This window comes from Apteryx mantelli, chromosome 2, assembly GCF_036417845.1.
Source record: "Apteryx mantelli isolate bAptMan1 chromosome 2, bAptMan1.hap1, whole genome shotgun sequence".
In the NCBI taxonomy this organism is placed as follows: domain Eukaryota; kingdom Metazoa; phylum Chordata; class Aves; order Apterygiformes; family Apterygidae; genus Apteryx; species Apteryx mantelli.
In genome coordinates, this window is record NC_089979.1 from 19,774,267 (window position 1) to 19,846,355 (window position 72,089).

The 72,089-nt window shown below is 38.3% G+C and overlaps 1 protein-coding gene across 1 annotated transcript; it reads left to right on the top strand.

Annotated features, from left to right (window-relative positions):
• The first annotated feature begins 19,262 nt into the window (after positions 1-19,262).
• On the top strand, positions 19,263-48,291 carry EIF3E (eukaryotic translation initiation factor 3 subunit E). Its single transcript, XM_067290241.1, has 13 exons — positions 19,263-19,385; positions 21,183-21,297; positions 23,869-23,986; positions 28,625-28,667; positions 29,166-29,270; positions 31,249-31,374; positions 33,224-33,348; positions 35,370-35,496; positions 37,629-37,730; positions 38,763-38,872; positions 46,386-46,488; positions 46,741-46,875; positions 48,119-48,291. The coding sequence occupies exons 1-13, from the start codon at positions 19,296-19,298 to the stop codon at positions 48,155-48,157; spliced, it is 1,338 nt and encodes a 445-aa protein (XP_067146342.1). The 5' UTR covers positions 19,263-19,295; the 3' UTR covers positions 48,158-48,291.
• Positions 48,292-72,089: the final 23,798 nt, after the last annotated feature.

A 72,089-nucleotide genomic window follows, 5' to 3' on the forward strand; every position in this document is an offset into this window, starting at 1 on the left:
ATTTCTTTTGTAGACTCACTTGCATTTTATGCCCAAGTTAAATAATACCAGAATCCCTAACAGACACAAAATTTCCTAGAACCTACTTTCTTCCCTGACTTTATTCCCTGAAAGCAATCCTGAGCCACGCATGCAAATGTAATGAACAGGTTTTTTGTCAACTTTCGCCCATTAGTTGTTTATTATCCTTTTTAAGTATGAGAAGTATGTTTAAAGAAAATGAAACGTGGAAGAACAGCTGGGATACTAGCTATTAGGAGGTCTACTACAGAAATACCAAAAAAAAAAAATTCGTATCAACTGGGAGAGAGCAAATGTTCCGTTAGTTTCCATAATTAATATGGATAAGTCAAAACCAATATTGTAGCATAAAATTGCTGATTTACTGCAGATTGCAAACTTTCGGAGGAGCACAGAGGAGGAAATTTGCAAGCGAGTCACATATAAGCAGCGGTATCGGTACGATCCAGGGCTAACGTGCTAGGGCCTCAGCAGGCCATATTGCAGTCTCCCCTGGTCAGCACTACACAACGCGGCACCCGCGCTTCAGGAATGGTCATGCATTTGCACAACCTCCCTCACCCAGACTATTGCTGCATTTGGCACAGGACAAAACAGAGGGTGTTGGCAGGGGCAGGAGCAGCGCAAGAGGACCTGCAGCCTCTCTAAGGAGCAGAGCTAGTGGTCCCTAGAAACAAGTGCATAGGCACAGGGCATCCGCAGCAGCAAATGTACAGGGTTGAATTCTATGCACACAGGCATCCAGCGCAAGCAAACTTCTTCCCACATTTGAACGTGGCTTACAAAAAACCTTCTTAATGCCCTTCCATCTATACTGCTTTCAACTCAGGAAACTCGTATTTCTCTTAGCAGATGAAACCTTAATCTAAAGCTCTAATTACCCATGATTACACAGAATTTTACTGTTAAGAGTAATATTTGAAAGGGTAAAAAAAGCTATTTCAATTAAAGGAAGAAAACTGTGAGCATAATTTGTTCAATCTCTTAGTAATTGTGCACATATAAAATATCCTTGACCTACACTATGACCACTATGACAAGTGTATTTTATTTGAAGGGTATGGTATTGCTTTAGATTTAAATGTACTACTCATAGTATTTGAAATATTATGCAACTATATTATTGCTGTAGTCATGCCATGCTTCCTGACCAAATTTCCTAAAAATTTGAGGCATACACTGAGAAACCTTTTTTTTTCCCCAGGGATATGTTAAATAGCTTGGGAACAACACTGCCCCAAGCAATGGTTGGTTTTGACATTCATATACAAGAATATGTTCCAGAGTATTCACTATTCTCTGTATTTGTTGCCAGAATAACTTCACAAAACTTCTAGGCCCTTCTCTGTAAATAAGCTTCTCTAAAATATTCTTTGGGAACAGACTCTAGAAGCAGATGGATCCCAAACATTGGATGCAGCAGGAAACAGATTATTAGCAAAGTCAGCCATTAAACACATGCTTGTACTTCCTTAGGACTTTTCTTTCTGTTACAGAGTGATGAGTTATTTGTGAAAAACTAACAACATCCATCTGGGTCTTCTGAACAGCCTCTTCATTATTTCAGTGGCATCCAACTATTTTTTCTGATATCTTCATCCTACCTACATTCACAATGTTTTCTGAATTTGTGCTAGTGATACAAAGGTCTGCCTTATTTGACCAAATAAATAATTAACTTTCACAGCACTTTCTTGTTGGTGCACAAACAGCAACATGCTTCCTAAACAAAAATACGTCTCTTGTCCTTTTTTGAAGGAACAGATTTAGTAAGTGGGCTATTCCAGAGAGTAAGGTGGCAAAAAGGAGAGAAGCGGTGTTGAATCTCAAGGCCTATTAATTTCACTTCCCTTAGGAACTATATTTTCCTTGAAATTACAGAAGATACATAGAGATGAATTACACTCTACTGGAGCTTGAATATGGAAATATATTAAATATCAGGACCATTGCAATTAGACTTCCCAGCCTCCTGCCCTTTGAATCAAGTTTTCTTCTACCACACACATTTATCAAAACTTTTCAACACTGAAAAAGACAAAATATCAATCACAGGAAAATAGAATGGCCTGCAGTTTAGAGACAGGTCTTTAGTTCTTAAATATTTTTAAAAGGCTGAAAGAAGAAGCACTTTTTAAAAGTACTTCATACAACAAAGTACTTATTTACTGCATTGGACTTAATAAATTATATATAAATAAAAAGTTGCAGTACCTACAGAATTAACATAATCATGGATCAAAATTTCTATGGAAACATTTGCTTGAACATAATGGCTGCACTTGCAAACATTCTCCTCCAGTAACATTTAAACTTTCATCTCTAAGTATCGTGAGACAAATTGCTGATATACAGCTAACAGCTTGGCAGTCAGGAAAAGCACTATTTCAACAGTTCTTCAACTTACTGTTGTCTCAGCACAAAAAAGTCCATACTTGCTTTATGAAAACTATTATGAGATCTCTAGGGTGTGTAAAATAAATTGTTTTTAATGCAGCAGTTTTGGCTCACATTAAAAGCATATGGAGATTAATTATGTCTTTTTGAAGGTAAAATGAGTTAACTCTGCTGACACCAGAAGTTCCAATGCTCTTAAGTACTCCATAAAAATACAGACCCCAAAGTTACCTTTTTGTGACAATGTATATATCATGTGAAACACTACACACCTAATATTTTAAAAGTATGTAATAAATACAGATGATCTTTTTGCAAGCTTTCAGGTATAAATAAGAAATGTCATTCACTATTTCATTCTAAATAAGTCCTTTTAATAAACTGACATATGTTTAGGATACAAACAATCAATTTGGTTTTGATATTAGAAGCAAAGTGTCAATAACTATATGCATTTTTTATACTGTTTTGCAAATGAATATTGAATAGAATACTGCCACCTTTTGGCTATGGTCCGGACATAAAAACATGACTTCCTTGTAAAACTTCTAAAAAAATTTGGTTTGTAATGCTATTTCTAAAGCGCTCAATATGTCAACATGATAATATACTTGTTTTATCATAAACATATTGTTGATACAAGTATGAAAAGATTTATTTTTAACTGCACAGTATTACCCTATTATTTCTTGATAATGAGCAAGCACTTCCACAAAAGCATTTGCCTTTAGCAGAAAAGAAGCAGCCATAGTTTTGACATCTTAATCTAATGGAATTACTGCTTTACAGTCATGGCAATTTCTGTACTGCTTAGAGTAATATAATAACACTTTTGTGTGCGTAACTCTAAGAACTTCGTAAACATTGATTCGCTAATTGATTCTCAGGAAACTCTTACTGGAGAATTGTTGAAGTATCACATTAACTGTTTTTAAAACACAGGTGAGAGGCATGCAAGTCTCAGTGACCTCCAGAAGAAGGGCTCTAACGCCTCTTTCACCATGAACAAATGATGCGCCCAGAAGAGGCAGTGCAGAAGAACACAGGGCCTGGGATTTGGGGGGTTAATCCCCAGCAAGTGTTCCAAGTCATTGCAATGAGATTCTCCCAACTGTGCACTAAGCAGGTTTCAATTTAATTCATTTCTGCAAAATAAATTAAAAAAGAGGATTTGAGTCATCTTTTGGGAAGAATTTGCTGATTAAAAAGTTTAGGAAAATAAGCATTCCCTTTTTTGTTACAATGTTTGTACTATGAATTGGGGTTACTGGTTATACAGCAATGTGGAAGAACTATTACCCACCTAAGGGCTACTTTGATTAGATTTTATATATATATATATATATGCTTATGCACATATATACCCACACATATATACACACATACACATATATACACACACACGCATATACAAATATACATAAATAAACATAAAAGGTTCTTACACAATTCCCTGTAAAATGCTAATGTTCTAGTTAAATGAAAAATGCATTTCAATAACAAGTATTTTCATATAGTCATGCTTTAAAGAACACGTTAAAAAGCAATACCACAAATCATTTTGTTACTGCAAAAGCAGAGGACAGAATTAAAATATAGTGTTCAGGTATCAGCCTTTTTTCCTAGTATTGCAAATGCTTTATATGGAAACTTTATTAAACCAGATCAGAGTTTTAAGTAGAGGGAATTTGCTAGATTGGAAGCTTTATTTCAATCTGCAATTATAGCCATTAGAAATATACTGACAAGTACATTTTTTAAATTACATGCAGTCATTTGCATTTAGAGGAGAACAAATAGAAAGCAGGATACATAATTCACTCACTTTTAACCACCAATATAACAATTTCCCCTCTTAAACCAATCCTATTTAAAATGTCTGCATTGTTCTGAGTATTGGCAATTGGCATAGAGAGTTTTTACAAAGAGGTCATCCTAATTTTCTGACTAAAACCATGTAGTCTCAGCTTGCAACTGTTTTCTGTATTTATACAGAAAAATGAGTTCTTCATAATTAAGCAAATGTACAAAGAGTTTCAAATAGTTTAGTTTCCTCCATCTGTCCTATTCAAAACCAGTTTTTAACCAAAATAATTTGGAAAAGACAGCTAGTAATATCTTCAAACTATTCATATCTTGGAAACAAAATTTTAAGCAGCTGATGTATTTAACTTTGACAAATAGCCTTCCCTGACCTTTACGAATTTGCCTGCAGGGTTAAAATGACAAATTACTCTCACCATGGAACTTTTTAGACTCCTAGAATATTACTATGACATTGCCCTTCAGGAAACACTATTTCAGATTGTATCAGCACTTCCATTTTTCAGGGGTTTATAACTCAGCTGTAAAACAAAACAAAACAAAAAAACCCCTGTGGGCTAAAACTCGATGTGTAACATCATGAACCAAGGGTACTTCAACAACTTAAAACTTAGAAGTTTCATGGTTTCATAACATTCTGTGCCTCTATGTAGCTCATACTGCCTGTATTTCTCAAATGTAACATTGTAAATGTTTATCATAGGTGACTGAAATGTTTTTTAATATACTGGGAGAAGAAAATTGGACCTCTTATATTTCCTTAAATATCTTAAGATCTTTTAGCATAGGACAGAGCTTTTCAGCATGGAAACTGCTGTGCTGTTACAGACAACAATATTATCTGTTAGGCTAATGCTCTGGTCCAAACCCCATATCTGGATCTGATCCTCTAAAATCCACTGAAGTCAATAGAGCCTTTCCACTGCCTTCAACAGGCTTTGGAACAAACTCCCTGAGATCAAATCATGCCAAAGGAGACTTGTCTACAGGAATGTGATTACCAGACATTTAGATATGCCAAACAGGCTTGTTATGCAAGGAGGCAATAAATATTGAAATCAGACATCCTACATTCTGTTGACCAAAAATGCAAATACAAATTGTCTTATAAGATAGCATAAGCATATCTATAAGCACATGAAAAAACACAAATCAATGTTGTAGTATGCGTACAACAGCGAGAAAGGAGAGGCAGCTTTCCCTTTTCCTTCCTTTCTGAGGCTGCATTTACAATGTGACTTACGAGCAAGTTTATACTGTGAGGGGCAGTCACAGCACTTTAGTCAGTAGTAGCCAATCTCCCTTTGCTGTCAAAGGAGAGAGAAGTCCATGACCACAGGGTGAATTTGACAACTTCCTAACAGGAGTGCCCATGCCATTCCTTCTTTCATTACTTGTTCCTAACCTTAAGCAGCCAGCTGGGTCGTCTTCTAGCAGACACTGTAATGAAGCGGTGGGCTCTGCAGATGGTTGTTAGTAACTTCACTGCATATTCTTGGTCTCCTTTAGTATTGACAACAATTTCTCCTCACTGCAGGCTGAATCTTCCCTTCCCATCCCCCCCCCCTCCATTTCTAAGTTTCTAGTCATAAAAACTTTCAAGATGCTCTTGAGACTAAATTCTCTGAGAGTTCAAACTGTCCAGGCTTATAGTATGGCTGATGACACTGAGAATGGAAGAGCTTCAAATTTGAGAATACCTGGCTCTAAACACCTTAGAGCAGAGCTGGTAATAACTTGCAAAGGATGCTTCAGGAAAAAAATAAATAAATAAAACAAACAAACTTCGCCTTCTCACTGTTGTCTATATCCCACATCCTTCAGAAGTATGAATGACCTCCCATCCACCTGTGCTCTGCTTTGAATGCTTTGAGTTCATCTCACATTTTATAAAGCAGCACTCTCTTCACTGTTGCATCTTAATGGCCCTTTGGCTGTGTCTAGACTGCTCTCTCTGTGAGCTCTGCAGCGCATCTCTCGGTCCTACTCTCCCCAATATCCAGACCCTGTCTGTACACCTGCATTTCCTATCAAAGAAAGCAAGCACGCTTAGATCTTGTTCTGATGTGGAACAAAAATACGACAGGGTCCAGGGCTCTCCATGAGCCTAGACACAGAATTTGCTTTCATTTATGTTCATGAGCTACTTACTGTATTTTTTCTGCCCCACCTATCTATAATACTTCAACTCATGTCCTGTTACATGATTTGTTCCAGATACTTCTAAAATTTGTTTCTCTTACCCATTTTTATTCGTCTTTTGATATTTCTTTGGATCTGTTGTACCCTCTCCTTTATTGTACCCCACTAAAATTGTCCTCAGCTTATTTCTTTGAGCTGCCTTTATGTAATTTATTATCTCCATATGATCTCTTAGTAATATTCTGACATAACATTATCTAATATATCAATCATCCATCCCACATATTGTCCCACAGTTATCACAATGAATGTAGGCTACTGCAGCTGTGGAAGAACAAAGGCTTCAAAGACAGTTTGTGAACAAAAGAATGAACATCTTCACCACAACCCCCCCTTGAGAAATTCTGCCTTTCCACTGTCTTAGACTCATTACTGACTAGAGGCCCCTGCAACAAAGTATGGCAAGACACCAGACTGAGGTCAGAATATACATTCTTTCCTTGTTTCTGCCCCCAATCTATTGTGTTATTCTGAGTAAGTCATTATCATCTTCCTGCTTCAATTTGCCCCATCAAACATGCTTAAAGTGTTATGCCTCCTAGAGAAATTAATTTGAGATGAGTAAATGGAGAACTGTAAGAATGGAATGTTATTGTTCTAGTTCGCATGATGACTCAGTCTTCTTCTCATGGACAAAGCCTGAGAGCAGTGATATTTTCATTTTGTATTTTCAGGCATCTTTGGTGCATTACTGTCATAGGAAAAAAAAATCTTAAATTGTGAATGCTAACAGGCAGATGATAATTGGGTGTATGTGCGTGTGTGGGGAGAATGTCCAAAACTGAACTCTGTGAAAACTGCTACTTGCTACTGCTACCTGTATGGGCTGTTTGTAAAGGTTGATAACACCTGCACTAAGCAAAAGTGGCATGTCCTGAATCCTCCAAATATTAGATAGAATCATCAATTAAGAGGCTGATCAGCTGTTGTGCTTCTGCATATACACTACCTAAACCTGAGAAAAAAAAAGGGCTAAGGGGCCTAAAAGAAGGTTTCCCTCAAAAGAATATTTGGTCTCAGAAAGCAGCCCAGAAAGAAGGCAGTGAAGAGCCTGGCTGGAGGAAAGATCCTGGAGATCAGGGGGGATGCATGAAAACAATTGTCATGGGATGTCTAGACACCTTGGCTGGTAACACCTGAGAATGGTAACTGCAAGCAGCAGCACAGCACAAACCAACACAACTTTATGCCCAACCTTTCTGGATCAGCAGCAATCTCCCTGCTGGGAAGGGAAGTCAAGACTCAGTAAACGTAATATTTGGGGGGGAGGGGGACAAGTGAGAGAGCAAGCAAGTATGAGAGATAATCAAGTTTATTTCTTAAATAAACCCCAGTATCCAGAACCACTACAGACTGTCATTTAGTCTGCCTAGCCTGACAATCACAAGCTAGTATTCTGCAGCCTGTAGCAGTTCCCCATCCTTTCTAAATAAGATGCTGTCTGTTTAATACCAGTGTACAAGGCCATGGATGTACTAGATTAATTTGAATACAGCTATCTTGTAGGATTTGCCATGGTGACTATAATGATATCTCACACTGAGGACTGACAAAATAAAGGCATCTGAAGTTAGTGTCTTGCCTGTACTTATAACAGCATGTTCATAGGATGTCTCCAGAGTGCCCTTAAATCCACACTATACATCACATAAGCACCCAGAGCATCTAGCACTACCTACAAGTATTCACCATCATCCTTTCCCAAGTGGCTTACGCTACTAGTGAGCCTACTGCAGGCAGACAGGACTAGGCTTGCCTGCCCCAGTGCTGTCTCATAACAAAAGGGGGAAGGAAAATGGGCACAGGCAGGGCTGGGATCTGTGAACCCCCAATCTCCCACGTTGCTCTTCTAGGATCATCCTATACTAATTCCTAGCAAGTCATCTGCCACCCCAAGTTGTTCTTCCACGGCTTGAACTCTTTTGCATGGCTTCCCTTTCTCCCCAAAACTGCATCTCCAGAGTATACCAGCCTAGCCTGAATGCTCCCTTCATCTCTTCTGAGCTCAGAGCCAACAAGCCATCAGGAGGATACAAAGGACAGCTTATAGTGTTGGCCAGGAAACAGAAGAGTTCAAAGAGAAAAGAAAGCAAGCCTTCAATCTGCCTTCCAGAGATCAGCTGCTCCTTTTCCATAATTCCTATAGTCGTCTAGAAGCTTTGTGAAGAACTCAGCACAGCATTAGTTATTCCTTACTTTATTTCCTGGCCCACTGTGAAATACTGTGGTCAACATGGCTGCCCAAGAGCCAGGCTGAAACTTTTCAGACCCTGAGATGAAAATCCAGTGAAAGACAGACATTTAGAGAAACCTTTCCAGCTGCAGTCTTAGACAAAATTCCCCTCAAGTAAGTGTGTTCCTGGGACAACAGTATTTGGCTGTAATAGCAGTAAGTGAAGAACTGAAGTCCCTCTCTCCCTTTCTGGGATGGCAACCTGGAGGCCTCAGTAGGTTGGTAGGCCCCAGTACAGGACAGGCTGACAGTGCAGTGGTTATCAAGAGTGATCCTGGTAAAAGACCAACTATTTCTTTAGAAAAGACTGGATAAACATGCAGCTGCCAGGGAATCACCTCTTTAAAGCGTGCCCTTGTTTTTAAGTGTCTGCTGAAGTTCTTCCTGAGATACCTGGAACTAAGGTCCAGACCATTTGCTTGCAGTAACATTTAAGGTTTGGATAGAGGAACATCCTCAAGCTATTTGCCATACCTGCCTTGCCCAGCTGTGCAGCAGACAACCTGAAGTCCTTGTTCGCCTTGAATTTTGTCTTGCTGCAAGTAGTATTCTCATACTACCCCATCCTTCTGGGAGGGAAAATGAATTATTTGGCAACCCAAGCCAGGGTGCACAGTGAGCTGGTTTATGGAAAAGATAGTAGATGGGAAAATAATAAGTGCAGGATATATGGCTCCCTTCTACTCAGTTCTGATCCTGAACTGATTTCTAACGTGTGCCTAAGTTTTCGGTCAGGCCTACCACTACTGATTACAAAGCTATGGATTCTGACCCAAAAAAGCATTTATCAAGCCTGTATGTCTCTTTTCCCCTGCTTTCCCCCCCTAAACCATTGGGGCAGCTTACCTGAGCATTACTGTGGGATGGGCCTGTCTGTAGATCTGTGCTCCAGTTAGCAGGACATGAGCAAGCTCCCTCTTAAGGATTTTGTGCTGTGCTTACACTGAATTAAGAGCTTTAGACCTCTGAATCAGAGCTGACTTGCTCCTAACCAAACTGGAGAGCAGGCAGAGCAAGTACAACGTTCAAATCTTGGTACCACATTTGCTCAGGTATTCTGAAATCCTGCATTCAGGAGTCAAATTTAGGGCTATCACTTTTACTGATTTGGAGCCCTTGTTACAGCAATATGGTATTCATAGTGTGCCATAATCACTGAAAGGAAGAAAAACAGCTTCATCAAAGGTAGATTTAAATAATGGCATAGAAGTAACAAAGCATTTACACTAAACTGAAAGAAGAAAACACAACTAAAATGAATTTGTAACAAGCTGGTAAAATTACTCAGGCACTACCTAACACTCAGGAGTGTGAAAAAAAAGATTTTACTCTCCATTTTCTGGATAAAGCTGAAAGAAATCTGTTTTAAGAAAGGAAACCTACAAGCTATACTATGTATACAGCTTGCTTATGCTGAAGTCCTTATGAAACCTGTAAACATCCTCTCCATTCGCTATGCATTAAAAAGCTTTTAAAAAATGTTTTAAAACACTAAGTCTGAACTTGGAGATAAAACACCTTAAGCAAAAAGTTTCAAGCCCTGTTTGCTGAACAATGAAGAGAGGAGCAAAATTTTTAGACATAATGAGAAAATATATCTGAGACTAAAGAAGACTAAAGGAGACCATATAATGTGAACAATGGTCACTGAATTCAAGGCTATAATGGGGTTTATATCAAATTCAGATGGTTTTAAAATTAGTTTCAAAACTTGGTGCTATAAATATCTGCATCACTTCAACTCAGATTTCTGTGTACCATCATCCTACAAAAGTCTTTTTTTATAACTGAATCCAAAACTGATTCAATGAAGCAAGAAGATGCAATAACAGCAGATTTCTGTTCATCAGCATAAAGAATTAAGCCTTCTTTCCATATATAGATTTACTAAAGAACATTCACTTCAAGTTGTACACTGATTATATTGGAACTTTTTAGTAAGAACCTATTATGTTGTCCCAAATTCTTTCAGGGAAAATAATGTTTCAATACATTTTCCACTAGGAAGACCTTCCCCCCTCCCCTTCTTTTTAATCAAAGGAGCAACAGTCTTCTTAATGAATTTCAAATTACTCAACACATGATTTATTATACCACTTAATATATAAAGCTGTTCTGAAAAATAACTTTAAAATGCATACTTTTGAAAAACCTCATTTGTTTCTCTGATCTCTAGTTCAAGTACACTTGAACTTGAAACATTTTTCTCCAAATATGCCTCCTGCAAACAACTTGGGATTGGAAAGCAAAGCTGGTTTCTTTCATACACATCCATCATCACCAATAATAAAGATTTGAGATTAAATTATGCCCTTCCTCGGTGATCTCAATACTCTGGGATTAAGAGCTTTAGTTACAATTTCCTTTGCCTTGTTTTGTATATTTAAAGTATACTGTGTCATACTTACAGAGCCAAATTCATTTATTCCTGAGCAATCCAACTGAGCTCACTCAAGTCTTCTGTAATTCCCATTTCTAGTTCTGTCTTTTAACGGGCCTTTCCAATCTCCCTTGAAAGTCTGCACAGAATTAAGCAAGCTGGTAACTCTAAAGATTTGTTATTTTCATATTAAACAATACTTTCTCCTACATTTTCTTGTTAGCATGACAAAAAATAAAAATCAAAAAAAAAATCAAAATTGTACCAAAAAAGGTGGCAAGATTAGGATTATTTCTGTGTGAAAGTCCCCCCCCCCAAGTCTTCTGATGTACTGTACTGTCTAAACAAAGCAAAGCAGTAAACTATGAACAGGCTCAAAGCCACAAGTCATATAGGTTTCTTTGCAATTATAATTTTAACCCTATAATCTAGCAGTATATTACAATACATGGTACATCCTTTAAGAAGATGTCTGTAAGCAGAGTGTCCTTGTTTCCTCCGTATTCTTCATCACCTTTGTGAAATTAAAAATAATGTATTCCATATACCTGTTTTAGGAAAAAAATCAAGTTCAGTTGAAACTTTGACGGAGAATGTATTGGAACTAACTGACTTCTTTTGTTCAATTATTCATGTGATTCAAATTATCAGGTGAGCCTTGTAACACTATATAAGAAAGACAATTTACATAACTAGAAAAGAAGTATTATTGAAAGTACAGAAAACATCACTTGAAAAGTTGTAGATAGAGCCTAACACCACCAACTGGTAAGGTACAATTAGGTAAGCATCGCTGCCCTTAGCTTTTTTAATATGGCCTTCCTGTAAGGGGAAGAAAACCTGCTTTATGAGTTCCACTAGTATAAATGCAGAGTAACTCAACTGATTTAATCATTATTCCGGTCTTACACGTATGTTACAGTGGAACTTGGTCCAGCATCTTTAGTCAAGCGCTTCATTAATATTCTTGCACCATAAAAAGTATACAAAATGATTAAGAAGTTTTAGCATGGTATTCCACTTTGTCTCTCAGACTTCCTCATTGTTTTATTTCCACATACTTCAATAGCATACCCAACACAGTCTTTTTCTATTTTATGATGATTCAGTTAGACTTAAAGTCAGTGTGTCTCAATCTGATTTCTATTCAGAAATACTTGACATTAGTGAATTCTTTTAAATGTCATATTTTTGCATTTAGGAATATTTTTATTTTACCAAGTGAATTCTTTTAAATGTCATATTTTTGCATTTAGGAATATTTTTATTTTACCAAGTGAAAATAAAATATTTATGGACTGCAGGAATTAAAATTTTATTTCAGATATATAAAAAAGCCAAAAGAAAAAAAAGTAGAAATATTACTTTTGAATTGCAAATACCAAAGTGAAAACTATTAAATAAGAATGAGTTATACGAGATTTGAATCATATAGTCAATTCTCTGTGTCAGGGAAGGATGTAAAATAAGTTAATAGGTTCAATTTTCCCCAATAACATGAAGCAGGAAAATAATTTACTACAATTTCCTGGTGATTATTCAATTCTAGCAATTCAAAGATTGTCATTTAACTTATTGCTAACACAACAGTAAAAATCAACAATTACATAAATAGATTAGATAGAAAAGATTGCTCACTGTTTAAGAATTGTGAAACCAGAATAACCAGCCCAAGCAAGATGCATACTTGTTGATTTTTAAGATATTTTTCTAGCTAGTTCTAGCCAAATGGCTTTTATTTCATGGACAAAAATAGAGACCTTAAGTACACTGTTAACAATGAACTGAATTCCAGAAGGGAAGTAGTCCACTAGCTAAAGGCACTAGTCTTCTTTTCCTTGGATTTGAATTCAACATGGTATATGTCAAAACTAAAAGCTGGCCTAGAGGTTACTACGCCTCACACAATTCCTCAGCCAGGTGTCTATTCAGGAGTTAAAAATAAACTCAAGTAACCAGTTTTAACTGAACATAACTGGAAAAAGACTGCTTTGCCATCAAATGTCACCAAGAGGGATATAGCTATTTTGCTAAATGATATGGCTAAAGAAGGCTTTTCTTTTCTCAGAGCAACAGTTCTCAGCATACAGTGCATTCTGCCTTGGGCATTTACAACAGAGAGCAAACAGTAGACCTGACAGCTGTTCTGGCACAGTATTGTGGTAACTGTCTTCTCTGCTAAAAGGGTGTCCCCGGATAGGTTCTTTGCACCTTTTCACTCATCACTGTGCTTATTTCTTGCAGATAATAATCCATATAACAGAACCCAGTGCTGCACAGTGCCTTAGGTGACTTAGCCTTTTGTAGTACCAAGGGCCTTCTATCTGCAACTCTGTAGCCTGCTTTCCACGGCAGCTCTGTAACCTTTCAGCCAAGCTGCTAAGGCAGCATTTTCCAGTGCCTCTGGGGCAGCATTATTCCCTGGTTGTTCTAATGCTGTTATTCACCGTTACTCTCGCGCTATCACTGCGCCCCCGAAACCCCAGGTACTGCGGGTGTGGTGGGCTCTCATGGGAAGCAAGGGCGACGAGCGTGAGAACCATCCCCTCCTTCCCCGCTTACCCTACCCCTTGGCTGCAGGTTCCAGTTCACCTTCGGGAACCCAATACTGTGCAGGCACAAAGATTACCAACCAATCAGCACGCAGCGCCCACCTCTGACCAAAGCTCCCTCCAATCAACACTAAGCATCATAAGCAGGAACAACCAATAGGGAGTCGAGTGCTCTAGCAGCTGCTGAATAATACCTTTAGATGAGCTACTGCTCGTCCAAAATCATCGGGTGCTTTTAAACAAAATGTCCTTGTTCTGAAAAGCTTTTCGGAAATGCCAAACAGATTCAAGCATTAAACTAAGTTAAATTACACTACTACAGGACCCATTCTGTATTCCCCTTCACTAATTAAGTTTTAAAAAATTTTCAAAGCAAATGACATCTAGTAATGCTACAGTCACTATGAAAAATTTAAGCTTGTCTTGCAGATAAAAACAGATTTATTTCCGCAGCTGATGTTCAGAGAAGCTTAAGTATTACTATATGTAATACCACACACAGAGATTTAGATAAGTTTTACCTATAATAATTTAGTAACTCATGGTCATGTGAAGAACTAACTTCATGGATTGCGCATAAATACTTTTTCCTTATAGGGCACCTACCATCATTGTAATCCCTGGGCTGCTCCAAAGAGTTACTCCCCAAAACCAGCCTGTAGCATACTGAATTCTATAGTGTTTCCATCTTCCTGTTAGGTTAGGGAGTATATCACTAACCATCTGTGAAGAACGCCCTAGTAAGTGTACTACTTTCTTATTTCTAACCTCTCAGTTACATTTAAAATAAATTAACCAACTCCAAAACTAACCTGTACTACAACTATATTAATTCACTATTCAATGTAAAGAGCTACTGTAACTGCCACAGAGGTAAAGTGTTGTTATATGATTCACTAAGCAAATGATTTACGCCTCTGCTCTGGGAAGGAAAAGTTTTAGTATCCTTGTGACAGAGATTAGTCAGGCCTTATGTGAACAGATGAGGCTTGACTTACTAGGATCAACTATATCTCTTGATAAAAATCAGTGGAAACCTCTCAAAGAGGACCATCATATATCTATTATGCACAATTTAGAAAAGTTAATTCATGAAGCTTGTTCACAAGTCCTAAACAAAATGAGACTGAGCTTTAAACCAGAATGTTAGTAATACATTCTTGTTCAAATCCTCTCAATAGTTAGATGTCTTTTTTCTTTGACCTTCAGTTAGCAACATACAGATTTTTTTCCTGACAATACACGGAAAACATATCTGACATCTCACATTTTTTAAAAGAAAAACAAAAATCAACTCTATATAACAAAAGAAAAAGCTAGAACAAATCTCACACAACTGAAACTAATTGTACCATCACTTTATCATAGCTGAGAAAACAGTGACACATTTCCTCCTTCAGTCAAAAACACAAACCTTCAGGACAGCATCTCAGTTTGAAAAAGTTCTCATTTTCTATTAGATTCATTATGCTGTTTATTGCTGGGTGATTCCCTTCTTTTTTCTGCCACTCCCCCCTCCCCCCCCCAAAAAAAAACCCAAACAAAAAAAAACTTAAACACAGGTTAATGTTGGCCACCAAACAAAAGTTAGTTTTTTTTAAAAAATATTTCAAAATCAGATGATTCTCTCGAGTCCTCCATCATCTTTTCCAAAGCAGCCTTCCACTCCTAAAAGCTGAACTGGGAACGTCTTGCTAAAATGTCTTCTTGTTTAAAAAAAATGTAAGTAGGATCTTTGCCTTGTGAATATTAGGGATTCTTTTACTGGTAATCTGGTTAATGAAAACATTCTGTTATAACTAAAAGGAAAGGCTCTAGTCACACACTGAATGCTGGCTTCTGTTCCAAAGAAGCCAATGAGGATCACGGACTCAGTTTCCAAACACATACTGTTCACTCTTACTTTCTGGTCAACCCTAAGAAAAGTACTAATGAGATCTACCCAGCATGAAGAGCTAGCGTTGGATGAAAAATTTATTTTTATAATTTCTCCAAAACTTGGTTCACTAAAATCAGTTATTATTTACAGTGTCTCCTAAGAACACAACATATGAATCTTTAAAAATACATTAAAAATGTGGCCCCTGCTCTGAATGGGATCATATTAATTCACAGAAGCAAAAAGCATAAATAAACAACATAAAACACTAGAATTTAAGATCCCCTGATCCAGATGAGTGCTCTAATCACAAAGTTACAATTATGCTCCATACTTTAGATCTTTTCTGCCCAATTTATTGCACACATTTGCATCCTGGACTCCTACAACCTAGATCCCTGGCTACGGGGAAACATGATCACATTTTCTTCAATAAAACTCCTCACACAAATACTTTATTCACCATATTTATTTAATTAAACATTGAAAAGTTTCAACAAACAAGAAACCCACAGTGGCATTGTTAGGAAAAGTCACCCAAACAGCACAAGAGTAATTTTTAAGTGCTTGCTCTGAATTAAGCATGAAATGGATTAGAACGTAGTTCTGCCACATCCCTATTGAAAGCACAGTATTAGTCACCATTTCAACCTCATGAAGTCTCCTGGTGAATCTAGTCCCCCAAACTGACAATTTCCAAGTTAAAAAATGCCTGAAATGAACAGTTCCAATGCTTCTGAATTTTTAGGAGGCTAATCTTGATTTGCCAAAACAATTAATTTTTTTAATATTTTAACCAGTCCAAACTATAGTTATATCAGTAAAAAACTGCCCAGCGCTGCAGTAAGCATCTTTATCAGTGAAGCAAAAATTTGCAAACCTAAGAGAACCCCTATTAAAACTGGAAATGTTCATGATAACTTAACGTAAAAGTCCTGGTAAACCTAATTCAATATTGTGTATTTGCCTCTAGACATTGAGAAGCAGCGTTTTTGCAGTGCTGTCAACAAACCAAAGCACATTACTTCACTGCAACAGAGCTGAAAAGAGTTTCACCTTTCACTGAATCACGTTTGATCAACATGAGTGCTTTTAATAATATTTTGCAGATTCCAAACCAATAGTCTAGCTGGATACTTAATGTGAAAAAGTACTACAGATCTATATAGCTTCAAATCTACATCCTCCAAAATCATTAAAGTGAGCTTTGACAACAGGTTCTTTCTCATCCTTTTGACAGCATATTTTTATGCACTAAACATACACAGGATTCGGAAACTCACATACCCTTCAATAATCTGTCACGCATAGCTGGATTTATCGAAATGTAGCTGTAGTAGCTTCTACTATACACATCCCAAAAATTTCACCTAAAACCAAAAGGTTTAAAAAGTCACATAATTCATGAGTTTTAGTTTTCAGTACTTAAAATAAACACATGCCAAAAGGGAAACACTCTTCCCTCTCCTTCTTAATCAACCTTTAAGAATAAAAGTAGATGCATTTTAGCTGACTTTCAGCTTGATCTCCAGTTTGTTGTCACTTTTAATTACAGTAGGCCAGTAAATTAATGATTAAAAGCAATCAGGTTTTGGTTACAATAAGGATTTTAGAAAATTTTCTAAAATAATTTTTATCTACGCTATTTGCTACCTGTTTTGTCACTGTTATGAGTACACTTCCGAATTGAATTGGAGGTAGTGAAGATGCTACATACAGTAAGGCAAGAGATTTATTTCAGAGTGAACCAAATGCATGACTGAATGCCAAATAATTTATTATGATTAAAAAAAAAAAAAGTAGTGAGCACTGCTGAGGAAAATGAGTGCTCCTCCAAAACAGTACACTTTTTACAATTACATCTTCTTTTATCAGTATCTCCTTCCCTCAACTGCATGTCTCAATTTTATTATTATATAAAGAAAAGGGTTTGCTGTCATTGTATCCAATGCCTCTATAAGGCCTACACTGAGAATAACAAACTAAGAGAAACAAGACATAGACTCTCCAACTATGGCAGGTTTTGAATGCCAGTTACAAATGCATCAGTATCATCTTTTTATCAAATGCAAAGACTATGAGAAAAGACATGTCACACAAAGCTTATTTTAAAATGAGTCACAATTAACATTACACTTCCAGAAGAAAAGTTCTCCAGTGTTATGGGCTAGAAAGTTCCTCTTGACCCACCAGAATTCAAGCCAGGCAGGAATAACTGTATGAAGTACTCTTCACAGAAAGCAGGAACAAGAAGACTAACTATGGAAAAGCAACTGCCTCTAAGAAGTCTCACTTACCTGCTTTAGCTGTTGATATAGATTTAACCTCTAACTGATACAAGATACAGGCTTGGTACTTCAACATAGACCACATCTATGGTAGATATGGCCTTGTGCTTTACACACGCCATGTATCTGACAGCATCCTAGACCACATATTTCAAAAACATTTTCAGGACTCCATAAGTGTCTTCGTAAAGCAAAACTACATTTCTTATCACACAGTTTTCTGGAATATCATTCTCATCAACAATGATTCTCTGTCCCCGTATGAAAACTATACTTCAATGGATGTAAAAAACCTACAACAAAGCAAATAAAAAACAAGTACCTCAGGCAAACCTGATCAATATGCACAGACTTAACATGTACTAACAGTAAGTCTAAATGATCTGAGATGTGAAGGTGTACATTTTCTTTGACTAGCAGCTCTAACCTCCCACTTAAAATAGCAATAAAAGAAAAAAATAGATTAATATAAAAAAGATAAAAAGGCAGTCAGGTCACTTGAAAAGGAACCAGATATCCAACAATCCCACCTGATATGGTTGGAGAATGCTTCTTTCTAGGCTTTTTAATATATTCTTATAAGCTATAAGAACATGAAGTGCATTTTACACTTTTTTCAATGTTCTGGTAAGTTAAACACCTCCGTAAACTTGCTGATGTTCCTTACGCTGACTACAAGAAATATATACCCCAGCTACGGTCTGTATTAGTGATTCCATGTTTCTGTTGCTAAGCCCAGCAACGCTAGCACATCTTTCCTTGGGTTCCACTCTGGCAGCGGTTGTCCACTACAGCCCCAGCTTCCCTGTCATATCTCATCAGTCACACACCCACAACTAACAACTCCATGGTCAAATTTAACAGGTTTCTCTTGGGGCCAAAACCAGTTCAGGCCCCCTTCCTGTTCCTCTTTCCCAGATTCAACCAGGTCAAGTTTCCACACTGAGCACACAGCAGCGGGGCAGGGCCCACATCTCAAGGCCACTCCACACCCTTTCCAAAAAGGGATTTGAATCATCTCTGAACTCAATTTCTGACAAACTGACTCAACCGCAACAGGCAAACTCTGAACGCTTAGTAACGGCTCGGGCCACCGTTGCCGTCCAGGCTGAGGCAAGCTTCGGGCAGGGCCCTGCCCCCACCCCCACAACGCTCCAGTCCCGCTGCGCCGCGCACCCGGCCGGGCTCTGCAGCCGCCTCAAGGGAGGCTGGGAGGATCCCGAGACTCAGCCCAGCTTCTCCTTTCACGCCGCTACGAGAGGCCTTAGGCCCCGCGCGGAAGCCCCGTAACGGTCCCCCCAGACAGCCAGACCGCACGCCCTCCCAAGGGCCGCGCACGGCAGGGAAAAGGCCTCGCGCAGGCGCGCGCCGCTGCTCCCCCTCCCCGCAGGGCGAGCCTGCGCAGGCGCACGCGCAGGCGGGGCGCAGGCGCACGGCCCTCAACTGCCGCCGCCGCCGCGTGCCTGGCGCGTCGCCGCGGCCGAGTCCCGCCCCGCGCCTTTCCTCTCCCGGTCCCAAGATGGCGGAGTACGACTTGACCACCAGAATCGCGCACTTCTTGGACCGGCACTTGGTCTTCCCCCTGCTCGAGTTCCTCTCCGTCAAGGAGGTACGGGGCCATCCCGCAGCCGGGCAGCCGGCCCCACCGCTGCGGGGCGCGGGGGAGTGGCGGGCGGTGCCGCCGAACGGTTCCCTTCGCGGGCCCGGGGCTCCCCGAGGGGCCAGGCCCTGCCGCGCCTGGCGCCCCCGGGCTGGGCCCGGCCTGCGGGGGCGCTCGGCGCTCGCTGCCCGCGGTGGGGGGGGCTTGGGGCGGTCCTGGAGCCGCGGCGCCGCGTGGGGGGGGGGGCGGCGCGGAAGAGGCGCGTGGGCCCTCCCCGCCGGGAAGGAGCAGGGCGGCGGGCCGGGGGGGCCGCTCCTCTGCGGTGCGGCTCCCGGGAGCGGGGGGTTCCTCTTCCCCCCTCCTTGCGTTTGGCCCGGTTCACTTCCGCGCCCCGGCCTGGGGAGGGAAGGAGAGGAGCTCTCCCTGCCGCCGCGGCTTGGTGCCTGTAAGCTGCTCCGCGGGCCGCAGGGGCAGTGCGGGGGTTTGCGTCAGTGCAGGCCTCGGTGCGAACCGGCTCGAGTGAAAGCTGCCGTCATCGCCAGACTTGCCGCGTTTGCGCTTAACTGCAGCGCAAGTCCTCCTGTTGGTCTTTCCTATTTAATTATATTAATAAAAATTAAAGAGAACTCAAAAAACGAAGCAAATACGTCGGTTAAAATTGATGAGAGTTTAGTTCGTCTGAAGCATCTACTTGTTTCATTTTAAAATGAATGGAAACAAAATTATAAGCCTTGAATTTTGAAATAAATATTATTTTAGGCTTCAGAATCAAGCCTGCATACAGTGAAACAGTTTAACCTACCATGTCTTTGTATCTTGCGTATAGCTCTGCTTGATGTCTGTTGTCTTAGGGGCATTATTTTTGGTGTTTTGGAGTTAACCCAGTTGAAGTTAACTAAACCCAGTTGAAGTTAACTAAACCCAGTTGAAGTTAACTAAACCCAGTTGAAGTTAACTAAACCTTGTTATTTTTGCTAGGCTGCACTTGAACAAAATGGTGTTCAAAACTGAATTAATCTCTTGTGGATTTTCCATCCGAGATGTCTGTAACTGTGATGCAATGGATTGTAATACAGCCTCCATGCAGATGTAGTTTGGGGATATACGTAAGTTTAGGTCCCCACCTACATCCTGAAGATGTAACAGCAGTATACAACTGATAGCTAAATTATGGGGTAGGAACTTTTAAAAATAACTGAACAAGTTTAAAAGAACACCAAATAATTACACAAGCTATATTAAATTTGCTTTTATGTTGTAGACCTAGTAACATATTTTACACTAATCTGTGTTAGAATTAAATGATAAGTTTGACCCCGAATAACTTTCCTGAGATCCACTTTAAATTATTTGGTGAGTCTAAACTGTTTAGCATGCTCTTTCTTGAAAAGTATTTACTGAACTTCACCTGTGGGTTGCATCTGTTTAAGTTCTGGGGTCAGAACTGCAAAACCAGGTCAAAATGTTCATGATGGATTTTTTTCATGGATCAATATTTGTTTTGGCCCATTAAGTAACTAATTGGCTTTCATTAGGAAAAGTCATCTAGAATGCTATTTGTCTTCTAATTATCTTTAGAAGTGTAGGTATTCATAAATAGAAAAAAATTGATATCAAGATTGGGAATGTTGACTGTGCAAATGACAAAGAAACTGTGAAACACTGAAAAGCTGTGAGATTTGATGTTTAAAATTAAATAATTTGACAAAATTTATAAATAACTTGTCCTATAAGGGTAAATACTTACATTAATTGGAGACCATTTTATTGTATTCAAAGAAATCTGTTAATAATTCTTGATTTTAGATATACAATGAGAAAGAACTACTCCAAGGAAAACTGGATCTTCTTAGCGATACCAACATGGTGGATTTTGCTATGGATGTGTACAAAAATCTTTATTCCGATGAAATTCCTCATGGTAAGCTGCTCATTTAGAAGTGAAATAATTGCAAATTTTACAACTTTTGTATATAAGATAATAAACAGCTAGTAGTAATTTGCCTGTTGCCCTTGAAAACTAGAATGCTGTTTAGTAACTTTGACCTTAAGAAAAAAGTGTGCGTTACTGAAACAAGTAGTCTCCCCTAATTCTGAAAAGTGTGAACTTTTGTCTTTTACAAACTTAGACTTTGAGTGATATGTGAAGTACTTCAGTGCAGTCTTGGTCATTCTAAGCGCTTCAGTGGTAGAGCCTAATAGAGTTGCATCTGATCTTTCACCTGTAAAATTAGACAATATTGAACAGTACTTTGGGGTCAGTATAACTTTTTCTTTAAAGTATACACTGTATTAAGAGTGGATTTCTGTTATAAGTAATTCCATTAATTTGTCTGTTTTGTGGCTGATATTTTAGATTTTGAGGAAATACGTAAGTGTTGCAGGTGAAAGTGCATGTGTTACTCACTTTTGTCAACAGGTAAATTACTATTTCCTCTAGGGGAAGAAACTCCAAATGAAATCATAGTAGCATATGAAAAATTAACCTCCTCTTGTACTCTCTGTGTGTTTTTTTGTTTTTGTGTGTTTTTTTTGGGGGGGGGGGGGGGCTTTCGTAGTTACTTCTGTAATTTTTATTTTCCCACATGCCACTTGGGAAAAGCAGAGAAATAGAACATCCTTTTTTCCTGTAATTTCTATCCTATGTGGTTTTGGTTTTTCTGGTTGTGTTTGAGTTCCACCCCTCCAACCCTGGTTTTTGAATATCCACTTTCCCCCCGCCACCTCATTTCCCATATCTTTTTTTCATTCTATGGAGTTCCTCATATTTTGCTAAACTGTAGTGGGACAACAGTATCTTAGCTGCAGCTTAGGAGGAAGAGGCTTGGATGCTGTTGCCTAGTCAGGTACAAAATCCAACTATTCTTCTTCTGCCTCTGAATCTTATTCTGTTCAGGTTCTTTTAAGTGGAAGAGTTGGCAATTAGTCCCTTCTGAAATATGTGAGGAGAACTGATAGTTATGGGTGTTGAATCCAACATTTTGACCAAATTTTCGAGATCCTAGCATAGATATTGTTGTTTATGGATGTATATGCGATGATGCGTAAGACTAGCAACAATGGTTCAACAGTATAAAATTAACTTAAGCAGAAGTAATACATTATGGAATCAGTAGTTCAGGGTGTTTGCTTGTGCAGTTTTTTGTAAAGAGGTCTTCACTTACTGTGAGAGCTTTCTGATATGTGTCATTTCGTACATCAACACTTACCAAGATGGTATGGACAGGGTATTTTTATCTGAAGACTTGCTGGCTTCATTACAATTTTCTACTAAACTTTGTTTTTAAATCTTACTGTTGTAACTAGTCACAGCTAAGTTGACTTATGCTGCTATGCTTTGTAATGTCTGTGTGTAATGTATACTTGCTTTTGTCTTGTCTTCTGTAAGATCAACTTACAGTCCTAGAGCTGGGAGATGTCACAGAAAAACATTTTTGTACTCTTAGTAAGTTAACTGAGTGGTTTTGCTTTCGTTTCTTCCCCTTCCTTTTCTATAATCTCAAGATTCTTCTGAAGTTGGAGATAATTTCTCCTTACTGGAATACTTCTTATCAGGCAAGTCATTCTCAGATTTAGACTGGGTCACCATTATGGTGTTCATCCACTTTGGACCTCACTTACAAATACATGCATAGTCATAATCACAAAAGAAATGTCAAATAGATTCACTGTGGCATTAAATGTCCTGGTGTGCTTTCATCCTTTCCTGCATACTGATCTCTACTGGGACTTGGTCTTGGGTTGTCTGATCCCATAAATTTCTTTGCTCACATAGCCAATTTCAAACTGCTGCTTTTCTGGTTATTTTAGCACTTAGGCTTTTCAGAGTTTTGTTTAAGTATTTGCTTTATTGCATGTGGTAGCACTGGGTGGAAAAGTTTGGATCTGTGTAAAATAATCTAAAGCAGATGTAAAATAGTCCTAAACATGTAAGTTCTATTCCTACTGATTTCCAGAAAAGATTTAATGATCTAATTAGGCACACACAATATTTCAAATCATAATTTTGCAGATTGAGCTGCCTATAAATTCTTTTCTTCCTCTCAACTTTCAGGTGAGTATTCTAAATGTGAGCTTTAGGACCTTGTCAGTTAAAAGAAAATTGGTCTTAGCAGTATCATACCATTATGTTTGCTTTTTTTCTAACCTTTCCAAGCTGATCTGGAATAAGAAAACTTATCTAAAAGGCCATTCCTCCCCCTGTATTAGACGGGGTATCTTCAGGCTTTTAGTGACTCTGCTGTAGCTATCTGCTCTTTAGTGGCTTGATTAGAACTGCACTGTGGATAAAGGGACCAAATGATAGAAACTTTTTCAGTTAAGGAGTTGTTGGATACCTCTATTTTTGTAACTTGACTGAGGTGAGAAGACAAGCTAGATGGGAATTGAGAAGACATGGAGTTGAACTGTGCTATCAGCATCAGATAACTGCAGTTGATCTCCTTTAAAAATTTTAAGCATTATGTCAATTTTGTTTGTTTGTTTTGTTTAGCTTTGCGTGAAAAGAGAACTACTGTTGTTGCACAGCTGAAACAGCTTCAGGCAGAAACTGAACCTATTGTCAAGATGTTTGAAGATCCAGAGACTACAAGGCAAATGCAGTCCACTAGGTAATTCTTAAAATTAACTTTCCTGAGAAGATTTATTGGTACCTCTTGGATGTGAGGATAGGAATGTTCTCTGTGTAGCCACTGCAAAAAAAGGCATTTTTATTTCCAGCCAGTATTTAAGTAGTGCCTGTGGTGATGTGGTTGAAATGGCCACACACCACTTACTCTTTTCTGTGCTTTTATCTGCAGTACATAAGGCTTCTCTTTCCTCTTAATACTTAACTGAATCAACTGGGGACAAATGACACTCATTTAGTCATAAGGTGCTGTCAGATTGCAGCCAAGGATGATTTTTGGAGGGAATAGGGGATGAAACAATTTAGATCCCCTTTTCTAGGAGGTCTTCTCTCTCTTTTCTATCTTCGACAGAGGATTATGGAATGTTGTCATCCTTACTCTAGGAGGCCTGGTGGATATGCACCCTTTCAGCCTCCTAGGGCATGTTTCTTTCAGGAGTCCTGTCTATCCCTGTGTCCCGTTTTCCTTCCCACCCCAGCCTCCCCCTTCTGAACCGGCCAACTTGTTGATGAAAGGTACTGCTTCTAATAACCTTTTTAAGGAACAGTGTCGAGCTTTAAGGATTTGGGGGGTGGGGGTCAGTCCTCTGGGCTGAGACTTTGATAATTCTAGAATCATGGAATAATTTAGTTCTTAAGGAACCTCTGGGAAGGAGGTCAAGCTCCCTAGTCAAAGCAGGACTACCTCCCATCAGGTTGCTCAGGGCTTTGTCTGGTTGAGTTTGGAATATCTCCAAGGATGGAGATTTCATAGACTCTCTGGGCAAGCTGTTCCAGTGCATGGTCACCCTCTTTGTGAGAAAACTGGAATTTTCCTTATTGCAGCTATGAACTTAGGATGCCAAAACTGAACATGAATTTGGGGTCTAATACTATAGGTGCTCATGTTGTTAAAATATGCCACACAAAACCTTAGCTTTGCAGTTTGAGGAAGATGTGTGATCTCTCCTCACTTTGCTTGTGAGAGTAATTAAAGTGGAATGAGTCTGTCTAAACCTTACATTCTAAGGTCTGTGAGGGGTTTCATATGGTTAAGCCTACATCAGTCCCCTTAGGAAAGGATTCGGCTGTAGTAGTTGAAGAAGTAGTTGTGCCAGTTCAACAGAGAGATGAAAAAATATTCATTTAGTTTAAGTTACTGCTTGTCTTTACGTTAGAAATGCTTGTTATCACTGTTGTAAATGTGTCAAACGTTCTCTGGAAAGTTAAATAGATAGATTTGTTATTCAGCCTCATCTGCTTGAAGATTTCAGATAGTGTGTACCACATCAGATGTATCCCAGGAGCATACATGGCTCCACTTGAGTTTGAAGGTGAATCCTTTATTTAGGTTTATTGTTGGCAAGCTCTTACGAAGCTACAAAGATGGTGGCTGTCACTTGTGTTAAAAGATCATTTAGACTACTTTACCTCAGCTGATGTTCTCTCTGAAGGTACCAATGTTTTTCAAATTCTAGTGTTTAGACTAGAGTCGATGCACCCTCTCACCTTTTTTTTCACCCCTTCTCTTCCCCCTCAAATTTACTCAAATCTGATCATCCTTTTGGCATATGTAGATAACCAGTACACGTTTTATCTCTACTCTGCACATGGTTTGCAGAATTTGTTATAATCTAACCTAGAATGCAGTTGATGCAGAAATGGTGACATACAGCACATTGAGTCTTGGTGCATATGTGAAACAACATTTCAATGGAAATAATGAAATTCATCAGTTTTTCAGCATTTCAGGAAAAAATAGCTTTTTTCTGTTCTGTAATCAATGGAAAATACTTAAGCTTCTGCTGCAAAAAGCATTGTCAGTATAAGTAAGCCACCATTACATCTGACTTCTACATGGATATTTATGTCACCTAATCCTTTCTATTAAGAAAAGGATTTATGTTTGCCCGTGACCCGAGTGGTTATTCAAAGCCAGGAGCCTTTGAAAGTACAGCTTTGAAAGCGAAGGTTAGTTAACTGCATCTAAGTTATTAGCTGAGACGATCTTAAATTTCAGAAAAGATATTCCCTGATGCTATTGTGTCTTTCTTCAGACCTAACTTAACTTCTCACTCATATATAGAGATCTTCAGTTCTTGCATTGCCTCTAGCCAGTTTTTAAAAACAATTTTGTTGCATAAAAATCTTGTTGCAATTCCAAGTATGAGTGTTTCTTGGAGGAATTATTCTGTTATGTGATCTTTGGTTCAAAGAAGTTGGTCAGTAGTACAGATTCCAGAGCATAAACACTCTGTTTGGAAGCAAGAGATGATGTTCAAAAAAATTCTGAAATATAACCTGCCTAATGCTATGAAACACTAGGCTCATCTTCATATGCAAGAAGTTTTGTTTCACAGCTGGTATATCTATTTCACTCTTAAAATAGCTGAAAGCTTTACTGCTTACAAGGTTTTTCTGTTGTTTTTTTTTAGTTTAACAAAATTTCTAATCCAGATTGTTGGAGTTCTATGGTAAGGGGGAGAATCAGGTTGAGCTGAAAGCTATCATTTACTTAGACCTGAGGAACGTGCTTTAAATAAGTAGATACTAGCTTTTTGATTCTTTAACTTTTGTGAATACCTGCTGGTGATTTGGACCTATTTGTATCGAATTCAGAGATGTATATTATCAGGCCTTTAGCTCATGACTTTTGATTCATCACAGTGCTGTTTAGAAGATCAAAGTCTGATTGGGATATAGTAGAAGATGATGTGTGAAAGAGATTTTGCAAGTGGAGGTTCTTTCAAGAATAAGCCAAAATCTCTTTTTTTCTTTTTCTTTTTTTTTTTTTTCCTATGCAGCTGTTGGAGAAGGGCATTAAGACTTTAAAAATTATAGAGGAAGAGTCAATATCCCTCACCCTTGAAGTATGTTCCACTGGAAAAAAATCATGAGATTATTGCTTCCAAGAGTATTCCTAAGGACTGTCATTCTTAGCTACCTTGGCAATGTGCCATTTCACTGTATAATCTTGACCTATATACCATAATTTCTAATTAAACAACCTTTTAGCTCTGTAGTCAGTTGATTTCCCCATGCTCTCTGGAAGTGTCTTCTGCATGCACTTTCACTGCATCTTTGTCTCAAGAGGAATTTATAGTTTGACACTTTTCTTCAGTTAAATCTCAGGTACATGTTCTGTCAAACATGATAGTTCTCTGAATTGTCCAGGTCTTCCTTTCCAGGATTTCCATAGGCTTCTTTAAGTACGAGAAGCTTTACTGTTGTCTTACTCCTTGAATGAAACATTCTACAGAAGTAAAAGTGCATAAAGCAAATACGTAGTTCACTCACTATAAGTTTAAAGATTACATAAAAGTCCTGAAGCCTCAATTAGTGTTAGGTAGCATGGTTACACACACCTTACAGAGTGTTTTAAAGGAGATGGATCTATTTATATAAATAAATTCAGCTTGCTTGCCCTGGTGATGCATCACTTCCTAGAATGGTGTTTATAGAAATGGAATGACACTTCTGACTTGCACAAAAATTTCAGCTTGCTGTTAGACATGGAAAAGAATCTCCTTTTACTGTCTAATGATGTAGTTGGCTTTAAGCTTTGGATGGAGGGTAGCCCCTTGATGGCTCACTTTGAGTCAGGATGACCGAAAAGCTGACATGTCAGATTCTTTACTTGATGGCAATAGCAGGGAGAGGACTGAGAGGAGAACTATCTTGCATGTGGAATTGCATTTGTTGACCCTGTACGTATGGTGATTTCTAGAAGACTAGATGGTATTCACAGAGCTTTTTCTAGTTTGTTTTCATTTTTTCTTTTGTTTGGTAAGGTAATAGAGACATCCATCTAGGATATCCCCCTCTTATGGCAAGATTCTTCTGCAAGTGGTTTGTGTTGGATAGCTCTTATTTTCTAAACCTAGAAATGCTTCTGTTATGAAGCCTTCTTTCTTAGCGATGGCTTCTTGATTGTGGATTATCTTCAGTTTGCCTACTGGAGGCTTTAACTTTCCTTTGATCAAGATAATACCTGTTGCCTTTTTATTGTCCTCTTTGAATAAAGAAATTTCTTAAATGTAATTGCATGTGTAAACTAGTGATTTAGAACCTACTGGGGTGATTTATTTTTCTTAGTTGTGTATTCTGCAGGTATTTACTGTGGTAGAGAGATGCTTGCTAACCAGTGTATCCCAGTGTTAGTAGTGGGGTAAATTTCCTTTCTAATTCTGTTTGGCTTTTTTAGTCTTGGCAGGTATTTTCCTGTCTGCTATCTAATTCAAACTGTTTGGCCTGAGTAATTGCCGTGGAATTAGAATGTGAGAGTGGGAAGAGCTCTAAATCAGAACTTAGCTTTCATAGTCAAAATGTTAAGAATACTGTCAAATTTAACCCTCCCTCCACTGCCCCCGCTCTTTCTTAATTCTGGCTATTGTTGCAGACACCACTCTTTAATTATATTAATTTTAGCAGATTTTGAAACTTTTTATTAATTTCATGACACTTGGGTTCATTATTTCTGTAATTGCGTATACACAGCAAGCAGAAAAATATCTTTTCTTTCAATTTATTTGCTATTTGGCAAGATAATTTTTGTTTGGACAACTCAAGGTTGTGTTGCATAGTAAATGGTGGCAATCAGTTTGTTTTGTAAAAACAGCTGTTTTTATCTTTTTTATTGTAGGGACGGTCGAATGCTGTTTGACTATTTGGCTGAGAAGCATGGTGTAAGTATTAATTATTTAATCTGTTTGAACGCGGTTCTAAACACCTCCATCCAAACTCCCCCACAACCAACAGTTCCGCAGAATTGGGTACTGACATTCTGGCCTATCTAGTTTGAATGTAGCTAATAGGTAGAATTCCTAGTGCTCAAGTATTTTATTTGAATGCCTTTGAACGTGCATGTCTTAAAAATGAAGTTGGAGCTTAATGTTAGTATACTTGCAACTAAAAAATTTGCTTAATTTCATAATGCAGAATTTCACCTTTTTTTTTTCCAAGTATTAGTATGATTACTAATTCAATGGCACAGCTTAAGAGTAAAATGGTTTTCTTTTCTGTCTTTCCTGTTTATAACATATATCAAATTTGAAGTGTTTTTAAAGATTGCTTACATGTCTGTAATAAATCTTTACTGTTAAAAAATGCTCCTGTAACAGCCTGTAGCAACTTTTTTTTTTTCCTCTCTTAGTGAAGAAAACCTTTTTTGTGTTCCTTTTCAGTTTAGGCAGGAGTACCTAGATACGCTCTACAGGTATGCAAAATTCCAGTATGAATGTGGTAACTACTCAGGAGCTGCAGAATACCTCTACTTTTTTAGAGTTTTGGTAAGTGCTTTTCATGAAATATTTAGACCATTTTAGTTACCTGTAGTAAAATACAATACTTATGAGCTTTTTTGAGACAATTACTTTGCACCAAGGAAGTCTTGAAAAGCTTTTCAGATTTATAATTAATAATTGTCACTGGCTGTTGTCCAGCAATTCTGTTATTTTTATGCTGAATTGAGAGCTCTTCTTTAAACTTGTAAGTCTTGTGGTTAGATTTAATTATGGAATATTTCTTGTTTACAGTGGGAAACATACCCTGGAAAAAATATTTAAAATAACAGCAAAATGAGTACTTGTTTTTGTGTGCAGGGATTACCAACAGTAGAGAAAAACTTGCAGGTAGATTGAAGGTAACCGGTAGTAATGTTGAACTGCTGCCTTATCTGAACTCTCATCTGTCTTCTCTTGAATTTTGTGAAGTATTTAAGACTAAAAGTCATCTAACTGGGAAATGTAAACAGCTTAAATGAGAACTGTAGAACCAGATCCGTGGTCTCTTAACCAGCTCTTTTCATGTTGTTGTAATTCATATCATTGTTAATGGTGGGAGTGAATTTTGAGAATGAAGATTTAGTGTCTTCTAAGAATCTCAGCACAGTAAATTTATTGTCAGTGGTCGGTGAATGTGCCATTTTACGAACAAATGGAAATTTAAGGTAACTGCTTGAAAATCCAGATACTGTAGCTAGAACAGCTGCAGTATCTGAAGGCAGTTATTGTGAATAGCTAACTGTAATGACATGATTTGGAAGCAGTGTACTGCACATCAACCTCCTTAAATAAAATTCCCTGCTAAATAGGCACCTTGGTTTTCTGGAAGGTAATGACTTCTAAACCCTATATCTTGAAGATATGTGAAATGATTGCTGAAAATCTATAGTGATTTGCATTTCGAGGGTTTTGTTTCATGCTATCTACTTCCTAGTTCCATCTAAAAATATCCTAAATCTCGTGAAATGCTGCTGAAGTAAAGCACAGTAGTTCTTCTCTAGTTGACTAAAGAAAGAGAAATGTGAAGAGAATCATTAATTTTTGGACTAGTGTTGTAAGTAGAAATGAATTGAATTCTTGGTCTAAATATTGATGATAAAGCTGTGTTCTTCTATATGACTTTGTGTTATATGTACATTTCACATTCTGAGAAAGAAACTAAAATTCTGTTCTCTAGGCCTGTGGGTAGCTGTCCTTAATTCTTTGTGCTTTAATTCTAGCTTAGCATAATGTTCTTATATGTCAAATAAAATTAATTTCTAAAAGTGAAGTACTGGTTTTGGTCCTTGTAGCTTGGTATAAGACTTCTGTTACTACTTCTGATGGGAGAAGATTTGTTAAAGTTGTGTGATGAAACATAATCTATGAAAAGAACTATTCTCAGATCACAGTTACAATAGAATTTGACACTCTGAATGACCTAGTGTAATTCGTTCCTGTATAAAACTAACATTGTTTGACCTTACAACTACCATTCCAGGAAATGGAATTCATGACTACAAAGTTGTAGTTTTACAGGACGCTCCTGTAAGAAGTCTGCTTTAGTCACAGCCTTAGCAGAAAGAACTTTGAGCATTATCCTGTGTGATGTGGTTACTTACTGTCACCAGATTTTTGGGGAACCTGCTTTATAAGAAGTGTCTATTAATAGTTCACAGGCATTCATACGTGGTTTCAGAAATCTGGAACAAAAGTGTCATCTGGTGCTCAGCCATTTCGTTCTTTTCTGTTGTTTAATTTAGGAATCTGCAGTATGTGTGGAACTTTGTCTTGCTTGGGACAAGATTTTCTAATTTTAATGGTGCTTGCCCTTTTGTGTCTAAATTGATTTATTTTTTATTTTTTATTTTTTATTAAAAGTACATCATTTGGAAAGGTAGAGCCATGCAAGTCTGGCATGTTGTAAAGTTAAAAGTAGTGCCAGAAAATACTTTTTTTTTAATGAAAAAAAAATATGTGACTTTGCTGTTGTTGCTGAAAACAGGTTCCAGCGACAGATAGAAATGCTTTGAGTTCTCTGTGGGGAAAGCTGGCATCTGAAATTTTGATGCAGAACTGGGATGCAGCCATGGAAGATCTCACAAGATTAAAGGAGACAATAGATAATAATGTAAGTAAAAAGCTTGATCATCTTGGTAAGATAAGAAGTTAGAGGGCCTAGTGCGGTTGTCTTTATGAAGCACTTCCAGTCTCTTAGGAGTTTACCACACTCTTGTACTAACAGACTCATGTATTTCTTAAAGGTTAGTGGGAGAGTAGTGGGAGAGTAGAAGGATGCTTAAGAAGTAATGGTGAAGAAATATTGAAATCTTTCATCTTTCAAATGATATGCTTCCCTTTATCTTGTTTGAAATACAGTTGTATTTTTTGTTTATTGGAAATCTCTGTAAAAATGAACTTCCGTCAAGAGTAAGTTTGAGAGCAAGGTATCATTGTGTGAAAATGACTGGGAATTGTTAGTGAATATATTTTCAGTGGAGCTTTCAGTAGCTTACAGTTAATCAGTGCTGTGACAGAGGACATACAGGTTTTATTTTGCAACAGTTTAAACCATTCTGAAGGGTGTAGTTTAGAAGCAGCTGAGCTTGTCTAGAGGATAAATGTTTCCTTGCTCTCTTCTCTCCTTCTGCTGGCTCTAGTAATTATCTTGCTCTTTCTTGTGCTGTTTTAACTTAGTAAAGTATCTTTACTAAGTTAACTTACTAAGCTTAACTTAGAAAGCTGTCTTGGTTGCTTTTCTGCTTATATTAGGGGGCTGGTGACTTGCAGAGGTTTCTTGCAAGAACCAGACCTTGTTGTGGTATCACTCCATCCCCAAGGAGACAGGGGAAAACAATGAGTTTTCACCCAATTCAGCTTCCTCACCAGCTCCTCCTAGGTTCAGACAAGCACCAGGAAAATGAAGGGAAAGTGTGGGTCTGCAAGTTCTAATTTAGAGCTACTTAAGATATTGAGGAACTCAGCCTTATAGTTTTATTGTCTGCTCGTGGGACTTCAGTGGCCATATCTGAAATAGTTTAGGAGAGCTTTACTGTCCTAAATTAAAATCTTGAGGGTGCGGGGAGCTGGTTTGCCTCCCTGCCTCAAATTTTTTTTATGTTGGTGACAGGTAATTAATGCTAACAGACTTTCTTTTCTGATTTTTTTTCTTTTTTTTTCTTTCTGAGCTTTATGAACCTATGTGGTTATAGTAACACTATGAGCTTTGGCTACTTCACTAGACTCAAAGGATTTTTAGGACAAAATCATACTTAGTTGTCATGCTCCTGTGAGTGATTATTACTTTGTTGAGAATGAATGGACACAGCCTGTTGCTTTATAACCTTTATTTGAAGTGGTGCTGAAATTTGGAGCAAGTCTGTGTGCTTTAGGCTGAAACTCTATTTGTATCGTAACAGTTTAAATGAAAATAATTACCTTCTTATTTTCTGGCTGAAAGTGATTGTGGTGTTTCATCACTGTCTGAGATGTGCTTTGCATGACAAAATACTCTTGTTAGGCTTTAGAGAAGAGAAAAAAAGTAAAAAGCTAGAGAAACTAGTTTAGTTCCTCAAAGCACATCAGAAGAGGGGAAGAGCTGAAACAAAGTTCAGGATTAAGAAGGGAAATAATTATATATGATAGCCTGGTCATCTCTGGAAAAGTAAAATACGGTTGCCAAAACAGAATACAAATTTGGGCAAACAATTTGGAATATAATATTGGAAAAATTGGTATCTTAGGTTGTAACTTCTGGGAGATTTATCTTTAGCAGCTGACAAGTTAAAAAGCTGGAGGTTAAACTCGGCCTGAGAATGACAGCAACCAGAGAGAGTCAGTGGAAAATCACAAATTGCTGAACAACTGTAGGTTTCTATGCATTAGTGTTTATATGAACTATTTTCTGTGTGGTGGGTGTGTGGTGTGCTTTTTTTGTTTTTGGTACCATGGTTTAAATCAGTGTTATGTTTTTCTTTTAGTCTGTCAGCTCTCCACTGCAGTCTCTTCAGCAAAGAACATGGCTTATCCACTGGTCTTTATTTGTGTTTTTCAACCACCCTAAAGGGAGAGACAACATCATTGACCTTTTTCTCTATCAGCCACAGTAAGTTGTGTTGTGCTGTGTTGTGTTGCTGGGGTTTTTTTGAAACAAAATGAAGGTAGAAGATGAATATGCAAGCTTATCACAGAATAGTTGGGGTTGGAAGGCACCTGTTGAGATCATTTAGTTCAACCACCCTTCTCAAGTGGAGTCAGCTAGAGAGCAGGTTGCTCAGGACTGTGTCCAGTCAGGTTTTTAATATCTCCAAGGATGGAGACTCTACAACCTCTCTGACAACCTGTTCCAGTGCTCAGCCACCCTTACAGGAAAGAAGTGTTTCAGTTTGTGCCCGTTGCCTCTTGTTCTGTCACTGGGTGCCACTGAGAAGAGTCTGGCTCTGTCTTCTTTACCTCTCCCCCATCACATATTTATACACATTGATAAGATCCCCCCTGAGCCTTCCCTTTTCCAGGCCAAACAGTCCCAGCTCTCTCAGCCTCTCCTCATAAGAGATGCTCCAGTCCCTTCATCATCTTAGCCCTTTGCTGGACTTGGTCCAGTAGCTCCGTGTCTCTCTTGTACTGGGGAGCCCAGCACTGGACACAGCACTCCAGGTGTGTCTCACGAGTGCTGAGTTAGAGGGGAAGGATCACCTCCCTCGACCTGCTGGCAATGCTCTGCCTAACACAGTGCAGGATACCGTTGGTCGCCTTTGCTGCAAGGGTACATTGTTGGCTCGTGGTCAGCTTGTTGTCCACCAGGGCCTTCTCTGCAAAGCTGCTCTCCAGCTGATTGGCCCCCAGCCTGTACTGGTGCATGGGGTTATTCCTCCCTGGGTGCAGGACCCTGCATTTGCCTTTGTTGAACTTCATGAGGTTCTTCTCTGCCCAGCTTTCCAGCCTGTTGAGGTTCCTCTGAATGGCAGCACAGTCCTCTGGTGTATCAGCCACTGCTCCCAGTTCTGTCATCTGCAGACTTGGTGGTGGTGTACTTGGTTCCATCATCCAGGTCCAGTGTTTTCAGCTCAAAGCCTGAAGATGCTTCAGAAATCCTAATGCTATTAACAGTTAAATTTTTTTCCAAGGGTTTTGTTTTGTTTTGTTTTTTGGGGGTTTTTTGAGTTTAGATGTATGATCTGCTTTTCTTCATACTTGTGCTTCCCCTCAAGGATCCAGGCTGTGAAGCAGAATGAACTAGCCCTTTTTTTTCTGGTGCTCAGAGAGACAGGATAACAACTGCTTGTGCCAGATTACCAATTCCTACCACACCTTTTAGGGCTGTAGGGGAAGGTATTGTCCACTAGATGCTATTTTGATATTGCAGAACCTATTTAAAAGGATTCTTGAGGAACATCTCAGAAGAATAGCATTGAAAATTGAATGAGGAGCAATGGAACATTACAGCTATTTGAGAGGAGCGACTTCTTATATGCAGATCTAGGAGTCTGGAACAAGTTAACTCTGAGAAATTATCAGTAGTATATTAAGTTTTGGGTTTTTTTTTTTTCATACTACATGACAGGTGACTATTAAATAGAGTACTAAAGAAAACTGGCTGAATTTTTACACGATAAACCCAGTAGATTTGTAACTTCTGGGGTTTTTTGCCTTTTTGTTTCATATTTTTTCTGAAAATAATACTTCTCACTTATAAATATGGGTTAGTTCATTAGACAATTGAACTGGAAAGTTGCAGCCTTGTATGGTCATGCCAGAGGAAGTCATTTTTGTTCTCAAACACACACATATTCACTCCCTCCCCTCCCATGAAATCAGTGTAGCTGACAGCAATGGTGACCTGGATTTAGCATATAGACTGTGGGGATTTTTGTTTTGGTTTGTTTTTCCTCCCTGTTGTAGCACTGCACCCTTCCTTCCTCCCGGCCATGGTCAGATGTCAATTTCCAAGCACCAAGGTTCCCATAATCTGGTTTAGGTTAACAAATCATCCTTGAATATTTGAGTAAATGGGCAGTCATAACCTGTATTGTGTTACATAAAAAATGTATAAGCCTTGATGTGTCTTGATTACTATTTGGATGCAAAACTGCATCATCTGAGCTTTGTCTGGATTATTCTATTCAGGTATCTCAATGCAATTCAGACAATGTGCCCACATATCCTGCGATACCTGACTACCGCAGTCATAACAAATAAGGATGTTCGAAAACGTAGACAAGTATTGAAAGATTTAGTCAAGGTTATTCAGCAGGTAAGGACTAAAACATTCTCTAATAGGCTCTGTTTTACTTTTACAGAGGCTATAACAACTTTCTTCTGAAAATGTTTTGGGATTACTTTTGCATGTTCTGGTGTTCCTTTTCTCTCATTTAGCTCATTTTTCATTATAAAGTAAAATGTAGTATCATTTAGTGGGAGGGCAGAATAAAATTTTCTCCTTACCTTTTAAAAAGGAATGGGTAAAATGGAATATGCACTCCATTTTCCTTTTCTTTGTATTATTAAACACAGAAAATTCAGCAAGATATGTGAAGTGGCTTTGGATCTAAGCCTTCTCTCTCAGGCATCCTTAAAAGGAATTGCTGTATGACTAGGAGCTCTTGTTTGCATTTTAAAACCATTGAACTGTGTGCTTTGTTGTATGTTCCAGTTGGCATGTATTTTCTTGAAAATGCTTCTGTTGTTACAGCTATACCAGGTTGTAAACAGGTGCAGAAATAGTAGATTCGAGGTGCTTGGTAGCAAGCCGGGGCAGGGGGAGGGAGGGTGTTATAGCAAAGATTTCACCTGAAATCAGCATGCAACATGTATGCAAGCCATCGTGCTTCAAACACTTCCAGTAATAATAACATATATTGTGAGTAACAGTAAACTATGATATATGCATGACAATATGGTTACTACAGGCTAGCAATCAATTGTATCCACTGTTAGTACTGATGTAATTACCATGCACAGTGTGATCTTAAGAAGAATCAAATTTTAAGCATCTCTTCATATGGTTTTAAGCATTGGTGTTCACAAAACAATAAGTAGTTACGAACAGTTTAAGTGTTAAGCCCTGTCTCTTGTCTTAAGCCCATATCTATTCTAAAATTTGATTTAGCATTGAATTTTAATAGAAAGTTCTGATATTTGAAGTAAGACAGCATTTAATAGCATTACTTTGCTTTCACTTCAACTTATACATTTGGTATGAATTAAAAGGAGTCACTGGGATGTTACTTTTCATAATATTAATTCTGTTAGCTTTGGTATTAAAATATCTATTAACAGATTTATTTCTTAGTGCTCTTTATTTTGTGTTGTTCCTTACACTAAATTGTGAAGCAGTAGGGATCTCTTAGAATTGAAAGCAGTTCAGACAGGATAACTAGCAACTTGTTTACATACAAGAAAAATGAAACAGAATGAAGTGATTTGTCAAATGTTGTATGGTAGACTGATGTTAAAAGGCAAGTCGGTCCATCCTCTATTTGGTAAAAGACACTAATGTTATAGAAGTATTGAACCGATAGGTAAGCAGTTATATGTTCATCTCGGATTAAAAGTGGGATCCTAGAGTGCTATATGTCATAGGTATAATTAACAAGTACAGTTCTGATGTATAAAATGTGACTTATAAAAATGAATTGTAAATTTAATGATAGTGTGTATATATAGTCTGCAAAGGAAAAGTAACTTCGATCTGACAAAAAATATCTCTTTTTAGCAATTCCCTTAATCTGCTAGTCTTATTGTATACTAAAACAGCCCTGATGGATATTGTGTTAAACATCTGAAAATGTGATTTCAATACATCTTAGACAATGTCATAGTTAAGTTTTGATTTACATGATGTATGCATATGTAGTGTTGTTCCTGTCTTGTAATTAAGAAAGTTGGGTAACTCCTGTAATGTCAAAATAAATTCAAGTATTTTATTTTTAGAAAGTAACATTTTTTTATTAGCCATGTGTCATCCTTGTAAATTGAATGATCATCATCATCAAGTACAAAGTGTTGGACTAACTTGTAAAATCAGAATTTGGGAAGAATATCTGTTCTATCATATTTCAAGAAACTGGGGGTTTTGATGCAAAAGCAGTTCTAGTCACGGACACTTCTCTAACCTGAAGACTGCAGCACTAAATTACTGAAGCTTAAACAACAAAAAGTGTAGTTTCACCAGACTATTTAAAAAGTACACTTATGCTGTAGTAGTAAGAGGAATTAGCAAACCTAATTTAACAATATTTTATTTGTGATATAGAGACTTGTTTCCAGTTTTAAATATTGCTGTTTGAGAAATATAAGAAACACTCAAGCAATGTGAACTTTAAAGAAACAGTCTCTTTGAGCGCTTTTGGATTTCTCACATTGTTGGCTAACTGGTTTTGACAGGAGTCCTACACATACCGAGATCCCATCACAGAGTTTGTGGAGTGCTTGTATGTTAATTTCGATTTTGATGGCGCACAGAAGAAACTGAGGGAGTGTGAAACAGTAAGTTTTCTGTAACATGTAAGTTTTGCTTTGTGCAAAGATCTCTAAAATTAACATTGGCCAGCTAATTTGGTTGAAGCACTGCTTTATTCTACTGTCACTGTTTTGCCTATGAAAGTTAACTAGCATTATTTCTAACAATTTATTTTGTAAAGTTAAAACAAGACTTACTGGTAAGAGTATAGTGTTAAAATTAGATATAATCAGCTCCTAGAACAAAAAGTGAATAGATAATCATACATCTCGGTGAACTTCAGCTTTTCAATTAGTGTTTCCAAAGTCTGGAGTGGAAAAAAAGCTTGGATTTACCTTTTTTGTTCCAAAAGATGCATAATGTATTGCACTCTGGAATTGCAATGTTAAAAAGTAATGTGAAATAACATATTAGGATAACTAAATATGTATTCTTGGAAGCTTTTTAGTCTAATCTACTGTGAGCAGTTAAAGATACCTGACACTTCTGTTGACTAGATAAGTGTGAAAGTTTAGTATTTCTAATAGCTGAACACTAGTGCAGATTTTTACAGCTTCTGCTTTGGCTCCCTTTTCATTAGTATTAGTCACCTAATGGGGTAGATCTAAATGAAAGAGTAATTAATTCTCTTAACTGCATAAGGTCAGTGATCATGTAATCTGAACTTTGTAGACATGCTTGCACTAAGTAAGCTGATCTGTATGGTAAGGAGAACAACCTACCTTACCTGATCAAATTGCTGAATGAGAGAAGAAACTTACAGTGTGAGGAGGGGAGCTAAATTCTGCATGTTGGGGGGACCTTCAATTGAATATGAGAGCTCTGGGCCTTGCTCTCTTTGGTCAGTCCTCAGTTACCCTATTAGCATAGTCATGCAGTTTTAATTTAGCAAATTACTCTGAAATTTTCTTTTAAATAGGTAGACTTTTCTCCACATGTTGGAATGTTCTAAGAGTGGTTTTTAGAAGGACTGCTCGTTGACCTTAATGAAGGTATCTATAACTGAATTACTGTTTCCATGCTTATTCTTGTTGTTCTCTCTCTCTTTACGCTTGCAGGTGCTTGTGAATGATTTTTTCTTAGTGGCATGCCTTGAGGACTTTATTGAGAATGCTCGTCTCTTTATATTTGAGACTTTTTGTCGCATCCATCAATGTATCAGCATCGGGTAAGAAAACACTTTTAATATAACATTTTATAAAAATCGGTCATGGATGACAGTTTGACAAACAGTGTAAACTTCAGTGGTAAACTATTCAGTCACCAGATGAAATGAAAATCATTAAAATCTAGATGGACAGTTGTCCTTCCAGTTTTATAGAACTAATGTGATATATTTCAATTACAGTAATCATGTTTTAAAGTTGAATTCTTTTGCTTAACCTAAAACATGCACCCTCCCCAAGCACCCAAAAAACCTAACAGTGTTTTCAAGCTAAAACTTCCTCATGCTGTTAAATTATGTAGAAAGGTGAGAAACATCTAATATAACTTACAGTTACTGCAGAGGTTGGGTTCAATGGCAGCTTAAGACACCTAAAGTTAGTGTCTGAGTGAGGTATCTGTAGTCTCCATTACAGTCAGTGGAAGATTAGTTCCTTTGGTCTGTGGAATCCAGAAAGTAAATGAGCTCACCCTAAATTAGAAACTATGGAGTGTTGAGTTGTACAGCCTTCTTCAGTGAAACTGAAGAGTGACTAGATCACTACTGGATCTAATGGAAATTTAGAATGTTCTTATTACCAAGGATATCTGTCACTTGCCCAAAATATATTTTGTAGAAGCAGACTTTTCAAATGGATCAGCTCCAACACCACTTGTCTGGAAATTAAGTAGGAAGAAGGTGTTATGCATTCTTGTGATCCCTCTCCACTTTGCCTTAAAAAAAAAAAAAGTGAAAAATTCTGAATGTATAAAAATATCTGTGGTAAAGAACAATTCAGAGATCCTTGAGACAGCAGAAACCTAAACTGGTAAATCAATCAAGTTCAATGCAGTTTTGTTACCTGCTTGTATCCAGAGCAAATACATGCGTCTGGTTATTCAAGGAAGCAACTTAAAGCTGCTTGATTTCAAAAGAAAATGTCATGCTAGAAGATTATCTTAATGAGTTTGAGTTCATGGAAAAAATCACTCTTATGTGATTATAGTAGAAGAGAGGTCAAAATTTTTAATTTTATTACTCTTAATCTCTGTTTACTATGTGACACACTTGCCTTCAAATGCATTTGGGAAATAATACTTTATCCTTTATATCAGGTAATTGCTGTCCTTAATATTCCATTCCTTGTGGTTCATTTTTAGAGATTAGTCTTTCAAGTATATCACATAGTGAAGGCTTGAAATACCCAATAGTGAGAAGTTCAATACAGAAGTCTGTGAAAGATGACCAGTTTGTTGGTTGGAGGATTTTAATTAGCTGTAATGTGTTGTTTTTTAAGCATGCTAATGATGTTAAACTGAACTAGAGCCATGAACAAAATTTTCCATACTTAGGTTCATTTTTTTAAAGGAGATTGCTTAAAGTGCTTTTACACACAGTATTAAAGTACTGCAAATTTAGGGATAAAAGGGTTTTGAGCAAGTATTCTGAAAAAGAAATATGTTGTTAAAGCTCTCTTAAGAATGTGTTCTTGGGTAATATAAAACAAAAAATATAAAATATAAAAAAAAAAATATGGAGTGACCTACCTTTCCTGTAAATAATTCTTAATATTGTGAATACTGCATATCTTCAGGTACAAGATTTTAACAAAACTTGAAGTTTAAGGGGGGATTTGGGCAGGGGGATTGTTGTTTAACTGCAGGCTAGATGTCATTCTAATACATCTGATCTGAACCAGAGCAGAGAAGCAATGAGCAGAGATTCTGGAGGATGCATCTTAAGTATTCTTCAAGTCTTTCTATTAAAAGATACTGATAAATTTTAGCTAATATGAAAATGATTAATTATAGCAAAAATAGGAAGCTTTATTTAACAAGGCCCTAGGTAGATGTTGTAATTCATTTAGCATTTGTTACTTATTTTAATGCTCATACTATTTGTTTCATCTTATTTCAAAAAGCAAAATGTCACAAATATGGTATTTCAACTTCAGTAGGGTAAAAAAAATATTGTAGTTACTGTTGTCTCTCCTTGTTATGGCCAAGTGATTCATAAATATAGGTAGTAGTGTCTCTATTTCATAAACACTGTGGTGTGTTCTGAGGAAAGTGATAAACTTCCAGTTGAGACATTTATTTCGGAGTTGGGCATGGACATTTCTATCATGTACCACTCCAGGTAACTGCATGCTCAATCAATTATCAGTGATGAGATTCTTTTCGGTAGGTTGTTGTGTTTTAAATGATGGCATAAACCTTAAATTTCTGCAGAAATTCTGACAATCATTAGATTGGGGCTTAATAAATAAGACCATAAGTATTTCTTAGTGCATTTCAGACTTGTTTTTGAAAAAATTGGCCACTTAAAATGCTTCTAATTAGAAGTTTGACTGAGGTGCAGTTCTTGCATTTGTCTATCCACAAGTGATTTCCACTGCTCTTCCTGGAGTTGAAAACTAGTTGGTTGTACCACAGTGCTTGATAAGTACTGTTTAAGTATTCAGAACAAATTTGAAAACAATTAGTGGGAAATCTGCTATTCCTTATGTTAAGTAGAAAATAGATGGCTCATTTAATTTTTTTTAACTACTTGCATCTGTTAGGCAGCTGACATTTTTCCAAGGACATAGTTGCTTTATCAGTTGTAATTTTTTAATTTATACAATCCAAATCACCCTGCAATTAATTTAATGTTTGAAATATGCTTAATAGGGAGTAATAGATTAAATTGGTTCAGAATGTGATTTGGTTAGCATGAAATGCCTGTATTTAATAGAAGAGCTGAGTATGCTTCATTCTTCTTTTCTGTATCTTTTCCTTCTGCGGACAGTGCAAAATAAGTTTGTTTATACATGAAGATGCATGGAATTCAGCAAGCTTTCATTTTAAGCAAAGGAAAAACCTAAATAACATTGTTCTAGCATGAACCAAATAAGTGAATCTCCTTACAAAACAAAGGAACCAAAATATTTCAAAGAAAAGCTTTTGAAATCACCATGAAGATTAACTTGAAAGGATAGAGACTATATTCTTTAAGTATTAATCAGATTATTTCATTATAATTCCTTTTATTGGATACCAATTTGTAGTGGGTATCTCTAAAAATGATGAGAAACCGAAGACAGCTTTTTCATGCTCCTAATCTTTAGGATTAGTGGTGTCAATATATGAATCTTAAGTGGGTCACTGTTACTCGAGCTGGTAAATGTGTGTTTGGGAGCTAAGCTATGACTTCTCTCTTGAAAATATTAGGTGTATGATTTGAGTATGATAGGAGAATACTGTTTTTTGTAACATAATTGCAATCAGGAGGAAACTTCAGTGTAATTCCTCTGAGAGAACAGAGAATGCTTTTCCAGCAGCACGTGCTGCTCTACCAGCCAAGTGTCTCCTGCCTTGTGCGCATCCAAGCGCTTCAAGGGGTGCTGGCTGCTTCAGGGTAGCCTCGAAGGGGACCCTAACATGGAATCTAGTTGCTGCAACTGCCAAAATAAGGCATCTTCTGTCTCAAAGGTCTGACAGTGTTTTAGAGTTTTTTCCTTGTACACATATCTTTGTTTCACTAAAAAGGCAGTTGTATTGTTACTTGATAACTTCAGGGGGGGGTTAGGTTAAAACTTTGCCTCCGTGTAAATCTTAACAAGGTAAAAAAAACAATTCTTACATCCCTTTTTGCCCTCTGTTTTAATTTTGTAATTTGGAAGTTCTCCAAGTTAATGCGCAGGAAGAAAATACCTGTATGAAAGCTGTACAAAAGTGTGTGACTTCTGTCATGTAGCTATATGTTTGTTGGTATAGCTTTTTTTTTTTTTTTTTAGTTAACCAAAAAAACCCACCTCTGCCTGAAAAAGTTGAGCTAGTAAAATTTTTCGACTTGGATAAAGAAATTTACAGCCTGTGATCCCTTATGTAAGAGTGGTAATATGTAGGTACAGAGAAACTAGTTTGTATTCCTTCGTTTTCAAAAGTCCTCTTGCGGGTTGGAAAACTTCCTGGGCCATGTTTACATCACCCCATGATGGGCGCAAGAGGAGTACGTCTGCAGAGTGAAGCAGTTGTTGCTGGGGAACCTGACGTCCACAGTCCTCTGTGGCTTCTGTTTCAGACTAGGTTAAGTTTGCTCCCAGGGGCTGAGCACCACTTACTGTTAAAGCACTTTAGATACACTTGCAGCACATATTCTAGTTCAATAGAAGAATCTAGTTTTGATGCTGTTTTCACCATAAGTGTCACTGTTCCCTGACATGGATCAGTGTGCAGAGCAGGGACGACTGAGAGATTTGCATTCCTGATCCAAACTTAAGTGCTTGTGTAGATGCTTGTAGCTTACCCAGTTGACTAAGCTCATCTCTGTTGGCTCCCTTTAATAGGAAAAAATAGAATTACCTACTAGATGGTCCAAAGCACTTTGTGGTTTCTGGTTTGGAAATATTTTATCTAGAAGTCTGTGCCCCCTCTCCACAAGTACTCTAGGCCAAGATAAATGTAAAATCAGAGTACTGTAGGTTGAGAGGGACCTCTGGAGGTCATCTGGTTCAATCCTGTGCACCCCACTACCACTCAAAGCAGGGCCCCCTTGATACTATGTTATGCTACTCAAGGCCTTGCCTGGCTGCTTTTTGTTTATCTCCGGGGGTGGAGATTTCACCATTTGACTCCCTACATAGGTAGCTTAATCCCCAAAGTAGTGGCAGTAGCCATTCTTGTCCTCATCTGAAAGAGGAGTTATTTTATATGAATCATATTTATATCTCTAAAAGAACATACAAAAACTCCCCCCCCTTTGTTTCAAGCTTGAATTTCTTTAGTTTTGAGTCTGGCGCTTAACATACTAAAGCAATGCGTAGTTTCTTGCCTACTGAAATATCTGTCTCATTCTGCCTAGGTGGCTCATAATTCTGCAAAAACGTACATCTCTGATATCTTGTATTCACTTGTCTGCCTTAACTCTCTACAACTAATTCAACCATACATTAAGAGTTTTAATGGAACAGAAGTAATCAGGATCGGATTTTACTTCCCATTGCTTTGCCAGCCTCCAGATACCTTGTTGCTCATTTGTTGTGTCACTTCACTGAAATGAGTTCAGTGAGTGTAAGTTCAGTATTTTAAGTTATGTTAATTTCTTTCTACTCACCTCACTTCATTTTATAGTTGGGAGATGTATGAAAGATCAAAAACATATAGGAGAAAAGACTACACAGAAATTCTTGTTAAAGGTGCTCATGTTTGCCTGGTAGATGTTCTGATTCAAGAAATGTTTTGCGTGTCTTCCTGCATTGCAAGATACTCACTTTAACTTACTGTGTCTTCAGCTTTGGGAGAAGTAGCGGAAGTTCATGTCTTTAATTACCATTTGATAGCATATGAGTTTTAATGGCAGTTTAAAAATAATCAGTTTATGAACTATTACAGTATGATACTTCCACATCTCTTTGAAGCATTGCCTGTCACAGTCAAGTTGTCTTTCAGTAATGCATTGTTCTTAACACCGGTAGTTTTCTTAAAAGTTACAAAATTCGGTCATTTTCATCAAACCCATTTGTAGTGGATTGGTAAGATCTGAAAATCTTGTGTATATGTAAAGATGACAAAAACTCCACATGCTTTGGATTATAATAAACATCTCACATTTTGCATACGCATTTACTTGCAGCAGCATTTGAAAATTTAAAATTGTTTTCTAACTATTTTAGTAGATGCTGCTAGGAACTGAACAGTTAGCACTGAATTACGTAGAATAATAAGCATCTAGAGGAAAATCGCTCTTTTAGGTGGTGGAAAAATACGTTCAAGCAAGAGCCTGTAAACTGGTGAGAACTTGACCTCTTCTGCAACTCCAGCAGAGCCGCTGGCTTTTTGGTAATGTCTGCTGCCCTTATCTCATATTTGTCACCTAAGTCTGGAAGCTGATGGAAGAATGAGAGTTACAAGTCTCCTGTGTGAGCCAAATGCCAGCAGGAATTCAAGGGGTTGACTAGAAAGCCGCAGGAAATGCCATCAGTGGGAATTATGCCTGGATAAGAGTGCAGGTTTCATTAAGCATTCTCCCCCCACCTCCAAACCCTCCTTGAAGATGCAAGAAGTTTAGGTAAAATCTTCTTGGACCAGTGATGCAGCTGACCTGTCTTCTATACCAACCTCTGAAGTGCTGTCTCATGGCACTTGTTCCCAAAACTTCAGAGTGAGCTGCCAGCTGCATGGTGTGTTACTGCTAACTGAGTTAATGTGAAACACTTTGCTGGATTAATTATTCTAAATTTTCTTGACTGCTGGCAGGATTAAAAAAAAAAAAAATCAAAGTTCCCTTCATAATTATGGTTGGTGTTTTATGTTGTGGTGAAATTACTTAATATACAGTTATACTTAATACTTCTGTTTTCTGAATTGTAGTCATGGTATGATTTCATAACTATTGATTAACAGAGCATTGATTCCTGTTTTGAAACATTAAGATGGCTTAGTACGAAATGAGAAAAACAGAATATAAACAGTATGTTGAAAAATCTGTGGTAACACATTCTGGGTTTTTGAAATGTCAAGGGCATTTATTTTGCAGTGAATGTGGTAATTGTAGTATGTTGATAAACACTGAATTTGCTATATAGAGTAACTTCTTTGTTATAAAAAATATATATATAATGGTGAACTGAGTGATGCTGGTGAGGAAAAGCAAGGGAAGCTTGATATATCCTCGCCTGTCAGTTATAGACAGTTCTGGTTCTTTGGAAAAGAATTCTTAAAGGAATTATTCTGTTAGAGTCTGTGGGATGATGTTTGAGTAGGATAGGCTTTGTTTACAATGTTTTATCCATCAGAAACACCAGCTTCCAATCAGTCCACTAGTTTTCTGTTCATGATTACATTCTTGACTGGTGTCACATGCTAATTGGCTGCCAGAAGTATATCAGATTTATAGCTTTGCTGTAAGCTGGATAGCCATCTATTTTGGGGCAGTTTTGTCTTCTCTTGGTGCAAGTATATGAAACAAGTTTTGAATTTGTAAGATTTGCTGGTGGTATATTCCTTGCTCAGCTGTGTGCCCAAGAGCATCCCTATTCTCAAGTCTTCTCTGTCTGTGTAGACTCTTTGCAGCTGGTATATTATTTTAAGAGACTTTTGATATCTCGCGATTTTTCCAAAGAATTTTCATGTAGGCAAGGTTTAATAGGAATATTTAAAAATTATGCAGACCAAGATTTAAATGTAAAATGATGTCATTCAGAGTAAGTACTGTTTAATGCAGCCTCTTTTGCATGCATACTTGAAGATATGAATTATTCATTCATGATGTCCCAGTAGAAAGCAGCATCAGTTGTGTGGGTGTTTTGGGTTTTTTTTGTTTTTGTTTTAGGCAGGAGTGGGGGGTGTCTGAAGGCTTTAAAGCTATTTCAGTCAAGTAGAAATATGTTTTCCAAATATGTGGAACTTACTGAAGAACAGTCTTGTTTCTGCTGTGATAAATTTTGTATGTTGATTTAATTCACAACTCTCCTGTATTCCATAGTGCTTGATTGTGCCTACCAACATGAGAGGCATTATATTTCACCTTTTGATAATGGTATGTTGTCTTCCAGCATGTTGGCAGATAAACTAAATATGACTCCTGAAGAAGCTGAAAGATGGATTGTCAATCTAATTCGAAATGCACGATTAGATGCCAAATTGGATTCAAAGCTGGTAAGACTGTACCAATAAGTCCAAGTGGGTTTGCTGAATTTTAGTTAAACTTCATTCATGTTGCTCAAAAGTAGTGAGTTCTAACTTATTCTTTTTTTTTTTTTTTTGCCCATAAAGTATATTGGCTTTCATTTATTCTGTCTTAATAAAGCATGTAAGGTGTTTTGTGAAAGCTCTGAAAGTAGAGCATTAAAGGATTATGTTTTATGATTTATTATTAAAATTATTTGCTATATCTTTCCTGTGTTTTAGGGCCATGTAGTTATGGGCAACAATGCAGTCTCCCCTTATCAACAAGTGATTGAAAAGACCAAAAGCCTCTCTTTTCGTAGCCAAATGTTGGCTATGAACATTGAGAAGAAATTAAACCAGAGTGGTAGATCCGAGGTTGGTATAAGCTATGTTCTTCTGGATTTTTCCTATCTTTCTTTTTTGTGAGATATATTTAAGTATAATTCTTACCTTTTTTTCCTACCTCATCAGATCTACTTCTGACTGTTCTGGCATCTGGAATTAAATTGGAAAGGCTTATTTTCTTATGAGCGTTAGACAGTGATTCTTGATTTCTTCTCATCACTAGGCATTCCATTTTTTTCATTGTACAACTAGGTCTGTTTCTACCATCATTTAGTTCTCATACTCCTTTAAAGGTCTCCACCTAAAGGACACCACTTTAAAAGGGCCGGTTTTGATGTATGGCACTTAAAGTAGTTGTATTGCTTTTTTAAAGTTAGTTGGACTTGAACCATTCTGAATATTTTTATACATCAAGCTAGTCATCTTACTTTAGTGCTGTTTGCTACAGTGCTGCATTTTGAGCGAGTGTTCCTCTTGCTGTGTCATTTGTAATCAAAGGCCCTATAGGTACATACGCCACTGGGAAGAGAATGAATGATGGAAGACTGGAACATGGGGGCACAGTACAAAATCCTAACACTTAAACCTATTTTATTAAGGACTAGAGAATGTAATGAGGTCAGCCAGATATTTGAGTAAAGCCAGTGAAAATAAGGAAGTGAGGAAGACCATCTGCTTTTTGCCTTTATCCACCTTAAATGTTTCCCATATTGTAAGTGAGGGAAAAGCATGAAAATTGGATGACTGAGGTCCACTAAGGACCTGTCCAAACAGACATACATTAAAAAAAAAAAAGTAGTGAGGTGCTGTTTAAAAAAATAAATAACTTAAAAAAAAGAATTTTATAAAACATTAAAACTTTTATTGGACTTCCTCAGTATTTGGCTGAAGTATTGAGGGAAGCTGACAGACAGTTGTGAATTAGTTTATTCTGTTAGAGGGCAGTTGTGTAAAGGTTGTGATGCTATTTTATTAAGAAAATATAGCTGCCAAGTTATCTTTATACTTTTATTTTGAGATTCTCTTGAACTTTTCCTTTTCTGCAGCTACTAACTCAGGGGGACGGTGACTGTACAACTTTCTTATATTGTATAATTTCTGCTATATTAACACTTACTGCAGACTTCTAGGGATCATTTAGTAGTTAATAATATATCTACTTCATAACCATACCTGAGTATTGTAAAATTTGTTTTCTCACAAATTTCAGCAACCAGGAGATAGTATAGTAATTTCTTTTCTACTGATCCTTATTTTTTAAATTTATTTTCAGGCACCTAACTGGGCTACTCAAGACTCTGGCTTCTACTGAGATACATCTGCAGAGGGGAAAAAAATCAGTTTTCATTTGACTAAAAATCACATGATAAATATGTAACTTTTTTTTTTTTAAGAAAAGGTAACTGTTCTATCAAGAATTATTTGAATAAAATTGGCTACTTTTAACAGTTTGTGCATCTTTATAATTTGAATAATTAAGTACTTAACTATGCTGTATAGAGAGGCTCCTTACTATGATGATGTTCTGGAGAACTCTGGATCATCGTTTACAAAATATAGCTATAATTTAAAGTGTCAGTTCCATTGCATGTCTTTGTACCAAAAGATCTGTTACTGTCAGAGCCATTTGAGTTTGGAAGCAGGGAATTAAGCATAGTGATTTGCTACCTACTGCAAATATTGCACTTTCAAATATTAAAAATAGATGGCACCAACAAGTGGATCCCCACTGAACATTTGGCCAAACTGCAGCCATCTTCTGCTCTTCCATGTTTTCTTCCATCCCACAGAAAGCTTAGTAGAGTCAAGGCTTATGTTACCTGCACTTATTATGAAACTTAGCATAATCTAAATGCAGAATGATTTGGGTAGATCTGTGTGCTTCTGAATTTTTGTTGTTCTAAAACTCATTTTTATTCTTGCACAGTCTTGGAAACTTTGTTTCAGGATGAGGCTTTTGTTTCAGAGGGAAGAGCTCTTTCAAAAGGTGTGGCTCATGGGCTGGGTATAGTTCAAAGCTTTTAGTTCTGAAATCAGAAGTTCTTAGGATTCATGAAGTAGTCCATGAAGAAAAACCCTGTATTGTTTGGCTATCACAAATGGAAGACTTAAGCTTCTGGGTTTTTTAGCCAGGCGTCTTGTTTCACACTTCATTGGGTTTCCTTAGCATCTTTGCTCTACAGAATATAGCATAGCATCTCTAAGCCAGGAACTCCAAGATTCTTCTTAGGGAGATGTGAAGTGTAGTGACTGATCAGTGAGGTGAATGTAAATAATAGAACGGAAAAGCTGCTGTCTCATCAAGCAGTTTTGCGCTTAAAGTTGAGGAAAAATTAGTGCCTCCCCTTTCCCTCACTGCAACTGTGTACTTTCTTCCCCCTCTGCTCCTAAAATTCTGGAACCCACCTATGTGTGGCAAGTTGCTTTAACTCGCCAACCCTCCTGCTATGATTTTTCCCAGGCTAGAATTTTTTGCCTTTTCTAACTAAAACTTACTGGGCACCAGCAAGATGCCAGAGCTGGCAAAGGGTGAGCAGCAAAACTTCTCATTCAGAGAGAAGGAGGGAAGACCCTTCCACCTTATGACGCAAAAATGATTTCTTGGCAGGCATTTGGTGGCAATTCTTCCTTGAAGTATTTTCTACTCTGCTGCTAGTCCTGCATTGTGGCATGGTTATCCTCTTGCCTATGCCAGAACAACTTTGTGACAATGTAGTGAAGAAGATTAGATAATTCATTTGGTCTAAATATTAGTCAAATGAGGTGAAGTGAGCTGCCTTGGTAGGTAGGCTTATACTGCAAAGAAATTTTAAATCAGCTGTATATATTTTACTTAAATTCTGTGTTCATTTTGCCTACTTTGAAGTTGTATTTTTTTATTGCTTCTTTGTAAGAAATGATTAATTTGCATACCATACAGAGGAGCCATGCTAAAAACAACAAACCTTCTTGAAGATGAATTGCAGTATTTTTGTGTTTATAGTACACTGAGGACATACCTACGTAACTGTTGAATGCTCAGTAGCGTGCACATATGGCCTTTTTAAGATTGATTCCTCAGAAATTAGCAGGGAGACTGCTTCAGTAATCTATTCCTGCATTATGCTGTGTAGTGAGAAGAGAAAGATGAACCATTTGTAATAGTGAGAAATACCTCATCTTCCTCAAACTGTTACAAATTTAATCTTCACACTATAAGAGACTCGGTGTCTGCAGTTACATAGCAGCTGGGAAACAATTCACGTGAACTGATTTGTCCATAAACATGGCATATGTCTTTTTTTAGAGGCAATTAGAATTTAGGGCAGGTTTTATTATCTTAACCCTCCCATCTCCACTCCCATGCTATGTACTATATCAAACTGGGGGGAGCAGCCCATATGCTTGAGGGCAGGGCTGAAATTGAGGGAGACCACAGCAAGCTGGAGAAATTGGCTGCCAGGAACCTTTTGAAGTTCAGCGAAGAGAAAGTACTGCATCTGGCATGGAATAACCAACCCCGTATAGTAGTACAGGCAGGGGCCTAGCTGTATAGAAAGTAGCTTTGCAGAAAAGAATCCAGGGTCCTGGTGGATGGTAAGGTGAGTTGGCAAGGTGCCCTTGTGGTACAGAAGGCCAACCACACTGGGTTGTATTAGCAAAGGGTGCAACCAGCAGGTTTGTGGAAGTGATTATTGCCTTCTATTCAGACCATATGAGACCACATGTGGGGTTCTGTGCCCAATTTTGGGCTTCCTAGTACATGACAAGCACTGATGTACTGGAGCAATTCCTGTGGAGGGCTACTGCAACAATCAGGGGACAGGAGCTTATTTATTTATTTATCATGAAGGTTGTCAAGTATTGGGACAAGTCGCCCAGAGAGGTTGTGAAATCTCTGCCTTTGCAGATAAGTTAATGAGCATCCTGATATAATTGGACTTGCTCTGAGCAGGGAGCTGTACTTGACCTCCAGAGTTTCTTTCTTACCTAAATTATTTATGATTTAATGTGGCAGGTTTATTAATATGCATACTATTCGTTTATTTTAAAGCACACTCTAATTCAATAATTTCAGTGATTTACAGCAGAGGATTTAATCTAACTTTTTGGTGTGTTAACAGTCTAGTCCTATATTTCTCATAGTTCTGAAGACAAGAAAGGGGCAAAAATCATTCTGATGTTTATAGCTTATAAGCAGAAGGTAATCAGTATATAGGACACTTGCCAGAAGTGTTTACTTTTACACAGAAGACTGTAGAATAATATGGTTGAAACAAAAGTAAACATTGGGAGTGAGGATAGTCATAGCTTCTTTTAAAGCTTTTTTCTTCCTAGGAAAGCACTGTTTTTCGCAGTTACTGGCACATTCAGTAAGCCCTTTGATTTTACAAGCAGCTTCTTTTAGACTCATCTCTTCCTGCTGTCTACACTTAATGGCCAACTGTTCCTCCTGCCCTCTGTCCCTGCTGTCATGCAACACCCTTGCCCAGAGCCCTTGTGCTGTGCAATTGTTTGTGCCTTCAAAGAGTTGATCTAGCTGTAATAAACACTGTTATGTTTCTGCACTGCGCTTACTGGCCCCTTTCACCCCATCACTGTCAGAACAATTACTCTTCCCTGACAGATGGGATTTAAAAGGTGATGGAAGTAAGCAGTTAAAGGTGGATTGTTGCTGGACTGTATAAGCCAACACAGAAAATCTGTGCAACTGGTCAGCGGCACAAGGATTCATTTTTCTTACATATAGGATTGGTTCCTTTGATGGGGGTGAGGAGCTGGAATCAGAGCTGAAGTTAGCAAGTGGGCTTTGGAGAGCAGAGGTTTCAAAGGCTGAATGTTCTCTGCTTATGCTGAGTTTCATAATGTTTCTCAACTTTTCTCTTGAGAGGTTGATTAAATTGCAAACCATAGATGTGTTGTATCCCATCACAGCCCCAAAATACTAGCTGTAGAACAATCCAGATTGCGTAATAACCATATCCCCTATTTGATAGTGCAGTCACAAAAATACTGTTGTGTAATAATTAAAGAATTTTTAAATGAGATAAAATTGGAATGTTTTTTGTAAACAGCAGGGAAATGGCCCACACGCAGCTTTCCTTTTGACAGAAGAATTCACTTTAAAAATATTCACTGAATTTTAAAGTCATCTCATTTCATCTCATGTAAGCTTTTATTCCATTTTTCTGACCTTTCATCTGTCAGGTGCACATAAATAATAAAACTGCCTGAGGATCTTAGTGCTGCTTAAGTTCTTGGCAGTTTATCTCAGATACTGTGAGGAACATCAGTTTTGAGGCTTGAGGGTTTTTTTTGTTTTTTTTGTTTTTTTTTTTTTTAATATGTAAACCTTAAAAGAAATCTGCATAGGAATTTACAGGAGAAATACCTTTATATAAGGAATACCTTCTGTAAATTTGTTACGCACCAAAACATTTTTAATAGCCCCTACTTTTGAATTACTATGCCAGCTAGCTGCTATATGCCCTAGAAGGTCCCCCATTAAAGGGTTCAGTCGGGCTTACAATAACAAAATGAAACTTTCAGAACATTCACGTGCAGCTGATGATTGTCATTTTTTGGTCTTTTCTGGGATGCTCGAAGTGTGAAGTTTATTCAACTTCCTGTAGGTGTACAACTTCCACAGTTTTTTTAGAGTGTTGTTCTTCCACTAGCATTAAGACCCCCAATGCAGTGATCACTGAAGCCATTAACTTGAAATGCAACAGGTTTCAGAATATAGGGAATTCATTCCACTTCCCAGAAGAGACCTTTGCTAGTCAGTTCACTAAAATAGAAATCATTAAAAATGATGTGAAACTTAGAGCAAACTATGTTCATTGGTGATATCATCATAGGTGCCTGTAAACATTTTGTAAGTAATGTTTTTAATCTTCTAAAATTTTAATTTCAGAAGAAAGTATTTTTTTTACAAAGTATTTCCTTATACTGTTTGTCGGCCATCTGACATTGTCTTTGCCTTTAAGAAGTTGTGAAAGACTGTTTATGTCGCTCTTTAAAAAAAAAAAAAAAAGCCATAAAGGTTTGTTACACTGTTGGCAAAGGGTGCAGAGCTGCTGGAGTCCATCTGCCATCATGCAATTAGGGTAACGTTGCTCAAATCGTTCTTCCTCTTAAATTGCTTCATCTTGCTAGCTTCAAACAGAAGGCCTGGCGTTGGGGGGTGGAAGGGGAACATCTTCCTCACGCTGAACATCATATCCTGAAGGCTATAGAGGGCTTAGTTTCAGGTGACTCTCTTCGGTGAGGTGAATCTCTTGTGTGGTCTCTTTCATTGACATAGTAACAGTTTAGTCCCCTGTTTTTTTTCCGTATGTGCCAGTGCTGCTATCCAGGGAGGAGAAATTATTGCGTCTAATCTAAAACTATGAGCCACTTGGTGGGATCCACTGTGTCTTGCAGTACTCCGTCCACACGGTGATGTGGTCCCTGTGGGAGGGCCCTTCCCCTGCCCCGGCTGCATCGCACTGAACCGCTTTTCAACACAAGCAAGCATGTGCTCCACGTAACCTGCCGCGGGGAGGAATGATGAAGTATCGTCTTAGTCACGTGGTGAATCTAGGAGGTATTCACAAAACAACTGAGTTATGATTGAAATACATAGGAAAGAGAGGGCAAAAGAGGGAAGGCAAAACAGATGCTCTCAGCCAGAGGATGAAGCTGTCTGGAGCCTGAGTGCTGAGACGAGTTGACAGTAGATGAAACTTATTTCAAGCATGGCAATTGCAAATTCCATCATAACTTCCTTTAACTAAGCTTTAGAAATCTCAGTAGCAGTGATATTTTATAAACACCCAAGAATAGTTGATCTCATCTTCAAATTACGTGGAGATAAGATCAACTTTGTGCCTATTGCTCTGGCTTTGCTTTCACACAAACATTCGTAGTTACCACTCAAAGAAGCACTTGGTAAGGGGAGAGAGGAAGAGCATTTTAAGGCCCTTTCTACTTTTTGGGGGAGGAAGGAAGAGTGTAAAGGTGGAAGATAGGGAAGTTTTTCTTTTCCCCTCATATTAGGATTTTTTTTGACAAATTTGATTTAATTTTTCTAGAAAATCTGTTGAGCAGTTAAAATGCTGTGTTGTCCAGACAGTTCTCCCTCATTTAAAGAAAATAAGGATTGTAGCTCTCTGTCTTTAAATACATGTGTGATCTATAAAACTGTGTTTCTCTGGGGGTTAAAATGTTTCACCTCTAATCTCTCATTTAGGAGAGGTGTGCTATGTTACATGCAAAGATAATTCCTCATCTGTTTGTTAGTTTTCTTAATAAAATTTTTAACAGTTTCACTAAATGTCTTTTCAGTTCTTGATTTCTGATGGCATTTGTACAGTAATCATGCAAAAGTCATTCAAGAATTTTTAGCCAGCAGAAGGGGAGGGTAGTGGTAAGGGAAACTACTACCTCTGAGGTTGGATTCCTTTTATAGCATGTAGAAGCGGAGGAACGGTGTGGGGAACATCAGAGACCTGCAAGTTATACTCCTTCCCTGCAATGAGCTGTAAGTTAATTATGGAACTTCTAATATCCAAGAGAAAAGCAAAATCAGATGGCTGTGAACTGTACATTAAGTAAAGGTATAAACTAAATCACACTAGCAACTTGGGAAGGCAGGTCGTCGCTGTATTTTATGCTCTTGACTGGGCTGTGCCAACCTCTTGTAAAGAAAATGATACTTTTCTGTAACATGTAATGAAAATAACAGATCAAAAGTCAGTAAACAAAGGTTTTGACATAAGAGTTTTCTTTGTATTGTAATATACTGTCATATTATTGTAGTATATATGGTTTAGGTGAGTTATATACATTTTCTGTTGTAATTTTAATTTATTGACATTTTAAACTGAAAAAGCACTTGGGTACTGCAGATATGGCAGCAAAGGCCATGTAAATATATGCACTGAAGGTGGTAGACTTTGCTAGCAAGAACTGATTTTTATATGTACAGAAGGATACACACTGGGGTTTTTGTGGATTGCTGGCTTGCATTTGGCACCACGTTCCACCTAAAAGCCATTCAGCACTTCTAGTCACCTGTAACGTGGCAGTGTGGCAGGGCACTAGGCTGAGTGCAAACTATCATTCATTTTTTCGTGGAAAGAGAAAGGAGCTCCAGAAGCATGCAGGCCAGAATGGAGCTGCAATGCTTCAGGGAGGTCTTCAGTCTGCGCAGCCAATTTGGGGACTGCAGACCCCATAGCAGAGTGAACTGCCCTGCACGTGAGGCATAGCTTAGCTTAGCTTAATTGTTTGCTATACCTTGTCACGAGTATCTCTTGAGAAGTGAATGCAAGAACTTTGTTTTCTATTTTTTTTTAAGTAAGCAAAGCTTTTTAAATACAACATACATTTCCAGTGCTCTGAAACTGTTGTATCTCCTTGTATTATCACAGTACTGGCAGCTCTGATCATGGACCGGGTACAAACCTGAATGCACAAAAAACCCAAACCACAGAACTCTGCCCCAAGGATTTCACAGCCTAATACAAAAAGCAGACAAGGAAAGGATAATGTGGATTGGTGTGACAAGCTTGTATCAGCAGCAATAGCAATGCATTAGCAAATTCCCAATTGCTGAGATTCCTACATAAAATTGTAAACAAAAGCTTTGGGGAACAATTTGAAGAAGAATAAGGACAGTTTTTTAGCTTATTGTGTGGAGCTTATTCTGAGGCCATTGGAGAAAACAGTTTCAAACACTGTGCCTAGAGGGAGATGGGGCCAATTGAGAGAGCTCTTACCAGTACAGTACGAATAGCAAAAAATAACCTTGCAAAGTTACAAATACAACATGAAACTTTTATCTTGAATGTTCCTTAACAGGAAAAGCAGCAAGTTAACAAAGCTAAATGCTTTAAATCCATATGGAGACTGATTGCTTTCTTTAAAGCAAGGTGGAAGGATGGTGGAACTGTCTTTGCCAAGTTCATGCTACAGTTGTTGAGTAACATTTGCTGCCAGCACTTTAGGGAAGTTTCTCAGAACCAGTTTTTCTTTTAGTAGGGAAAATAAGAATTATCTCCTAGAAATGCTGCATCTTTTGATGTATTGTTTAAGCACTGACTGCCTCAGTCAGAATCTAATGTGACTGGAAAGAACTAGTGGCCTTCAGCAAGTGTTTATGGTATATGAACAATCACAGTCTTTAATGGAAATGATAGGATGGCTGGCCACCTCTCAACACAGGTTAAATTACAGTGCTATTAAAAGCCTCCAAATGTTAAAAAAATAGAAATAATCGAAGGAACTGCTCAAGGCTTTGAGCTGTCTGGAGCAAGAACTAATGCAAGAAAACCAGGAGTATTTTGATGCTACAGCTAAGCTTATCAGCTAAGTAGCTATCACAGCAATAGGTGTCTCTGTCCCTTCTTTGTGTTGGCACTGATTTTCATCTGACTGCCTTTTTGGGGTAGCTTTTTTTAGTAACTTAGTTTGTTAATTCAGTTCACCGTGGAATTGGGTGAATGTGCTGAAGCGAAACACCCAGAGAGCAGGAAGGAATAGGGGGGAGGAAGGACTCTTCCCTTCCAGTGCTGTTTTTTGTCTTTGTTTTTTGGTGTTCTTTAAGCAAAGCTGGGCCATCACAGTGTACCTTCAATGGTAACTAGAAATGCAAGGGATAAAGCACTGACTGCTAGAAGTGTGTGTTGTAAGTCAGAACCAGGAACCAGCAAACAGGGAAAGGCAATGAAAAGCACTCTCTGAGGGCCCATAATTGCTGGAAAGGAGACTTGGCTTGCTTTAGTGCTTTTGTAGTTGTTGGTACACGACATGGTGCGTCATCTTTGTAGATAAACAAAATCACAACAAATAAATACCTATCTCCTCAGGACAAAATAATCCAGCAAAGACTTCTGAGGTCAGGGGGTCACAGCGTGGTATGGTGTTTAGTACAGAGAATAGACTGCCAACAAACTGCCCGGGAGATGCACATGAGTTCCCTGTAGATGGATTCATGAATTTAGTATCCTTAGAAAGGATGACAGTAGGTAGCAGGAGCAGAGCTATGAAAGTAATTCATTACTGTATCTGAGGAGCAAGCTGACAGGCTATAAAATAACTTTCTTCTTTACTTGTGTAATGCAGTTCTGGTTGAATAAACTATAATTTAAATATATGAAAATGCAAAACAACAAGCTACCTGATGAATATTTTCATTGCATATAAGAATGAGTAATGCTTTACAAAGAACAAAAATCAGTAAATTATAGCTGTCAAAAGATACTCCCATCAAGTTGTTGAAGTAGAAATGGCTGTGATATCTTAGCAGCCTTGGCTAGGGAATAAGCTACACCTCAGCATCTTTCTTGAGTCAGCTCTGCACACATCTTCATAAATAGCTTATCTGTTTCTGGTCACGGCATTCTCGGTGATACAAGGCAGTTTGAATTCAGGCTATGTACAATCCTTAGCTCCCCTTTAAAGAGTGAGATATGTGGTGGCAGACTAGGCCAGGTGCAGTATGCCTCGCCTGAATGCACTGTGCTAATGGTGTGGACCAGACTTCTCCATCCACCATGTCCCAAAATACCTTTATGTGAAGACTTGCATCCATGAATTATGGCCATGGGACAAATTTGAACTAGAGCACAGGGTAAAATCAAAATGTATCACAAACCTGTTCCATAGCTTAAGGAACTGGAAAACTTGTATGAATTAGGATGTGATGAGCTTGTCTTCCCAGAACTAACTAATTGCAGAACCTGGATATACTAAGCTGGCTATGAAGGGAAGTTCTAGTGCAAAGAACGTGAAAGTCTAAGCATGCTTCAGTAGGCTGAGTTTCTTGTTAGTATGTGAAAGCAGATATTCAAGACAACAATCTAGAAAGAGAGATACTTCTTTATACCTGTGTTGGGAACATTTACTTGTTCTCCCAAGTAATTTCTTTTCCTCTTCATTCATCACTTCATACTGCCTTATAAGTCCTCCCTGAAGGAGTTCAAAATCACGCAAGGAAGACAGCGTCCCAAGTTTTGAAAACATTTATTGGAAATTAGTATAAAGAATGTGGTTTTCCTGATTTGACTATAAAGGAAGTGTTACCAAGAATGGGAAATGTCAGAGAACTTCTGTGGGGCTACGGGAGGTTGAAAATAAATTAGAAGAAACAAGGACACTCATCTATTCTGCCTTTTAACATGGTTACATGTTGGTTTCTAGTATAAATTCAACTAGTGTGTTCAAACCTTAGAATCGATAGTTTCAGTTTTGAAAGCTAAAATTACTTGCACAACTCAAAGGTACTAATCATTTGCAGCTCCCCCTGACAAAGTTAGTAGGATTTGTGGGAGATTAAACACTTTTGATTATTGAGTTATTATTGGTATGTCCAACTATAGATTAAGGAATCTAATTTAGACAGCCATGTCATTTTAAATCTTGGCTATATTTTGCAAAGTGCTTTTTGTAAAGTGCCTTAGGAGCACCTAAAAAGGTGTTTTATTTAATAATACAGTCAAGGAATACCCCTGATACTAAATAAGTTTTCAGTTTTGACTTCACTTAATCCTCCTCCCCCCTCCCACCCCCCAAAAAACTATCATACTGTATCTTGTTATATAATTTATCTGTCAATTCTGTCAAAAGGAAAGCTTGTGTTACTTGGAGGGCCTTCATGCCAATTAAAAAATGAAAAGCAATGCACACTGCCAGTACAGCAATTGCCTTCAGGCTTATTGAATTTCTTTCTTCACTCCCACTCACCACCAAAACCAGCTCAGGAAAAAGAATATCCCAAAAAAGGCCTGTTAGAAGTCTGCAGAACTGAAAGCTAAGGCTGATAAAATACTAAAAACAGAACTTACTGGAAAAAAAGTTAACAACTAATTCAACATTTCTAATGGGCTATCATATATGTGCTTTACTAATTTATAGAGCTAAACTCAGTGGGACTTTGTTTAACATATACGCAGAAGGAGCCAGAAGGACATACACATTGTGTTAGTTTAAACCCACATATTTCAGTATTCCACTGTGTTCACTTTATATTCGCTTGATCTACCAGATTCTGAATTTGTCTTGGTGGAGAGTCGACACAGCCCTCCTCTCTCCTACCCTCTCTATGTGTTAACTCTATGCTTGTGAGAAAAATAAATAGGAAAAGTAGGATATAAAGAGATATCCATCAACTAGCAATTTCCATGTATTTAATTACCAGTATCCATCTATTTGTGCAAGTTACATCAACCCCAAACCACTGATTCCACAACATCAGGCAGTGGGCGATGCACTATTTGCCCCACACAGTGTTTTTCAGCTCTGTGATTCTTGGACTGAGGAGTTTCTCATGGAGAAATGTGAGGGACTAAAGGTAAAGGATACTGAGGGACATCACAGGGGAAGCCCTCCGCTATAGAAGAGGGTGTGAAAGAGACAGCTGAAGAAACAGGACACGGGAGATGAAAGAGAAGCCTGGGGAAAAGACTAAGACAGTATGAAACAGCATGAAGACCATTATGGGAAAAGAGATAAAAGAAGCAGTTAGATAAGAAGAATCAAAAAGCGTGAGGCAAAGTTGGGAGGAAACTAGAGCAGGGATATGAACAAAGTAAAAATTGTCGATCGCCATGAATATGCAGGAGAAGTGTTGAATTTGTGTCAATGTGAGGAGCTAGTTAGCCGATCACATTTTTTGAAATGTAATTTCTAAGTATCTGTTGGCTTTAGTTAGTGGTAATGGCAAGGAGGTAGAGCTGGACAAAGCACAATGGGAAAAGAGAAGAGGGTGACATAGGCTCTGGTGCTTGTCCCTTAACTTCGTCTGTGCTTTCTGCACGTTGGTTCATTAAGAGCCCCGCCTGCCTGCCAGGGGGGAAACCGTTTTGGTTTTGCATAGCTGCTGACATATGGGGGAAGAGAGATACACAGTGTCCTCCCTAAAAAATTTTGTTCTCACTTTAATGTAAGATAAGACATTTTAGGCACATTGTGTTGTTTGCATGGAAATATTACAGTGGAGGAGTTAAATAGGAGAAACAGAAATGCAATAATAAGCTTGAGGAAAGTAGTCACTTTGGCAGCTTATTGGAGGTTTTGGTTAGTAGCTATAACAATCCAAAGGCTTCTAGTACCACAAGCTTCTTTCTTTTCTTTTTGGTTTATTTGTGATGAGAGAAGAATGACAGAAAGGATCCAATTTTAAATTTCCAACATACTTATATTTTTTCTCTTGTGCTTGAAACTATGATTTATTAAGTGACACTGAAGCAGCCTTGCCACTGGGGGAATGGGCACAATACAGCTCTCGCTATCAATCTGACAAAGGCTCCAAACTAGAATTTACATAGGAGCTCTTATACAGAATGCCACAAATAAATAATATGTTGTGGGGATGGCTGAGAGCAAGAAGTCACCACAGTCCAAACCTCCCAAAGCTAGATGAGTAGTCTGGCTGAAAAATCATTAGTTTAAACAAGGGAGAGAATACTTCTCATACTGGGGCAGCCTGCCAGGAACCTTAAGAATCAGTTTATTATTGCTAGATTGGTCTAAAATGGTGATAAAAAAAAATTACAGAGTATAGCTGTCCAAAGCACTATAGGTGGCTTGTGTATCTTGATGCTGTCAAAAGACCTGGTCTATCAAGCTAAAAACTGTAGCTGTTAGGTTAGTCAGGAGGTTCCACCCGCAGCTCTGCCTCTTAGGATCATTCCACAAGCCCCCTTCAGACACATCTATCAAACTGGGACAGGCGGAAACCTTACGCCTATTCTTTAGATCCACCTGATCTGCCAGTGAATAATTTTAGTACAGAGCTCTGTGTGAACAGCGCTTGGAAAATCTAAAGCATTCACAGAGCTAAGGATGTACTCCACAAAATGTGTGGAGGTGTGACCATGGCACAGGAAGGGGTATAAATCCACCTGATTTAGCTGTCCGTACCAATGAGAATGCTACACTGCAGGAATCAGCACAGATCAAGAAACTAAAAAAGTCTCAGTGTCCTCAGCAGGCTGGTACTGTCCACAGTGAAGCCCGTACAGCTGGGTCTTCCCTGCCACATTTATCCATCCTAACTAGAGCAAAAATAGAGAGGGTGTGCCTGCTGCGTTTCAGCTGCAACCTTACTTGCAGCGCAGATTTCATGAGTGTCAAAAATACCCAACTCAGTCCCCGAAACGATAGCAATGTTAGTATTGCCCAGTAAGTATCAAAAAGTCAGGACGTGCCAAGGCTGTTGCAGCAATATTGTCCTAGCCACATTGTACATTCCTAAAATTTTCTGTCCTGCTTTCAAGTTAACAGTGTAGCTGACTGTACTTTTATGTCTAGTATCAAGTATATGGGAGGTTTACTGCGACATTAACTCAGGTTCTTTAAGACTTGAATTATGGTGTTTTCTTCATTTCTGATTTTTTTTTCCACCTATAACTCCGTTGATAAAGAACCCAGAAGAAAGAAATGTGTTACTTAACACACTAAGTCGTGTGTTTTAGTTTAACAGGCAGAAGTGTGTAAGAACAGTCCATATTAAACCATCTTTCTTCAGCCAGCCAATGAGATCACAGTAACCTGGGAATTTTTTTGATAGCTATTATGGTATTTGTCACCAGTAAAGTCCCCATGCGACCCCACAAGAAGAATTAGCGATAGAAAATCCTCGTTTCAGGTGCCCAAATGCAAAACTAAAATCTGTGATCCCTTTCACAACTGCAGTCTAACATTTGAGACCTTGGAATTACTGTACCTACATGGCTAAATTCCCAGGTTGGTGCATGCAGGCCAAGCTTTATACGAATTCATTCACAGCATGTTCCTTCACCTGTCGTGCCTGTAGGGTCCAACCTACCAGGGTGGCCCATGGGATCCGGCCTAGCAGGAAAGCAAACAAGCCAACAGACGAAAAAGACCACAAAGAAAGATACACCTCCTGTATAATGGCCACCCGCTAGTGTGGACGCATGTCTGAGAGGCTCAGTTGGCAGACTTAAGTGCGCCTTTCTCCTGGTTTAGAACAAGGATTTCTGCTCCAGCAAGTTTTAGAGTCGTTCCTTCACAATTAATGTTTAAGTGTTTTATCCAAAGTGACATTTCTAAGAAAATGAGGCATTATTAATATAGATGCTGATAACCCCGACACAAGTACTTTATATACAATCTGTACAAAACTGTACAGTTTATTGAATGGTTTTAACCAAAACTCTATAGCACTGTAAACACAGAGAGAAAGTGGATATATTTTGACTGAGATATCGGCTAGACATATCTGAGATATCTGCAAAGAGAATCTTTGCTAGCATAGTTACGCTAATTGCTACCTTCAGGTAGTCGGCTCAAAGGGTAGCTGTCTTCTAGGATTTCTGTGAACAATTTACACATTCTTGTGGGGTTTTTTTATATGTCCACTGTATCATGTATGATTATATATATGTACATATTTTACTTAAAAATATTACATTATTTTCATTAGTTGCCAGGGCATATTTTCTCCATTACGGAAGTACCTGCTTTTATGAAAACTCTCCACTTCCAGAGTATCTTGCTGGAAGACTGCAAGAGCAAATCAAATAAATAAGCAAGTTTCTCATCCAGTATTATAAGTATTACAGTATAGTCAAATGCAAGAGCAAAAACAGTTGCAGGCCATTTGGGATTTAGTTAAAAATGCTGCAGCTACCTCAGCCAAATTTCCAACCCAGTGTAAACAGACTCTAACAAGTTAGATGTTAAAATATTATTTGTCATGTAACTTGGATGTGGTATCTGTTTTGCTAGGCCTAGGATTGTATGTTCATGATGGTTTATCAGCTTGTCTGATTAGGTTGTCCATGACTGGGCTCAGACCTTCAGTCCTCAGCCTTTCCAATCAGATTCAGGCCTATGCCTTTCCCATCTCACTGGACCTTTCTGTGCCAGCTCAGAAGAACTACCCCTCACAATCACCTCTGTGCATCGGCCAGCTGAATGGAAGCGTGCCAGCACTGAACAGTGCAACTCACCCATACTTAACACAAAGTATGACACAGCTATGCAGCTAGGCAAGAGTTCACATCAGGCCCGAACCCAGGGCCACCAGGACAGTATTCTCCAAGGCTGGTATGATACGCTCCTGTCCTGACTTGAACAGAAGTCCAAGATCTCCACTAGTACAAACCACCCACACAAGGACAATAATTGGGAATGTTCAAACTAGACTGATCCCTGCCCGGTGACTGCAATATGAATATGGCCACACAATCAAGTGTCAGGCTCAAGGCTACAGCAAGGCCAAGGTTCTGATGAAGGTCTGGAAGAAAGGTTAAGGACACTGGGTCCTCTGGAGAAGAAGGAGCATTCTGCTCCTATTCTGAAGATCTGGGTCATACCCTGGACATTAAGATGAATGAAGGGGATTCTGGAGGAATCATCTTCATTCAAAGACAGTTTGCATCTCTCACTAGGGAAGAACAAGACAAGAATAACATATGACCACAGTGAGTGAGCAAAAAGGTCAGTAGTATGGGGAAGGCTGCTCTAAGTCTTGTCAGCAAACTTTCATATCACAACTCTATCTCTTCCATTTACCACTGGTAAGAAAGATGATTTGTTGCCTTCCCACCTTATAAGGGATTAGCACTTCAAAGGATTTCCCTCTTTCCCTATCCCTCTTCTGTTATGGCTGATTTTACAGCTGTGAGTTATGTTTTTCCTTTCCTTGGGCCATCTTAGTAGGTTCACTGCCAGCAGCTGGGTAATAGATACTGTTCTGTGTCTCCTCTTCAGACTGTGCCATTTGCACAATTTCAGAGTCATTCTCAGCTTAGAGTCACAGAGTGGGCAGTTTGGATAAAATAGCGAGCAAGACAGATTTTCTTAACAAAACTATACATAGTGACCCTATAGACATGGTCTTAGGCCTCTTCTATGCCCACTGCTTTTGTTTCCAGGCTGTTCACACCCGGGTGTATGGTGGCAATCCTGAGAAGGCGAATGCCTGCACAGGCACAGCAAACTTTTCTTGTTACAAAAGGAAGAACATGGAGGAGCATATGTAGCTAGACTGGTTTTATGCTCTGTTCCTTGCGTTTTCTCTTCCCTCTCTTCCCTGCAGATGATCATAATTTAAGCATCAAACCTCTGACAAGACATCTGTGGTGATATATGTGAGTTTTAACCTGAAGTAGCAAAACAACATTCCCCTAACATTTCACAGGATAGCAGACTTCTTGGCTGATCCAGCAAGCAGTTGTTCGCCAGACCACTGTATCGAACGATCTCAGACAAGCAGATACCAATACAAAACATATTGGTCTGAACTTCCTTTTGCTTGGATGAAGAGGTGATTTTCAAGCCCTGGGGTGTTACATTGTGCAACATGAGGGCTGCCTGAGATGTGTCAGTGCAAATGAGTGAGTGAGATTCAACAGGCACTGTTAGTCCTAGCTCTCTTTTTGGCCATTTTCTCACTCCTGACTTGTGAAGGGCTTTTTAAAAAAGTTACGAAATGGTAGGTAGACGAAAGCCAGCCAACCAGAGATCTCTGCTTCCCTCACAGAGCAAAAAGCATGCCGTGATTTGGTCCATGGACCACTAGCTAGCTGCTCAGAAGTGTCTGTGAATGTCTTCATGATTAAAGGTATCAGGAGTTAGGCAAGATACCAAATGTCAAAGGCAGCACAGTGTCTGCATGAGCATCAGGGACATACTGCTCCAACCAGCTAAGGACTTTGAAAAATATAGTTGCCATGTGTCCTAACCTGCAACCTTTCTTTCAAAGAACAAAGCAAAGTTCATCATTTTCTTTTAAGACAAGCTCATGTCTTTCTTCTACGAGGCAATCTACAGGTTAGATCACTCGGACAGGGAGTGAGAGTCAGGCACTCAAATTTCTCCTTACCCTCAGTTTTCATATGCACATCTCCTAACTCTTCAGTGCAGGTGGCCAAGTACTTTCCTAACTGAAAGCTAGCAAAAGATGCATTCCTCCTTCATGCACAGTTACTTTAACACTTGATCACAGATAGAGTGTGTTTGTGGTCAGAGTGCTCCAAAGGGAATGGATAATTGTGGGTTTTGAGCCTTCCACTCTGAAATATTTTTGTATCTTGACACATCTTACATTTTATACAGTAAATGATGAATGTACACATATATCTTTCTGGGAGCAGAAATTGAAAACCCAAGAATGCCTTTTTCCTAGGCTGTGGATTCCTTTTTGCTCCTTCTCTCTAGTCTAACAAATCTTGATTTACTTTGTGCACAGTGGCATAGCTGCAATAGGAGCTGTATAGACCATCTCCTTCCTGCCCTGGCCTCCCCCTCCTAATTACTCTTTATTCTGGTGCTTAGGAAACCTTCAGAGATGTAGATTTTGGTATCGTCATGCAAATGAAGGAAAACAGTCAGTTGTTGTATAATATGAGCATGCTATCATTGGCCATGTCTTTAACAAAGAAGTTGCCATAGCTGCATTTTGTGAGGGGACCATTTCAAGAGGTTTTCTCAAAACGTGATTGATAAAGCACACTAACAGGGCTAGGATAACAGAATGAAAATAATGATACACATTTTATGCTTGTTTTGCATTTAGGGTTTGGGAATGCTACTGTCAGAGAAGATCTCCCCCTTTCACATTTGCTGTCTTGTGGAAGAAGCAAATCTCTGTTTCTGAAGGATCTTTGAAACCAAACTAAATGGTGCTACTGAGTTCAAAACCACCAGGGTGAGGAACAAGCGTTTTTTGTATTTAGGTACAGCAATCCAGGCTAAATTTAGCTGCAGACACTCAAACATCTTCTATTCGACCTATCCCTAAAGTTCTTCAGGGATTTAGCCTCTAGTTTCTATCCCAGGTATCTTATCTTCTAATATTTAAAAACCATCCTAAGGTTTGAAGGTGAGACTATGCTAAGGGGACTGCAACAGCACAAGCTGAATTCACTTTTAAAAATCCCTTTCCTGAAATTGTCCTAGCCACATTCCTCTGTCTCTCTCGTGCTAGGTAGATAAAATGTGGATTTTGATACCACAACAACTGTTTACGATGCAAGCAGTTATTCCACAGAATAACTGAACAGTGGGGAGTGGACTTGGGCCCAGTGTTATTGCTAGTTGTATTCACCAAGATGGCTATCAGTCAGGAAATATTTGGCTGCCAGCTGTGGGCCAAAGCAGGACTGGGGGTGAAAGAAGGTTTTGGAGCATCATGAGGGTGTCACCAAAATTGCATTCCAGATGATCAGACTGAGCCATGGGATTTGTTATATTCCCTTTGCTCATTGTCACCCTGGCTAAAAACCCCAAACCTTTTGTTTTCCACATGGGAGAGAAGCTGACATTAAACAATGAAATCATATCTGAGTCCCAACCAATCCTAAAATGTCAGTTAAAGTGATAATAAAAACTTCAGTGCTGAGTCAAGGAAAGCAAAGTGAGATATCTGTGTGCAGCATGGCCTCCCTCACTATCCTGCTTCCAAAGGGCTCAGTGGAGAACAAAAGAGAATCCAAAGGAAAGTAGAAATTGAAGGTGGAAATCAGCTGCTAGATTACTGCATGTATTATTCTGCCAGCACAGGACTGAGCCCTTTAATACTTTTTAAAGCCTTTCAATCCCCAAGGAGTGTGCTTTACAGGCTTCCTGCTGATCAACAGAAGATAGGCATGGTTAAAGTCTAAAGCTACTTATGTAGCCTGGTTTGTGCTTTTGGCTCTAGCAGTCCCCATCTCAGCCCCTGATGTATTGTTGAATTGTCAGACATCGCAGTTTATCTGACTTGTTTTATAATTTAATTTTACTCTGAAGAATGGTGGCCTTAAAATTGCACATTTTCCCCTTATGGTTCAGTAATATCTTGCTATAAGGACAGAAATAAGAGTCAAACTCTTGTTCCAGAAGAAAGGTATAATATGCCTTCCCAAAACTTTTAAGGGAGCAAAAGCTGGCATTCGGTTCCCATAGTGACTGGTAGGGTACAGGCCCCAAACAAAACAGGCTTCTAGTGTGGTTTATACACTTAGAAGGTATATTTTGTGGCTCTTAAGTCCTGAAAATATGTCCTCTGGTACAGCTGTGTAATCCCTCTGACAAATCTGAATGTAAGCTATTTTCTCACCCTTTCACTGAAAGCCTTCGTTCCTGTGTTTAGACATTTCTCACAACATGTCAAGGGCTGGCATCCTAAGCGCAGTGAGATTATATGGCTGTTCCCTATTAGTGTCACTATCTATTGCTCCGTTGGTGAAGGATTATCCACTGATCCAGGCTTTCTGGAGAGCTGGCCTAAAGGAGGTGACAGTGTTTTCAGAGAGACTGTTCATGAATTCTCTTTTAATTTGTTTTCCTGATCTTTGTTTGTTAGACAAATAAGACAAGGAGTAATCGATGATGCGACAGTGGAGAAGTATAATGTTCTACAGATTATAGAAGTGTTTTAAACATATGCTTTTATATTAATGGAGGCCACTTTACTTCTGAAACTCACTCTAGATTAACTACACAAGTTGTTAGGATTTTATCTTGGGATTCTTAACTGTCCAAAATTCTTTTTAAACTCCCTTCTTTATTATCATTTGGCAGAAACACTTCTTGTATATTCCAACAAATATTGCAATCACTTTGTTGCTAAACAGATATTCCAGAGAAAGCATGTGCTTGACTTCACATCAATATTTAGCACTTGGCCTTTATATTTTCAAAAAATGGCATTAGCATTAAGTAGTAGAGGCCTCTAAGTTGCACGGAATACATTTCCAAAAACAGTTACTAAAGTATATCATTCAGCTGAGATGTTCTTGAATACAAAATGTGCCTACACTGAACAAGAAAGCAATCTGCATACTCTGACATTTCAGTTAAAAAGTTTCCAAACTGTTACCTTCCCCTTTAAAAAGGATCATTTCCAGAGCCACTTCTGGAAATCACTGATCATCACTGCTAATGCAGGGAACAGTTTCGTGTTTACAATCATCTGTGCTCCTCTTTTCTTCTGTAATCAATACAAAAAGGGGGAAAACAAGGTGGTTTTCTTGTAGAGATGGAGCTGATCTTGAGCATGTCATTTTAAAAAAGTTTCATAAATACTTTCTCTGGTTAATGTATAAGTGACAAAGAAACAGAGCAAGTACAAAGTAGAAATAAAAGCAAAGCATACATGTAACACAAAAAAATACATATGTGAGGAGGCTTACAAGAAGATGGGGTGCACAGTGAAAGCACAAGGAGCAATGGTCACACCTTGCAACAGGGGAAGTTCTGATGGGATGGAGGGAAAAAATTCTTCACCATGAGGGTGGCCAAGCACCAGGAGGTCGCCCAGAGAGACTGTGAAATTTTCATCCTTGAAAATTTTCGAAGCTGGACAAGGCCCTCAGCAACCTGATCAAATGCTGAAGTTAGCCCTGCTTTGAGCAAGATGTTGAACTAGATGATTTTCCAAGGTCCCTTTCAAACTCAATTATTCTATGATCCCGTGTGGGTGGTTTTGTATATGTGTGAGAGATAAAGGAGTGAATTTGAATTGTGTAAAGCTTAGGGCAGAAGACGTGAAATCTTCTATGTAAAACTGTGTAAAAAACTAAATCACATTTCATCTTTGCATTCCACAGGACCTTGTGAAGCCATTTTTTTGAGGCCATATTAGAGCAAATTTAAGCTCATATATATGTGTTGCAAACCTCTACTCTATAGTTAGAGCGTGATGAAAAGCATTCCAAAACAGAAAGTCCGACTGGCTTGGTATACATTAATTTTTCAGGCATTTTCTGATCTATATGCTGGAAAACTGAAATCACCACTCTCCAAACGAAGTGGATTATCTGCAGCTGCCAAGCTGGAATTTGAACTCTTACCTTAAGAATGCAATATCCACATACTAGTAAATTGGATCTTGTTCACTCCAAGAGAAATAGGGTGTCCACAGCTGGCAGACAGGAACTGGTTGTCTTGTGCCAGTCCAATTTGGGAGAGGAGGATACACATCATTTAGAGCATATTTTTCTTATTACTTTTTCTGTGTATTTTTTTTTTATAGAAAGAACTGGAAATTAAACTCAAGAGACCTACAAAAGTTATTTTGGAGATGTTAGCCCTTCTCTCCATTTGCTTCTCTGAGTCCTTCATGAAAACATACAGCTTTAATGAATTTGTTCTTTCTCAGGTGAAGTGCTTATGGACACTGCTGGAAGTTTTGCAGGATCAAAGCCTGAATAATTAGGTCCAAAATTGAGGAGTTTGATACTATTTCAGAGAGGGAGGTGAGTCAGAAAGATGGAAATCTTCCATCCTCTACTCAATATATAAGGGAATTTGATTGGATTTGCTTCTAGTCACAGTTTCTTAACAATATCTGCAATCATCCTCCACAAGGTATGGGATATTTTTGCTGGGATAAAACATTAAAAAAAATCAGAATAATTTTGCCTTAGAAAATACTTAAATCTCCATAGCCTGACAGAATAATTTAGGATAGTTTTGCTTGATCAGTTTTACAAAGAAAATTATTTTTAAAGATCCTTTTTACCTTAAAATCAAAATTAGAATGATTGGAGTTCTTCCCTTTGCTTCAAAACCAAGAGACACAATTCTAAGAGTATGTTTCTTTGCATACTGCGGATATTGCAGGTGGCCAGTTAGGCTCTGAAGGCAGGCTATGTGCTTGTGTCTGAAGGGTGAAGGGGGTAATCTCCTCAGCCTATTTTGGAATTTCATGTTTTTTATAGGGTCATCAAATCATCCAGGTTGGAAGGGACCTTGGGAGGTCCCTCGTCCAATCTCCTGCTAAAAGCAGGGTCTACAGAATGCAGCCCAGGTTGCTCAAGGCTTCGCCCAATGAAGGAGACTTCACAGCCTCTCTGAAGCCTCTTCCAATGCTTAATTATCCTCATAGTGATTTTTTTTCTTTACACACAGTGAGAGCCTTCCCTATTTTAATACATGACCATTGTCTCCCATTATTCTGCCATGCACCTCAGTAAAAAGCCTGTCTCTGCCTCTCAGTAACCTCCTTGTAGGTACAGGAAGGCTGCTCTTAGGGATCCCTGAAGCTGTCTCTTCTCCAGGCTGAAAAAGTACCATTCCCTCAGCTTCTCCTCACAGCACAAGTGCTCCAGCCCTGACCATTTTGGTGGTCCCCCACTGGTCTTGCTCAGGTTTATCCACAATTTCCTGGGAGGCCCCAAAATGGCCACAGTATCCCATATTTTATTTATTATTTTAGATCACAGTTTGAAGAATTCATGACACAATTATATTTTATAGGAAAGAGAATTTAAAGGAGGTAAAGATCGACTTGGAGATAAAAAGTTGGAAGCTGGCTTGTAGATAAATTTATTTATTTTGTAGTTTAGAGATAAAGCTCATCAGGATCACACATTTCTTTCACTGAAGATATACATCTCCTCTACTGCAGTGTAAAGCTATTTAGATGTCAATATTACTGCCAGGGTTCTGGGCTTCGGAAAGGTCATGACTTAAGCATACAGGAGATGAGTCGCCCAGCTACAGCAATATAGAGTGATGCAGAAATTTATTTTAAAATAAATATTGGTATTGTTCATTTTAAGATCTCTGTCTGCTGTGTAGTGAAATTAGGATGCTTGGAGATAAAGCATGGAAAGGTTCAATTACTTTATATTGCAAAAGCAGCCATGCTTTGGCTTTAACAGTCGAAGTGTAGACGGCAGGATCTTTTACAGCCAGTGAAATCTCTGTGGAACACAACACATAAAACTGAATTTTCAGTGAACAGAATTCTAGTTCTATAAAATATCATTTCAGAACAGTGTATAATCAATCATCTCAGCACAGGTCAAATGCATTAATTTGGCTGAGACTTTTGAATAACATATCTAAAATACATCCTTTTTAGCTATCCACAAGGCTAAAGCTGTTGCCCAGATTTTCATCATCTGGTATTTCAGTTATCGCCACATCATCTTCTTGGGCCTTGACTAATGCATTCTTTCTATGACCATGCCCATCGAATACACCATTGCTCAGATCATTTTCCCAGTTCCTTACTTTGACAATTTAACCTCTAGAATGTGTGCAGTATTCATTAATGCCCTAATCCTGCAAGATGGTACATACACCATTCAGTGTCTGTAGAAGGTTTCTTTCTGGTGATTTCAGTGGGACGCCATCAGACACAAAGGTCTACCCTATCCTATAGAACCCATCCCAGTACTTTTCCTTCCACTGCTCTCTAACCTCTCTAGCCCCTGACTCTCTTCTCTCTGAATGTAAACACACTCTGGTCTCTCCAGACTCTGCTTCAGCTTCTGAACCATTGACACCATTCTCCTCAAAATCTTTAATGACTTCATTTTAATCAAATCTCAAATTTACCTGCATTCTTCTTGATTTATTGACCATAATAAACAGCTAGCTATGTGTTTGAATTCTTGTCCATGGTTCTTCTCGTTCTTTTTTTCCTGTCATTCCTTCAGAAGATCTTCAAAGGTTCTTCCTCATCCACCTTCCAGCTGCCTGATAGGGGCTGACCCATATCTGCTAGGCATCCCTCTCCTTTTTCCTCCCTCTGCCCTCTATTTCTGGGTAATCTCTGAAAACACAAATTCAGCTACCGTTTCTAGAATCATGACTGAGTTATATTTTTTCTGTCTCTTCACGCTAAAGCTAGCATCTTGGCCTTTCTCAAACGCTCATTCAAATAGCAAAAATTTGTCCTGAGAGGCTTTTCTGGTATCTTTAGTCATGGTCATTGTGAACAACATCACTGTCATATTTGACAGTTAGTGAAGTAGCTTGGTCATTATCTCAGATTTACCTGTAGGTTTTCACCACCAGACTACATCTAGTTCATACCTAGAAAGTAGATTCTTTCTATGTAACCTATTTTAAAATATGAATTTTCCATCTACTTATCCAAAATATCATACAAATTCTTATCACCAAATGTGTTGCTTATTGTAATATTATATTCTGTGAATTTAAGTGCAATTTTAACCTGTTCTCTATCTAGATTTGTGTTCTTGGCCATTAGCTTTGATTATAATGCTCCTTTTCCTGCATACTTCTGCTGGTTCTCCCTCATCATAGAAGGATAAACTGTTTGACTACGCCTTGAAAACACTTCTTGTCTATGTTATCTCATTCACTGCTAAGAGTTCACCTCCCATCTCTATTTGATCAAGGATCAATGGCTGAAAAGCCATTCTCCCTCAAGAATTGGGGAAATGTATGAGACCCGCTTTCCATAATGCCGCCTCCCCAGAAGGCAGTTTGTGAGACTTCAGTCATCTTCACCCATTTGAGGGTCCTTTTATATATTTCTGACACATCCAGGAATGGTGCTGTAT

Bases quoted from the DNA above. Each gene is read 5' to 3' on its own strand.
- EIF3E (XM_067290241.1), top strand. From the start codon at position 19,296: ATGGCGGAGTACGACTTGACCACCAGAATCGCGCACTTCTTGGACCGG. The intron at 29,271-31,248 runs GTAAGTGCTTTT...TGCTGAAAACAG, and splicing joins TCTACTTTTTTAGAGTTTTG to GTTCCAGCGACAGATAGAAA. The intron at 46,876-48,118 runs GTTGGTATAAGC...ATTTATTTTCAG, and splicing joins ACCAGAGTGGTAGATCCGAG to GCACCTAACTGGGCTACTCA.